Genomic DNA, 72089 nt, shown 5'->3' with positions numbered 1-72089 from the left:
CTTTAAAGAAATGACAAATCCTTATGTGAAGGAGTTCTAAATACTTGAATAGATTTTTTTTTTTCTTACCTCCTCACCTTTTTTTTTTCCTAAGAAGTTGAAAGAATCATGAAAGATGCAGAGTTGTCAGACATTGGTGAATATTGCACTCATGAGGGAAATTTTAAAAGCCTGAATAAATGTAACACTCCGACTCTTTTGTATTCATTTCTGAGCTGATGTCTGGGAATCTTTGCAAAAGGAAGTTTTTTATCTCAGCCTGCATCTCAGCTCTTTTTCATAACCAGAAAGCTGTAACTCAACCCAGTCTGAAGTGCAATTGCAGCAAGACCATGTTACTAGTAGAAAGGGTTATTGTGGGGGCATCCTCTATGTTATGGCTGCTTGATCCAGTCTAATAATGAAGACCTGGAAAGTGTTACTAACATGCCACAAAGCACTATACAGTTCGCATTTCATACATCTCCCTTTTTTCATGCATATACATGCATAAGCAAGAACAGACTGATTATGTTATTTCAAGATATTTTTTATTATTGGAGAGCATTAATGATTTTCCCTTCTCAGACATTATGATGTATAACAGTGTTCCTCTGTTGGGGTGGCGGGGAGCACAATGTGTTCCCCTAAACTGCAAGTGCTACAATGTGCTGAGGAATAGATCCCCATCTCTACCACAACCTTAGGAGTTTGGTAGTTCGGAATGCCTCCACTGGCCCTCTCCAACCCCTCTGAGGCACACAGCTCAGGAGCCCTACAAGGACTGTGTAACTAGGTCACATTGCTCTGAAGGATCTATGAACTCAGCTTAGCTCTCAACTTTCCCCTGACCCCATTGCCAATATACTTCATAATTTCTACCAACCCCTCTCACTTCTTGGACTGTGAGGCTTCAGCAGCCCATTAGAATATGGGAATTACCACTTTCAGTCAGGCTCTATCTACCCCAACAGTGTTCAGAGAGCAGCCACAGACATATCAACAATATGTTAGGTTTAAGGACACTGTAAAAACCTCGTAAGTGACTCACGGGCCCCCATGGATGACTCAACTCAGCTGTATCTCTGACAACTACACAATGGCTCATACCCACTGAACAAGCAGAAGGAGCTCTCTTGTGAAGCTTCAACATAGCACTTATAGCAGACTCTTCCACAGACTGCTCTCGCCTCACACTTTTTCCTAAGCTATGGAAGTTTTGTATAGAAGGTCTCCATCTTCCAGAAAAAGAATTATTCCCATTGGGGAACACACATAACCCATGAAAGGTTATGAACTCAAAAGAAAACATCTACCCACCTTTCCGAGATGTTTTCACAACTCCCAAAGCTTTTATCCCAAAACACTTCTTTGTGGGTTCTGCCAGCCTGCTGCACCTCACATGCCTGTGAAGCTCAGAGGGAACAAGGAGGACACCTTCCCACCAGAACAAACTACACCAGCTTCTAACTTCTACACGTCTCTCTGAAGAGGCGATCTCATTCAGCTCCCACCAAACAAGGTGGTATCAAGCTGCTGTCACTTCCAGGTGAACAAGGTAACATTCAGACTAAGCCATGTAATAAGGCAGTTCAAATTTCTCTTCATTTGCTGCCCCATCAGTGCCTTTTTATTTATATAGATATTCAATTTCAGATTTCGATAGAGATTGGTTTGACAGTGTTCAGTTTCACTGAATGCTCCCTTCTGCCCATGCTGCAAAACAAGGAATAGGGACACTTCATTTTGGATTACATTTCACAGTATGAATCTTTGTCTAAATCTTTTTCTGCCCTACAGAACTGAGATGTAATTTCATTTTCTACAATGCTGAGCAAAGAAAACTAGCAACTCATTCTGCCATTCAGGCTACTCAAAGTGCACACCTCTGGACTGCAGGGTAGAATTGATATTTGATCAATACAGGTGGATGGTTTGCTTTTTATTTGCTTTTAATAGATTTTGTTAGAATGTGAAAACCAAACATCAAAGCATAGCTTTAGAGATAAGGGCACAGACCTTTTGAAAAAGTAACCATTTAGAAATGTGCTCATGTGTCTCTTTGGAAACTGCTTGACCAGTTAGTTGCCTCCAGCTTCCAAACACACTCCAATATGATACAAAAAGGAAGTATTTTCCAAATGCCAACTATAAAAGCAAATTAATATAAAGTTTAAATTTTCTTGTCAAAATGATTAGCAAATTACGCCAAATAATTTGCTAAATGCAAGGAGGAGAAAGAAAGAAAAAAAAAGGTGCTAATTGCTGTTAAGTTCATTGCTGTAAAAAGTAATTAACTGACTACTTGCCAACCAGTCTCTCACTATCATTGTTTAATGAGCAGGTGGGATCATGCTCTTGGTAGGGAAAATGGGGATGGAGCGCACACTCAGAAACAAGTTTCCAGTGTAACACATCTGGCATAAGGAAGGTAGCACACAGTATACTAAATTCTTAAGAAAATCTGGCCCATAAAAGTTAGAACTGGCCCTTCTGTTCCTTAATAAACTTCAATGAGACCCTGGAGACAATCAGGTTGATAATTCTGCTCACTTCACATTTTCTCTTCTTCTGATATAAGACTAATCAACTTCTGGTTTTTTTTCAAAGGCAGCTAGCTACACTCTGAGGACAGTCTGAAGGGCAATAACAACAATCTGTTCCCAGGGGAAGCGACACAAGGAAATGCTGTATTAGGGTAAATTTGCAGGGACCTCTACTTTAGAAATAGATTTAATAATTTTCTCTGAACATTGCATCAAATTGCCCTCAGTCTTCTGAAATTGCTGCACATTTCCAGATAAAAAAAGATTTCTACACTAAACATAAGGGTAAAAATAGGGCTCTGTATTGAAGACCTGGCCATTACCATAACTTCTGAGATTATTACCTGTACCCAACACTAAAAACCACTTTTTCCTTGTTCTCACACTCCCTTGCCAGAAGGTAGACAGGAGGTGCATTGATAAGGGACCAATTAAACTAAATTAAGCCAAAAGCAGATAAAAGCAGCTCTGAAACGTGGTGAGCAAAGGCATTCCTTTTTTTTCCTGACACCATAAATACTTAAAAGTGATACAAAAGGTCAGAGAAGAAATAAATTAATAGCTCAAGAAAAGATCATTTGTACCTATGCTGTTTCATTTAGAAATGAATGGCACTTGTGGGAAGTGTGACACAGATGAAGAGGGATTTGAGAAAGACTGGGTAATTACAGCAGTCTTTAGAATTTCTAAGCAGGTCTTTGGATGATCATTTAGGAGAATGAAGAGACAAAACTAAAGGCACAGGACTGTTTGCGGTTAGCAGCCTCTGTGAGCCTGAATATACTGAGTGTCTGCAGAAGCTTAACTCTGGAGTTACAATGAAGAAGACCTCTTCACATGGTGTGGCTGCCTTCAAGGTCACTGGGATGCGGGAACAGCATGGATGGACTGGAGGATGACAAAAGGGTGGAAGAAGAAAGAGAGAAAACAGAATCTGTTGGGAAAGAAAATAAACCTTTTCTGAACGGGGCGGGGGACACAAAGGAATACTACATTGGGATTCAAACAGTTCAAGAAGGGAAAATGTTGCATTTATCAAGATTTTTTTTTTTTTTAGTAGTAAGTAACAATCAAATTGTCACAAACCAAAGAAGCAGTGTCAGAGCAAAACCATTACAAGAATGCCAACAGTCCAACAAGACATAGCGGGGCAGGAGGGGCAAAAAAATAAACTACCTTGCTAACCATTAAGCACAGGAAGTACAAAATGCTATCTAGAGAGCACAGCTCCTTCCGCCTTGGTTTACCAAAGCATACCTTGACACAAACTGTCGGGTTGCTATGGTGTCAGAGCCCCAGACACCTTTTCTTTACCTGAATTCCATGAGAGAATTGATGTGCTTTTGTGAAGGGGGACCTACTACAGCAAGGAGTCCAACAGAGACTGGCTGCAAAGCTTAAAAGAAAAATATTTAAAAGGTAAAGAAAAGCTGAGCTGCCCACAGGTGGCAATCATATCCTTTGAGTAGCACACTACAGGGAAGGTGTTAAGAGAATAGAAGTCTTAGAGCTGCATTGACATGGTTGAAGCAAAATTTACATATATATATATTTATTAATGCAGCATTCAAAGGTAAACTCCACAGGGATTTGGACACTTTTTAACTCCCTTTACTGTGTACTACACAGTGTAACAGTGACACTGCTGATCCTACAAACAATATTCAAAATGCTAATCATGGCAGAAGCCTCAAAACACACACCCTGTACACTGCAGAAGGGAGAAGTCAATAATAATAACAACCATTCTACAAGGACGCCAGGGCTCTGCTGAGGCTAAGCGAGACATGAAGCGTGGCTCCAGGCCAAACCTACAGTGACAGCATCAGCAACTTCCCTGGTTCAACTTGTCCAAGACCAAAGAATTCAGATAAGCAGCAGCTTGTGTGCCATGACAGCTCTATGCCTGTCCAGGTGCTAGAAACTGACAGAGTCCACCTGAGGTGTTCAGAGACTTCAGCTAAATGATAACAACAATACATGAAGTCACCACTACTGCAGCCCCACTGATCACAAATAAGTGGTGAAGGAAAGGAAGAAGAAACTGAATAGATCTGCTGGTACAGATCAGCTGGACATCACATAAAACAAAATGCTGATGGAAGTCGATCCAGACACAAGAGGTTTCCCAGACATCTGCATGACTGTCACACATATCATTGTCTGCCCTGTGGCCAAGTGATGTGCATACAGACAAAAAAACTCCATCTCTTTGACCAAGATGAGAGGAACTTGGGGACAGAGAGATGCACTGATGGCACTGTTAATGATCCTTGTGCTTTTCTTTCTCCAGGCTGGAGATGATGTAGCAAGAAGTCTCATGGTGGGAGATCACAAAGTTAATGAAAACAAAAGTGATTCCTTAAATGAGGTCAGGACAGTGATCCTAGTTGCTAGGAGAGAGGCAGGCCATAGTGTGAACTATCAGTGAAACCACTCATACCTCTGATGTTAGGGATCCCTGGGGACTGGCTGGCCTAATGGGTTAAAAACAGCTGACCTTGCGAGCTATGAAGAAAGATATGAGGGGAGCAGATCTGTTTTTATGGTCTGCCTGCACAATAGAGTAGACAACTATGTAGGAAGTTAAAGGCCACAACATCAGTAGTGGTGTTCTCTGAAATGCTCTTACCATTGCAGTGGTGCAGAAGTGGTAAAGAAGCTGTGGAACCTGTGGCATCTGAGGAAATTTTTAGAACAGAAGGAAGAGAGGAAATTTGTACAAAAAAATATATCCTTCACCTAATCCAATACAGAACCATGTTGCTACAACTTTTACAGTTAGAGAAGAATTTTAAATCAAAGGCAGATGCGAAGAGCACACTGTTCAGGAATACGTCACCTGCAGAAAGGCTCCAGAATTCCAAATAAAGGCAAGTGAAAGAGTGAAGCAGAAGAGTGCCATTTAACAGGAGACAGAACAAATTAAAAATTAAAGATACTTAAAAGTCTTAACATATATATATATATATATACACACACACATACACATACACACACACACATAAATTTGATTCAGAATATTACTGTGACAGGTATATCAAACATCTGGGGGTAGGGACTGATAGGCTGGAGAACAGTAATAGATACAAAGGAGTGAGACATGCATGTGCAGAGAAATAACAGATTGCCTATGAGAAACAGATTTCCAATGGACTCAAGCTCTAGGCAGAGATAAGAAGAATGTGGTACAAGGAACCAACCATAAACACAACAGCTGGGGCAACATACTGAAAGAGACTCAGTGATCAGAGAGGCTGCAAGCTGAACAATGAAAGATGCCAACTATCCCTATATAGGGTGCATATGTGCTGTATAAGATATGAAACTACACATTTAAACACGAATAATTGCCTCATAGAACAACTATTCAGGATATGCACAAGAGGCAAAGCAATTCCTGACTTGGTTCTGAGGAAAGGGCAGCATCTGGTTCCAAACCCTGCAGAGATTCATTCTGCCATACCCCGAACATACCAAACTGCAGAAAAAGCAACAGTACCTTCCCCTGTCTCACACAATTGCATCTTCTTCAAGTGACACAATTTCTTTTAAAAAAAAGCTATTTAAAAAACCCCCCAAAAAACCAAAACACCCAAAGATATAAGCCAACAGTTAAAGTGCTTGCAAGTGGCAAAAACACTACAGCGGAGGCTCACTGAATTTATATTTAACCATTCTGCTATTTAATCGCTCTACCAAAAGGCAAGGTGAAAGCACTGGGCATAAATTGCCTAGATGTGAGGAAAAAACAAAACAAAACAAAACAGAAAAAACCCCAAAAGAAACACACACACACAGTCGTATTTTATGTAAGATTATAGTGAGCAGGCCAAAAAAAAAAACCAAACCAAGAAAACCCCCCCAAAACAACATCTTAAGGAACAGTTTGTTAAAAGGCCATAAAACCAGTTACTCTCTTCTCAGGAGTAAGAGGTCTGACAGAAATTTTTATGATCAATAATTAATGTGTAGATGGATTGATCAAAGAAGAACACAACAGAAAAACTAAATGAATTTTCTGCATCTATATTACCTCTTCGGGATTTACAGGAGTGACTCTGGAAGAACTGTCTCAAATTGAATTTCAGTAAAAAGTTGTAACACAAACAGAGAAAATTAACACTGGCTAGTTACCAGCACCAGATGGTCTTCAACCACCAATTAAACAGAACCTGAAGTATGACACAGCTGAATTGTTAACGGTACTAATCCATTACTGACGATAACACAGTTCTTTTATAAAGTCAGGACTCATTAATGTATTGGAGTTTTTGAGGAACTTCATAAGCATGTGGATAAGGAAGACTGCAAAAATAAAAACAGTCATCAAAAGTCTTAATTAAGAAGTTAAGTCGTCATTGGAGGAAAAAAAATAAAAGATGCTTGCATGCATAAACAAGTTTAAAAGATGAGAAAGAAAAGGTAGAAATGCACAGTCTTGTTGCAGGAAGGTCACCAGTGTAGCACTCGGGCCCACACTGTTCAATACACACCTGATCTCACGGTGGGGATGAATGAATGAAATGATCACTGGAACAGGCTGCCCAGGGAGTTTGTGGAGTCTCCTTCTCTGGACACATTCAAGACCCGCCAGGACACCTTCCTGGGTGATGTCATTTAGGTTCCTGCTCCAGCAGAGGGATTGGACTAGATGATCTTTTAAGGTCCCTTCCAATCCCTAATATTCTGTGATAAGGTTGGTTGTGGATATTGAATTATTGAACATTTTAAAGAAACAAACTGCAGAGGGCTCCAAGCAGACCTTGTGACACTGGTGACATCATGACTGGTGAAAAAATGACAGAATTAAATTCAGTGTTAAGTACGAAGCAACAAATAAAAGTCTCAAACTGCATTCACAGCGGCTGAATCTGAACCATCAGCTATGCCTTCTGAGGGAGGTTACACAGACTAATATTATTTCTGGCCCTTTCTTCTGTGCATGCTGTAGGTGGAGCACAGTGGCACAGACTAAAACATCACACAGGGCAGACCTTTACCTTTTGTTTCTGTCTCACTAACTGCTGAAATATTTCTAAAGGGTTTTATAAAAGAGTGGGAGGGCTAAAATTACCTAAAGTAAAGGTAGAAACAAATGAAGAATAGCCACTGCAATCAGTATTGCCCACACTCAGCATTTCTTAATAGAATCTTTAGGAAATTATTTTGTAACCTTAAGGACATCTCACCAGTACATAGAGTTGTGAGACAACACCTAATAGACAGACCTGGGATACCAGTCCTGCCATAATCAGCATACCTAATTATACAGTTTAGTTGTACTGTTTATGTGTTAATTTAGTTTTGCTTAGAACAAAATAAGTGGTTTTAGAATTTACTGTGCCACAGCCACAGGTGTCTTGGCAGAAAAAAATAAAAATACTTCTTTACTAGCTTTACCAACAGTCTGTCACTGGCTTAGCAAGTACTCTTATAATGATCCAAAGAGATTTGATATAAGCAACTTAGAAATTCTTTGGAAAAAAAATGAAGAGCATAGTAGTGTAATGATGTGTATTCTATACATACCCCAAAACACCCACATTGTGGGAATACAGAAAAATTATTCTAATTGTGGTGTTTTCATCACAATTTTCACCTATCTGAACTCCTAGCCATGTCAGAATTGTCTGTTCTCTCATTGCTAAACTCCATGAGAAGAACAATTTTTTTTTTCTTTTTTTTTTTTTTGGTTCACAATGGCTCATTAAAAGCACCAGCAGATATTTTTGTCAGGACTCCAAGACTGCACAGTAATGTTTCACCCTTACCATATCCCATAAAATGCTGCTTATCTCCAGATCAAGTGTTTTAAACAAAAACAGCATCCCAGGTGGATGTTACCTGTCTACATCCTAGATTTTACAGTCACAGAAGCAAAACACTGTACTGAGTAAGCATGAGACCAATGCAGAGACAGAGGTAGGCTGGGATACTGAGATGGCCACCTCAGCTCTGTCTTTCACAGAAATGCAAAGCCCCACAAGGAGAGCCTCAACACCATTTCACCTACTCAGGCTCTTGTTCGTGTTGAAAGAAACCCGCTTCCTGCAAGCTGAACCAGATTTATTAAAAAAGACCACTTCTGGCAGACTGTAGCAAAGGATGAGCATCCAGAACAAGGGCTTGGGAGCTCATTCACCTTCTAACATACAGAGCACCATGTGGGAAAGTAGCAGAATATAATTAAGACAACTAAATTAGGTTAGACATATTAAATTTCAGGCTAATACAAAATCAGAAGGCAAAATTTACATCAAACAACTCTTTTCAGATTAGAAGAAAAAGTGAATATGCAAGAAACCACTTCACAGTTGCTAATCCAATGCAGCCCAGGGTTTGGAACATTTCAAGGATCAAACATCTCCAAGCAATTATGTGTTCTCTCATTTATTCCGGGTCATTTGGAGCGAGTCGTACATCTGCAAGTTGATAACCTGCAAGGGACACTCCAGTAACTCACGCAAGCTTGTGATGTTTTGCTCTGCCAAGCTTTCTGTCCTTGCAGTGTCACTGTGTCCAGACAACTGGACACTGAAGTTGTACCTGACTGATGTGCCATCTCAGAGAAACGAGTTACGTTCTGCACAACTATCAGCAGGTGTGAGAAAAATACTTGAATACATGAATTTAGGAAGTCGAAGAGGTCTCAGTGCAGCTGACAGGATGGATGGCATGAAAGCAGACAGGAAGACAAAATGGACCGCTAGCACAGACCAGATGCAGACGGTGAGAGTACTGTCTGATATAGATGCTTACAGCGCTGTTCTCCCTCCCGACACGGCGCGGCACCGCCACCTGCCGCCGCCCCGGCAGCCGCCGCAGAACGAACGGGCAAAGGGAGGAAGCGAAGAAGGGAGGAGGAAGCGAAGAAAAGAGGAAGCAAAGAAGAGCAGAAGCGAAGAAAGGAGGAGGAAGCAAAGGGAGGAGGAAGCGAAGAAAGGAGGAGAAAGTGAAGAAAGGAGGAGGAAGCGAAGAAGAGCAGAAGCGAAGAAGGGAGGAGGAAGCAAAGGGAGGAGGAAGCGAAGAAGGGAGGAGGAAGCGAAGAAGGGAGGAGGAAGCGAAGAAGGGAGGAGGAAGCGAAGAAGGGAGGAGGAAGCAAAGAAGGGAGGAGGAAGCAAAGAAGGGAGGAGGAAGCAAAGAAGGGAGGAGGAAGCAAAGAAGGGAGGAAGTAAAGAAGGGAGGAAGCAAAGGGAGGAACTGTAGCTGCGGCAGGGACAGTGGTGTCAGGCCACCATGGCCTGGCTGCCCATGCTACCCCACGTGGATTCCACACACAGAGGGCAGCTTTCTAGGACGGCAATAAAGACGTGTGTGCTGTAGGACTGACACTCCGCTCCTCCCAAACGGGCCATGAATTACACCGGGCAGCAAACACACGTTCACGCAATAACCAGGCAGCAGCAGTTTCACCCCTCTGAAGATACAAGAAATCCCATGGGAAACACACGCGCAACTGACTGGCCTGCAGGACCTGATCTAGCGAAGTAGCATGTGATAAAGGCTGAGTTCATGCTGTCATCTTCCCTTTGATCAAAGCACTCACACTGCCTCGTCTCCCTGCCAATTGCCTAGTTTTATAAAGCTCAGAGAAACTTAATTATTTTTGAGACATTCCCTCCCCCCACTCCATTTGCCAAAAATGACTGAGTCTGCCAACAGACTCAAAAGTAATTAGGTGAAGACGCACAGGCAGCGGGATTACCCCTGACACCTTTCCTTTGGAAACCAGGCTAAAAACCACAGTATTGTATTTATTAAAACAGACTCCTGAAATGTGATTTGTGATTGCCATACTTTTGTTATTAGCAATAAAGTAGATTTTAAAAACAATTTTTGGAGGATTATAATTGGTTTCCATAAATCAGATTGATTTCACCCCTTCTAGCTGCAGGCAAGCCATTTATGAACACTTTTCTCATTTGTTAATGGGATGATAAGTACTTACCTGCCTCAGATGTGGTCTGTGTGCAAACACAAACAGTGGTTTGAAGATCACATAAGCATTGCTCTACACAAAAAACAATTATTATAAATATTGTTGTAAGACTGGTGCATACACATTTTATTATTTTTGAATGGCTGCAACCTTTTAAAAATAGAAACACAATAGAGGTCTAATCTTCAGATATATTTAGGTGTGACAAAGAGGAAATAATTCATTTAGCAAGTCTTTCATCAAGTTATTTTTCTGCTGCAATTTGATTCTTAATCCTGAGTAAAAGAGCATATTTTATTGGACAGTTCCATTGCTTTCAAGAGGAATATCTAACAAAGGAAAAATGGGCTGGAAAAAGTTTCAAGGAGGCCTCTCTCAAACATTCCCTTCTCTGTCGGTGCTCACTGGATAAAAATACATCTCCTTACCCCTTTAATTCATCTCAGGCATGCCAACGCACACTGAAAGGCCTGAAGGAAACTCAGACAACGCTTCCACCCATCCAAACCCATTCACCTTCCTGCTTCCTAACACTTTTGTAAAACCTCACCAGCACACTCACACACGCCGCGTGTTGACCTGCAATGCTACAACAACCCGCCATGCTGCTGCCTGCTCAGGCAGGGGGCAGGTGGTTGGGATGACAGCTTTCTTCTTAGCACCCGTGGATAGCCAGGGATGGCATGTGCACTTCACGCAAGGTAGGGCAGTACAGGAAGCTACAGAAAATGAGTGCAAACTCCTTGGACTTTGAAGAGGACAGGGAGCACGAGAAAGATGTCAACACTCTACGCAAGCATTGTGGATCCTCTCACCATTCCCCCCTTCCCCTGCAAATATACTCTGGCAGATGATTTTTGAGCACAAAACCATCCTCAGACGCTCCACAACATCCAGGCATTGGTACGAGGGGCTATTGCCTGCTTCCCCACTCCTTCCTTCCCCCCCATCCCAGTCCTGCAGCGCGGGCAGAGCGGCGGGGATGCATCTGGCGTTCTGCCTGCATGGGGTGGCACACTAAGTGTTAAATCAGTTAACCTGTCAGCTGGGGGGGAAAAAACCTGTGGATGTGTTTCCCAAGTCATCAGTCAAACAATGATCAGCTGCCAAATTGCCCCAAATAAGCAGTTGTCTTCTTAATTATAAAAGATTCTTACCAGCTTACCTGGACTTTCCCCATGTGCCCTATTTAATTCTTTAATTATGAGGAATTAAGAGGCAGTATTTTCAATAAATGCTGGGAAGGTTGCTGTTCCCTCACATATATCGAGTAAGTGTTGTATTGGACTTAGATTTAGCTAAGGTGCACTGTGATTACAGCAAAGTTTTAAACTTCTAGCCAGTATTTCCTTTTCCAGCAGGCATTCATGTTGCAAGACTCTTTCTAACTCATCAGTGTCTCTTTTCATACACAAAACTGCAAACTACCTACAAAGATATAAAGTGTGCGATTAAAAATAATCACCATTTACTGTCGATTGTGTACGTTTTACATACAAATATAAGAATTCAAATGAGAAAAGAAGTCAGAAAAAACAACATTTAATTATAAAAGAGCTTTTTAAATTAAAAAAAGATAATGGCACTAAACCAGAAACAAAGTTATTTAAGAGATCATAGCCACAGGGCAGTTGTAATTTTATACTGAAACTGTACAGCTGTTCCTATCATCTGCACTTTGCTCCTGATTAAAATAACATCTAGAGTTCCAGTAACAAGTAATGTTTTACAGAACTGTAATGTATTATGAAAACACACATTATTTTTGTATTACATGAAAAAAAACCTTATATTTATTACATTAGATTCATAAATATTTACCTATGCGTGGTACTGGTTTTCTTCTCTACTCCTCACATTTAAAGAACAGGGAGTGTGGTTTGTTCTGTTAATAAAAGTGTTTGTCTGGCAGGGTTCGCCCATAGTGGCGCGGTGCTATACCACATAGGGGTACCCAACTAGATGGAGCTTCGAGGGCAGTACAGTCACATTAGAACCATTTCCTATGTTATTCATCTTGCTTTTTGAGAATCCTTCAGTGCTTCCTTTCCATATGAAGACAGCCTTCGACTTTAAAAAACAAACAAACAAACAAAAAACTCATTCCCCCAGAATTGTTCGTATGCTGTGGATAACTTATCAGTCGATGTCTAATTTTTCTATGACCTTTCAGAGTACTATTTCATTGCTTATACATAAAATGGAGAGTTCCAGTGGTTACTTTGGGAACAACACAGTCAGGGCCTGTATCCAAAGATCAGCAGAAAGGCCCTTTATTCCTTTAATCAGCCGTGATCATGTGAAAAAATGTAATTCAGTCCCTGATTGTATGCAGAATATTCCCTATGAGGTCAATATAATTCTGTGTGTGCATTGAAAGAAAATATTTCATTCCAAGGATATAATTTCACAGTAGTGATTTCAGGTAGTCAGCACGCAGGTATGAGCACTTAAGCACAGCTGAGCTAGTTTACAAATAAATTGTAAAGTGGTACACAAATTAGTGAGCCCAAAGTGTTGCTGTGGGACTGGGGCTCTGGAGCTCCAGTCTACAGCTCTTTGTGCTGCAACAAACCACGTCAGTCTTTAATTCATTATCAGTGAATTCCATGGGGAGCTTTCAGTCCTTCCTTGCAAAGAGAAGGATTCGCCATAGTTCACTGTTGGACTATTAGTTTTCTAACTGGATTAGACAGCATCTATCAGTGTAAGAGAAATCAGAACTTGATTTCTAGCTTCATCCAGGATAGACCAGATATAAAGCTGATGGTAGACAATATCCAAAAATCCTATGTGAACTCCACAGTAAACCTTTGCACTGATTTTGAGTGAAAGGTTTGGTGGTTTGCTACCTATGAAATTTAGACTACAGTTTCCCTCCACAGTTATTTTATTCTTCCTGAAAGTTTTTATTGTGCTAGTAACTGGCAGGTTTTGGCAGTTTGCAAAATGCAATTTATCAGTGTATGTAACATGGCTGCATATCATTGCTAAAAAACCTAAAGGTCTTTCTAGTGCATGACAGTATTCCAGAAAGGACACTGCCAAGAGTGGTGAGCTTTAAAAATTACTCACCTTGTCATATAGTCTGTTCTTTTTTTCTTTTTTTCTTTTTTTTTTTTTTTTTTTTTTTTTTACAATCTCAAGAATACAATCAACTGGAATAAGAATTTAAAAAACATTTTAAAGATCTAGCAAAAGCTGCATAGAAAGCATTTTCACAGTTGTTTTTAAATAGTTTTCATCAAACTTTACCTAGAAAGTGAACAAAATTAGAACTTCCAAAGACAAAGTATATTGCATTGCAGTTTTTTCCTGTGAATTTCACACTTACTTGGGAAATTCATATGACTGGTTTTAGGTATTTTTAATACTGTACCGTTCAGAAGTGCTGATCAGGATTTGGTTCTCCAGTGTACTAGCACTGTAAAGACCTATATGAACACACACAGATTGTAAATCTCTAATATAAAAGAGGTTAAACATCTGTTTGAAAAATAAATTCTTCTGAAATAAGACCTACCACATGGGAGGTAGATTAGTGCCATTAAAGTGTTTAAGGTACTTATTCTTATTGCAAACATAGGTGGAAAAACTGTGCTATCTTAAAAATTCTGCTGTGAGTAAAACTGAAAATTTACTGGTAATCACTGTTGGGTTTCCATCACTTTTTTTTTTTTTTTTTTAAACTGGATAAGGGTCTATTAATACATATAACACAGTCAAGTGCTGAAAGGACACACTATCCCTTTGAAACATTCACCCTTACAAAGTAAGTCCACAGGCTGTTATTTTGACATTAGTTGTGACCTTAGCTCTGCTTAGATTTTATAACCCACTCAGCATTTGGGTTGAGCTGGTATAGGTCCTTCATGTAGGTTTCATCATCAAGGCAGCGTTCTCCTAGAAACAAAAGAGGGACATGGTCACCTCAGAACCAAAAAAGAAAGGAAACTATTTTCAAAGTTCCTGATGCTGTTTTATTCCATTTAGGTTTTCAAGCCCTCTCTATGGTATTAAACAAAAGGCAACAAAGCTAAAACCTAGAAGTGCTCTTACCTTTGCCATCTGTCTTGAGGAGGAAAGGGGACAAAGGAAGAAGGAAGAGGCTGTGCCACCTCTGTGGCACGTTCTAGGTCAGATTCTCCACACAGACCACACATAGGAGCTCCTCTCTGAGAAGATTTACGAAAAAAGAAGCAATGCCCTAGTGCTCTCATGGTCAAATCCAAACCATTAGGTTCACATTTGCATAGAAGTCCATTAAAGACATTAAAGAAGGTTATTTTCCCCTTCTTAAGTGGAAAGTTTGAGCAAGGTTTGTCCTTGCTAATAAGGTGTTACTCCCTATCCTGCTCCTTTTGGTCAGCAGTTCTGCATAGCACTTGTAATGGTTACCCTCCTAGGAGGGAAAAGCAGTACAGTGTACTTGGTGCACTACAAGAAATTAATTTATGGTGAAAATAGCATAAGCTGATCCAGCAAGACCTGTGTACTCTTCTCATTTCCCCACAGTCAAAGCATTATCTCATGCATTTGCAGCTCTACATCACAGCCCCTCTCCTACTCCACTGTGCAAGTGGTTGGGGTAGACGGCTCATGTGCCAGCCAGACATTTCAAGCACATGTGCTCCTGAAGCAGGAGGTGAGCAGAGGTGTGACACTGTAGCTTGGTTTGTCTCCCAGTTCTCTGGACTCCCTGTGCAGAGCAGGCAAGAACGCAAGACTCCCCGCTCAACCAGGCTCTGTCTCCATCTGCTCCCACTCCATCTGCTCTCCTTGCCAGGTGGAAGCCTGGCCTTTCTTCCAGGAATTTCATCCCAACCTACATGACCTGTACCACCCACACTGCTGAACTAGGCCCTCTTCTCTACACAGTGCAACACGTTCAGGCAGTGAGAGCACCTGGACAGTGGTTTGCCATGTTCATAACCAGACCTGGTCAGGAAGCAATGTCAGAAGTCCCGTTCGGTGATACTCAAAAAACACCTGGAGACTTCAGCAGCTTCATCTGCTAGGGGACAGGATTGCAGCATTGCATATGTTACAATTATGAGCATGAGCATACCATGATCCTGTTGAGTCTTCTCCCTTTTGAAGTCCCTCTACATGAGTCAGTTACATCGGGCAGGAAGAGAATGGCAAAGATCCGGACTGGTTTACTTAAACCTGCACAGCAGGTTAAAGTCAGGGAGTTTCTCTGATCTCAACTGAGAGTATTAATAAGGACTAGTATTTGTAAGGGCCGATTAAAGTTGAAATTGTCTAGAAGTAAACCATTCAGACAGAGGAAACATCTAAGCTTCCTATCCTATTTCATAACAAACCAAAAACATTAAAACAAATCTGCAACTAGCTAAGAGACATACAATTTCTGTCACATGTTTAAAGTGACAATAGGTTGTTCGAGTTTCACTGCAATTCTGTTACAAAAACTTTTTTCTACAATCATTACATCTCTGTACAACAAACAAGATACTCTTTTAAAAAAGGAGATCCCTTTTTTTGGATCACATCTAGGATCACAACCTGCTTTAACAAGCATAGCAAATATATGTACATATTGTATATGCAAGAGAACATATAATAACTTGGCATTCAGCTATCTTAGTAACTTCTTTTTTGTCATCAGACTCAGTACAAACACTGAAACACAACTGTTGTAGGGAATATAGGAAAGTGTTATTTTTAACTTACTTTAAGTATTTTGGTTTAGACACACAAAAAATAATTGACTTAAAATAGTGATTAGGTTAAAAGGAAAAATGCTAGAAGTAGCAATTTACATACAGGACTTAAACTTGCAGAGTACAGAAGTACTGGGCATTCACAGAATTTTATGACTTCAAATAAAGTTTAACAGGTCACAGTTAATAAAAAAGTAAATGTAAATCCAATCCAATATTGTTTTCTAGTTCTCTCTCTCTTTTTGGGGGGGGTTTTTTTTGTGTTTTTTTGCTGAGCATATGAAAAATACTGTGACTAGAAACTGATTTCCGATGCAAAAATACTTTTGCATTCAACAAAGAAAATTTCAGAACTGTATTCAAAATTATCCTTTGGCGTTAACCTTGCTGATCTGCTATTTGCTTTAATCAAGAGGGTCTGGAACACATAGCAGGAGAGACTGTTGGAAAATTTTATCACTAGGTCATGTTTCTCGTTGAGCGTTTTTTTTCCCCAAAGGAACCTGCAAGCAACGCTCAAAGGCAGAGCATGAAGGCCTATAAGTTCACGTATTGTGCCTCAATACAAAGAGATGAGTAAGATGAACTTCAAGCACCTTCCTATGCAACCTTTCTGTACTTCTTCACTGTCCATATGTATCAGGAACACCTGTTACAGCTGCCGTCTTTCTCTGGGAGAGATAATAAGATACTACTAATATGATGATCACACCAACACCTCTCCTTCACTCTCCTCAAGGTTAACTGCCTTCGTGTCAGGGAGAACTAGGGACATGAATAAAAATGCAGCCACAATGAAGCCCATGGACATCGTGCCAAGGAATCCTATTCTAGCAAAAGAAGTTGTTCAGAAGCCATTCTTACCAATATTTCCTCCTATTTCATAAAGAAAGACCTCTTCTTTCTTGAGTGTTTGGACATTTCCACTGTCAGGAACAAAAACACAATGAATAACAATATTGTGAAACAGCTTGTACACCAGCCACTCAAGATGTGTCCAGAAGAAACTACGCTAATTAAGATCAGCAGTTTACCTGTCATAAATCCTTCATGTTTATACTCATTTACTGATACTGTAAGTGAACACGAATACCCCTGCATGCTAGTGCAAACGAATAGTCCTGTAAATGAGCAATACACTATAGAAAATGTAAAATACGATAGATGTGAAGAAACTGTGGGGTTTAGAAAAGAATTGCATTGTTATTAGCAAGTAGCCTAATATTTACCCTCTGATTTTTCTTTCACTGCTGCTGCAAAAATAAGTATTCCCTTCAAACACTTCATAACTGTGAAAAAGCCTTATGTTTGCGTGGAAGAAACCACATTCTTGCTGTTTTTAATTTTGCTGCAACTAAAAGAAGTAAAAAACAGACAGTAGAAGAATGAAGTCCCCATATTACAAAGGGATTCTATTATTCTAACTGCTTAATTGTAATAATATATGCTAAAGCACAGTCAGAAAATAACTTTCTATCAAAAGTGTAAACCTCTAAAAACAGCATTTAGGAAAAAGCAGCTTCTTAATCTCAACTAGTATACCATGCTATTGCTTTAGCATGAATAGTTATACATGATCCACTCGTGTGTTAATTTTTTTTTTCTAAGTCTGTTCTGATTTCTTCCTTTGCTCATATATATATAAAAGTAATGTAAAAATTTGATTAAAACTTTTCCCTTTCGAAATGGATTTGGACGACTGAGATGTAGCTTTCCTTCTAAATCACTGCACATACACAACAATTGCACATAACTATATCCCAATACCTATACTGTTGCTATATATAAATGCATTTTGTTACAAAATATTTTCTTTCTCTTTTCCTCATTCCTTTGTTTCCTAAACTTATTTTCTCATAGTGCTCTTCCATCTTCTCCCCAGAAATTTACCAAAGCATTCCTGACCCATCAGATTAAGTAGCAGGTTTTTTTTACTAATGACGCTCCTGTATTCCTGGAGGCTTCATGAGCTTTAATGACATTAGGAGCATTAAGTTAATTCTCAAGCATGTATTCTAATTGCTAAATTCAGCCCAAAAGTTCATTAACTCACCTGGACTTAAAAGTATTTTAAAACATTTTTCTTGACATAACATATGAAAAGCCACTTCTCTCAAAATGATAAAACAAAAGTATATTTGTACCTTTTCTGGCTGAGAAACCTGGCTACTATATCACCGGCTTTCAGTTCTTCTGTCAGCTGTATTGCCATGGAAACTTTCGAAAGATGAGGCGCTTGCACCCGTATCACTCCCTGAGGAACATCAGCCTGCAAAGCAATAACGGTGTTGGAACAAAGCTGCAAGCAGCTGCCTTTGATGAGCTTCTCAAAATACAGTATGGAATAAGTAACTTCGTACAGTGCTCTGTACTTAACTACTATCTATTCCACTGCAGAAATATAACTACAGAGTAATTCAGTAAATTACATCAGACCTTCAAATCTCTTTTTAACAGCAGGGAAAACTTTAGAACTAAAGAACAGTAGTGTTTAATTATTTTTCTAAGATGTTAAGAATAACAATAACAATTACTACTATATTGAGAACACATTTTGGTATGATAAAAAGCATATGAGATGGATATGGAAAAAGACTCGCTGCATGCATGAAAGCCAGGAAACCCCCTTGCACCACCATCCTGCTAGAACTTCCAGAGAAATCTTTACAGTTTAATTTAATCTGAATTTCATGTCAAAAAAAGAAATCACAAAGTATTCACAGGTCAGTCTACTTTAAGTGATTCCTCTTTTTAAATATAATTTCCTTTTAAAACAGATATTCACTACTACAGCTTTTTCTCCCTATTTTTTATTCTCCAAAATATATTCAGCTAGTCAACCTGCAGGTCTGACTACATAACGGATTTGTATTTTATTTCAACCCAAAAATCCTCGATGATGAATATCAGTCATATTAGCTACAGAGAAGGAGGGCTCCAAAGGACAGTTTTTATGTTCAACTTGCAGTACATGACATTTGAAGTTACAAAAGGCATAATTTATTTGTGAATAAGGTCCTAATTTCTGCTCCTGGCAATCTTGAGGTAATTTTTCTATTCATATTACATTACCATTTACCCAAATGTACTCATTTTGATAGGAAAAGAAATGTAAGAGTCTTAGTAGTCAAGGTTGATTATGAAGTTCAGTCTCTTCTTCCCCCCCTATTTACTGCAATTGTAAGGCTGAACACTTCTTCTTCCATAATCAATGAACAAATCTGGGCAACTGTGAATCTAGAATAGCTTCTCTGAAACCATCGGAATTAAACGAATATAGAACAAGTATAAATGTGAGCAGAATCAGAAGCACAGCTTCCTGAGAAGGCTAAAGGCTCATTACCATACAAGCGATGAGCTATGGTAAGTAATTTTAACCAAACAATCCTTCTAGATCCAGTCTTATTATTTATTGATTTAAAAATACTAGATGCAATAACTATTTATGTCTAAAGCATTAAGAATCACCAAATCGAGAATTTCCTTCATAGTAATCGTGGAATTAAAGTTCCCTAAGCTTGCAATCTATCTCAAATAGCAACTCCCTTCATTTATCCCTAAATTTGCTGAATCTGTTCTTTAAGGTCTCCACCTATGGAAATGATGGCTGTTGCCATCTGCTAGGAAGTTAACTCCTGCTTAAAAATCTTTTCTCTCTTTTCCAAACTGTTGGGATCCTGGCAAAAGGCAAGGAAACTTTTAAGGATGAAATGATTCTTTACAGGTGTCCCTAACTGGTCTTTCATCAAATTCAGTAAGGTAAATTTAAACTGGTTTTCACTTTTGTATACAGTTCTGTAGCATTTTGTCTCAGTTCATTTTAATGGAGTTTTCCCAACCTTCAGCTGTATAACAGTGGGGTTTTTTTCTATAGAGCAGACATATGATAAATGATTTTAAAGTCTACCTGCTTCGAGTATATGAGAGAAAGAACAAGAAATTTCCACAGAGCTGTAACATTACAGTCACAGATCGAACAGAATAATTACTTTGTTTATCCAGAGAGAAACATTATTAGCTCAGCTAATGAATGCATTTTGCCACTTCGGCCACCTGCATTTACAAAACTCACACTCAGCTGCACAATATGTTCATGGTGCCCAACTACAGAGAGAACAGATACTGAGCATTCCCTAGACCATCCACTGTGCAAGTTGGTGAGAAAGAAAATGTGTCCATAAAACATCTAGGAGCAGAGTCACAGAAGGACCTGTTCTCTGCACAGCATAGTTCAAAACATGCAAGTTAGGGCTCCACCTCACAACCTATAAGCCAAGTACCTGTAAGATGATTTACAATATGCTGAAGGGTGGGTCATCTATGTTATTCAGTTTGCAAGGCTCTTTCAGGATGAGTTTCACAACACTGAAACCTCTGGCTGAGTTAGGTACCTGCACACTTTAAGATTCTGAAGAGATACAACCTTAGTTGACGGAAAAATACACTGGTCTACAACATATAGTCTGTAGCAGGCACAGCATTCACCTGTGAGGTACTCATCTTAGAATCATAGAATGGTTTGGGTTGGAAGGGACCTTTAAAAGCCATCTAGTCCAACCCCCGTGCAGTGAGCAGGGACATCTGCAGCTAGATCAGGTTGCTCAGAGCCCCATCCAGCCTTACCATGAATGTTTCCAGGGATGGGGCTTCTACAACCTCTCTAGGCAACCTGTGTTCCACCACCATCATTGTAAAAAAATTCTTCCTTACATCTAGTCTAAATCTCCCCTCTTTTATTTTAAAACCATTACCCTTTGTCCAAACACTAGAAGTCCTGACAAAAAGTTTGTCCCCATCTTTCTTATAGGACCCCTTCAGGTACTGAAAGGACATAATAAGGTGTCCCTGGAGCCTTCTCTTCTCCATACTGAACAACCCCAACTCTCTCAGCCTTCCTTCATAGGAGTTGTGTTCCGTCCTTCTGATGACCTTCTTTCAAATCCTTTCTTTTCAGAGGGACTTGAATCTATATTCCACTAAAGAACCACAGCTGTTTGGCTATAGGAACTAGGATGGAACTCTTCCAGATTCTCCTGTTCCATTTTGCATGAGACACTTAAATATTCATCAGGCTAGATGAAGAGAGGAACAAAGTGACTATGCAGTATTTTCACTAACGACTCAGATGACGGAATATAATATATACTTATTAAATGTGCTAATGATACCTTTTACAAGCATTATGAAGAAAAAACACTTGTATTGAAAAGGCTGACAGAGTCTGAAAGAAACGTGATGCAGTTGATCTCTTTGAACTGCAAAGTGTTTCACATAGTTTGAGACAAACAGTAAAACTATATAAAGAGAAAGTATTTAGCAGGTAGTAATTTTTTTTTTTTTTTTAGTAAGTAATCTGGCATTGCAGTGGATAATAAATTCAGCAAACAGTCAGTAACATTATACTGTGAAAATTCAAACAGGTTATGCAAACAGAACAGTTATGGGATACAATGGTTATTCTAACCTGTATTAGATAAGCCCAGCAGCATTGTGTTGTATTGCTAACACGACTGCTTGGTTTTTTGGAACAATTGTAACATATAGAGGAACACAATGACAGATGGTATAAACCTGGCTAATGCTAGTGGGTAAGTTTACAGCCCTGAGGACATCTTTCTTTGCCTGGCTAGAGCATTAGACACCTCCACAGCAACATAAAGACTTAATCCCTAACACTGACTTGGGGCCATAGGTATGCATAGGTACCCTGAAAAGCAATTAACCCACACAAGCCTTCTAATATTAACCACTCTTAATTAACCTTCTTGAACCCTCTTACATTAACCACTCTCAGCACTGTACAGAGATCTTGCCCAAAGTTTGCAGTAAATGCTATTTAACCTCTGTCTTAAAAGGGGAAATGTGATTGATAGAGAGGCCTCATCAGAGAAATGATGAAATCTTATCTAAATGAGCTGACTGCCATTAAAAATGCAGATACTGAGGTATTTCTGGAGAGTACGGATGAGGCTCAAGCTCTGTCCATCTATGTTAATCACGTGGGATGCCACATCAAAATAGCAATTTACTTTGTTTTTATTCAGCTGCACGCAAAATGACCAGCTCTCAAAAGTTTCAAAGAGTTTTCACTTGAGTGGGGATTCACCACAAGTCTGGGTGCCTCACCTGCCATCTAACAGTGTCACGCAGTTTAGGAACTGCATAGAAAATCACCTCAATTTCAAATTAATGCAATATAAATTGAAAACTGTGGGGGGGGGAAGCCCAAAACAAATTTTCCTTAAAGAATTAGACAATTTTTTACTTGGAAAAATGTATTAAATTGTCACTCAAAATGAAGTCCTGTCAAGTTGTGACTATGATTTTAAAAGTAATATGTTCTCTGGCACCCAAATTACAGAATGCTTCAAATAAGCACCAAGGATTTGTGAAAAATTGTACCATTTAATTTTGAAGAAAATCCCCACAGAATTCTAAGGATTTCTAAGAAAATTATTGAATAGTAATTTTACATTTACATTTGAGTAAGACTGTATTACATGAGACTTCAGCCCTAACTCCCCAGTGGATTAAAAAGACATTTTATTCTAAAATATCAACAGCACTGAATTACAAAAAAAATACAACACCAACAGCATCTGCCTATTTCAGAGCATTTGCTGTTATTTCTATGTTGAACAGGGGATGGCAGCATTAAGTGTTACCTCATCATAACTCAACTGAATTGTATTCAAAAAAATATTTTCTTATTAGACAGTGTAAAACAAATGTCAGTGTTTAATTAGCTTTATTTTAAAACCGTATGCAAGTTCCCATTCTGTGTACAGATTCCTTCATATAAATATATATGAAAGTAAGGCAAAGTGATGCTTGAGGGATTAATTTTGGATATTAAGAGGTGTGTCAAATATGGCATACAAAATGAAATAGGAACATTGAAATATGCCTCCAGCAGATATTGGATGCAGTTGTCCAAATTTTGCACTTTTAGAAAAAAAAAAAAAAAAGGCATACTTGCAAGATCAAACCAGGCAGATTTGAGGGATACTACAGCATATTAATATTCTATTTTTTTGTCTTAATAACTTTAAAAAATGCCTTTATTTTAATATGACAACCCTTTTCCGTAACAGTTTGCCATACACATACTTGATAAGAAACACAGAGACCATTCAGACCAATGCATTTTTACAAGCTACCACAAGATGTCTCTAATTCACCAGAATCTTCTCTATGACTTCAAACCACAAGGTGGTATTTTCATACCACCTAAATCTGATACTCATTCATTATGTTATCAGGATACGCATATTTGATGTTATCTGTTTATGTATTTAAAATAACTTTGGAATCACGTGTTTCAAATGCATTATCATTACGATACCATACTGTATAGGCTAATGAGCTTCAAAAATTGTAATTACTAACTTCACTGAAAACGTAAATAATGAGCAATTTCAAGGTACATGAGATATATTTTTGAAAAGCTTTAATGTCAGTGGTAACAGTTCAATTAAAATATTTCTAAACTACAGGAAAAAACTAACACCATAATGCCATAGGATTTTTTTTTCCCATTGTAAAGAATTTGTGAAGAGAGTTACACTGAAATTTATGCCTTGACATCACTGATGGGTCTGGCAGAAGTCAATGGAGAGATAATGAACTGTAGATTATACACAGAGGGGTAAGTTCGGAGCAGACACTTGGACAATAGTTGCATAAGAAGCAGTTTGGCAGTTTTTTACATTTGTTTCATCCTTTGAGGTTTCTTGGGGTGGGCAGTTTGTGCATGCTCTAGCATGCTCCACTTTACAGGGAACAGTTACAAGATTCATTGAGGCAAAGAATTCAGTGACTTGGGAACTCCTGTAGCAGGAAGAAGGATTAAATGCTAGCTTCGTTTCCAAACGCTGTTAAAGATCAAAAAGTGAAATCCAGGTATTTATTTTTTAAGCAAACACATGGTCTGCTATGACTTCCATTGGGCAGCAGTGCCTCTAAACACGGGTACAGTAATACTGAATGTTGTCACAACACTTGCTCCCTCTACAGATATAGTCCTAATGTATTTCTGTTTCAGATGCCCAAATTGAAACAACCTGTGGGATATAATTTTTCAGAATAGAAGTATTTTGAAAAATCTGGGAAAACAAACAGCTCAACCCTCTAAATGTTTCATGCTGGTAACCCATAAACTACAAAACCCATACTAACTTGCTAGCTATTGAGATTCTCAGTTAAATAAACGTAGATATCCCCTCTGCTATATACACTTTTTCACTAGAGATTATCTTATTAATAAAGTATTTCAGATGTATGTTTCCTTACATCATTAGGAGTCTTCTCCTGTTTCTCATGCTTTTCCCGGTCATATGCCATCTTTTTCAGAAGTTTCTTCATAGCTCTGTCCTTTTTCTCCTTCTTCTGGCTTTCAGTGTTTTGTTTTCTTACTTGGTTAACAATAAACTTGGGAATCTAGATGAATATAGATAGTAAGTGTGAGTATCTACATTAATTTCCTTAAGTAACTAACTTATCAAAACTCTGTAAATTGACAGATTGTCAGCTAGAACTAGTATTTATTTCCAATAATAGTTAAAGATTCAAATAATATAAAGCCGTGGAAGAATTTAAAAACCTCTCCATTTGTGATGTTAGATTCCATTCAGTTAGCTCTCAGGGGAAGACAGATGGAATCATGCAGTGTTTTTACTTTCCTCAGCCAAAAAAATTCACTCAACACTTAGTCTGTACAATGGTGGTAATAACTTTTCCTCACGTGCAGCAAAGGTTAAAATTGTTTAAAGTTGCTGATGGACAACAAAGCCCAAACTTCTCCGGTCTGTCTAAGTTAGAGCTTTGCTTGAGATCATGACACAACTTCATGCTTTATCAAAACATGTTTATGTATTATGAAGTTTGGCCCAAAAGGGAAATGGACTAAAACATGATGTTTCCTGCTAATATCTCTAAGCAGAAAATAATAAATTCCTCATAAGAATGCATACTGATAGGCCAAATACAAAGATCCCCCAAGGACTTATTTTTGAGTTCACATATGGTACACTCAATTTCAAAACTCTGACCATCAGAGATTAACTCTGCCATAAGAAGTAATGATTCTGGTTTGCTCCCATAAGAGTTACCGATGAGCAAGAATCCAGCTGGATAGTGCTGATCTTTCTCTAAATCATGGAAATAAGTTCATATTACGTCTTTGTTCACATGCAAAATGTATGGTTTCTGCCCTCCCCCCACCCCCCAAGAATTCACTTACTGTCCAGAGAAGTTTTTGGTACTGAATCATGAAGCGCATGACATTTGCTGTTCCAGCTGCCATAGCAAACTCACTTTGTTCAATAGTCTTTGAGCCAAACCCATGAAACGTGAAAAGGTTTGGTGCCATCACCATCGCAACATTCTTTAATGTCATTTTATTTTTGTCTCGATGATCAATTACCCTTTGGAGGAATTCAAGCAGTACCTGAAATAACAGCAGGACTTATAGCTCAATTCTGTACAAAAGTTACAAGTGAAAACATGATGTTACATATTTCTGGAAAAAAAAGTTCTTCGTTCCTAATAAAAGCACACTAAACATACTCAATAATAGGAAGTGTGGATATGTTTGTTCACAGAACTGTAATGCAAGTTTTGTTTCAAGTCAAGAAGTAAATAATTCTTGTTATTTTCGTGGGTAACATTTTCAAAATCATTCAAGTGACTTCGAAGCCCTGCACAATAAGATTTTTTTCAAAACCCTCATTATGTAGGTGCATAAGTAGCATCCCACAGATACTTTTGAAAACATTACTGTTGGCTTTTTGTAAATTGAAAGTGAGCACAAAGGTAGAAGCTGTCACAGTTATGGAAACATGGAGTGGCTAGTTCTGTAAGCTAAGCAATTAATGAGTAACCCATTGCACAGTGAATGACAGGTAGCCAGTTAGAAACTGACAATCTTCAATTAATTCAGTACCAGATACCTGTAACTCAACTCAGGAGCCCTCCTGACTGGTTCCAGACAGCAAATAAACTCAAAGAGAAAGTCATGTTTAAACAGTAAGACCTAATACAATTTTTTTGCCTGTAACAGATGTTCTGCATCCTACACAAATCCTGCAAATTCATTTTTGATTGTAGCAATTTTAATAGTAAGCATATTCCACAAAAGATGAAAAGCTTTACCACAAAAGGACCAGCTCAAACTGGAAGACTCCATGTAATGTGCTGCAAATATCAACAAGAAGTGTAAATTTCGAGCTTACTGAGAGTAGAAACAAACAGCACAGAGAAAAGTGGGAATAAAAATGAAGAGAGAAACCCATTTCATAAAAGCAAACTCTCATTCATAGTATTCTAACACTGTTTATTCTTTGCATTGGAAATAAAGATTGCTGCTGCAAAAAAAGGAATGGAACTTGTAAGAGAAAAGGTCGCTTGCTGGGAGATTATTATTATTGCAATCTCCTGGAAAAATTTCAAGTCACATTCTTAAAAGTCATTTGGGAGGAATTAGGGTCCTAAGGGTTTTTTTCTGAAGTTCTGTGAAATAGGAAAAAAGAACCACTAGTTTCAGCACTAACTTTGAAATGAGAAAAAAAAAAAAAAAAAAAAAAAAAAGAATGTTAAAAGACAAGAGCATTCATTACAGTGGATTCACAGAAACAGACAAAATATTTGTGCAGGAAAAAAGTATTAGCAATTCTAACCTTCAGAGTGTCTCTGTTTGCTTCAGGTAGAAGGAGAATCAAAAGATTCAAAGCTTGCAGTTGCTGTTTCTTCGTTGGAAGATCTGCCAGTGAAGCACATGAACCTCAGTATTTTAAAATGGTCATTCATCCTCTTCAAAAAGCACAACTTCAAAGTGGAAACCTCTTGCAAAATGCTGAATGCATACACATGGCTAATTGTTATAGCACGACAAAGGACTGTCAGGTCCTTGTTTCCTGATACTTATTTCCAAATGTTCTTTTAGGATTCAGTTGCTGTATGACTCAGCAGTCTGCTGGCAGTATTTTCTAGATGTCTTGTGATTCTTTATTTTGCAATGTTACAAGAAGAAACAGTTAGTTAACGGTTCCTCCCTTTTTGAGCCTGTGCCCCAACATATGAAAAGGGTATATTCAAAACTGCTTTCACAGCTTCTCTGATTGCCTTCACAGTTGCATGGTCTCCCAAGTCACCCACACAGAATGAATACCACGTGTTGCTCAACAAAGCAAGTCTCCAGCGACATAAGCAGCAGCAGCTGCAATGGGAAACCAGTGGGGATAAAGCCAAAAGCAGAGAAGCTTAACACTTGTCTACAGCAGTGAGTGCCATATCAAATGTGGCAAGCTATCATTAAAGAAAAGTGACTTTGGTTCTGCCTCTGACCCAATTGCTCAGTGGTGCATCATTCACCCAAGGTGCAGGATGAGTGCATCCCTACGTTCATCCACCCCCCTAGAAGAGCTCCTACATTCTGGCAGTGTTTAGCAGCAGAAAGCCCCAACCCCCTCACGTTTGTCACTTGTCCTGTCATGCTTTAGAGGACACGCTCTGGCAAGTCTTCTCAGCAGATTCCTAATGAATCAGGCCATAAATAAAAGAAGTTAAGAACCAGGTACCTGCACCTGGCATAGTTTTATCACAATATTTTGAAATTCAATGGGGCTGTTCCTGTGCAGACTGCTGGGATTCCAAGTGAACTGCTATTTCAAATACTTTATATCCAAATCAGTTTGGGAGGTACCGCAAAAAAAAGATCATCGGTGAAATAAAAAAACCCTTGCTGACTACTTTCTACCACAATAAAAATTAGGGATCTGAATAAATGAGTGACAAATTATATAGCCATTTAAAACGTGCAAGCAGCAATAAAAGTTAATCTTCCTGCTCTAGAAAGACATGCATTAAAAGTAAGGCTTAAATTCAGTTCCAAAACACCATATCACAAAGCTCAAAAAGCAATGAGAATCAGTCTTTTCCTAAAGTAAGCAAAAATACAATTGCAAAATAATTAAAATTGGTTACTTAAGATTTTCTGTCTGTTCACCTACGTAACAGCTGAATTTTAGTTTTCTGAACTACTTAAATTAAACAAATTAAATTGTTTAAACTAAGTTGTTTAAATATTTAATTCTAACCACACTATTTAGTCACAGTAACACGAAAAACACTGAGTACTGTCACAAAGTTGGCCCCTTTTCTCTAACACCTAATCTTATCACATGTAACCAACAAGACGGGCAAATGACTTAAACAATGGGAGGCTATGAATCGCTGTGTCTGTTTTGCATCAGATCCTTTGGCTCAATGTAAAAAGTGTTTTGGATCCCAGCACCCTAGTATTTTCTGAGTAAGTAAAACCACATAAACCTTCAGACAGCTCAGGAGCAGCAAGCAGAAACCCTCCTGGCTCCAATCAGTATCCAGTAAGTGAAGAAACTTGTGCAGCTGTTTGCTGCCAGCATCTTTTGAGAGCGTCACGGCCAGCTTTAACTTGCCACTCAGAACTGCAAAATCAACACTATCTAGCAGGCCTCAGCATCAGCACCTTACTCCCACCAACTTAATGGCCTTGAAAGGCAGCTCACAACCCAGAGACTGACACAGCCCATAGTTTTTAAGAATATTCGACTGTCTGCCTGTCCACGGGAATTCCCTGAAAGTCTCCCTTAGAAATGAGCCATCACTCTGCCTGCAGACAAGGGGAATAGATTTTCCTGAAACTTGCAGTCCTGTGCTGTCTGGGGAGTTAATGTCTGTGGGTTCTCACTCCTGATGCATTATCACCAAGCCACTCTCTTTCAATTACCACTGTTATGTTTACTTTCTTGTTGACCAGTTGGCAAGGAGGACATTTTCACAGGAACTTGCTGATCTCAAGGGACCAGGGTGATCACAGTTCTGACTATTTTGCTCTTTTCCTGTTGTAAATGGATAAAATACCCTAAACAGTATAAATAACCATTTGTTAGATTTTTTGCAGAACTATTATATCTTTGCTGTTGTTTTCTTTTGAAGCAAATATTGTTTATAAACTGATACCATCATACACTATTTCCTTATAACCCATCTATATCTCCTAGCGACTATCAGAAACATCTTAGCAGAAAGTGGCAGTATGCTTTCATTGTATACATAAACTATTAAAACAGATGTTCCATGAAAATGTTATTTGTACATTAGCAAAAAAATATGCCCAGTCTTTTCTCAGGAGAAGCCATATTGTTGTTATTCAATTTGTTTTTCAGTTTCACATATTACTAGCGAAAATACTGCTATGGCAAAGAGGCACTTCTCTGCACGAGTAATCAATTCTTCACAGCTGAGACTGAAAGGACACTACTCACTCTGTACATCTTGGAAAGCTTTGAGATATTCTACAGTGAGGAGTGGCTGAGGCAGTTCACGGATGAAGAGTTTTAAAAGACTTGCTGCATCATGTTGCTTCACATTTTCCCAGCTGAAAGTTCCTTCATAAAATTTTGCTTCCAGTTCTTGGCAAAGACTCTGAAAGGCAGTAGATACAGAGAGCACCAATAACACTTGGCTGCTGGAAGTCATGCATTATACACATGGCAATACTTTCCATACTTTGAAAGGGGGGGGGGGGGGGGGGCAAGGGGGAAGGCACATCTGAAATATCACTTAACTCCAGCTGCAGCTGATCTTTTGCTACAAAAAAATAAACTGGGGATCAGAAAAACTGAGAGCAAACACATAGTAGTAGGCAGCAGACAGTCAAACCATATAGGAAGAAATCCCATGGGCCTGCCTCAGGGCCATATGGAATTGTGATAGTTTAACTAAACCAGGGCAGGAATATACTGTAAGAAGCAGATATATTAATTCATGTAAGGGTTATGACTTCCCCTCCCCAAAATATTAAGTTGTGGCTGATATACATAGGAATTCTGAAACTACTACCAAAGCATGTTGCTGTAATGTATGCATGGCCATTTTCATAAACAAATATGGTAATTGTGCATGTTGACACACAGTTGCCTATCAAAACATATACTAAGGTGAGGCTGGTTGTCTTTTTAAAAAACAGGGAAAAGATTTGTGTGACTGGATAGCTGGATGTCTTGCGTTCTACAAGGAACTCCATGCCACCAGGCACATATAGCTTTGCCCAGCACTGGATGTCAAACATGCCCTCTATGGAAGGGGACTGGACTGCAAAACATGAGCTCATGCAGCAGAATAAACAGCACTGAAGGTCTCAGTGATACCTCGTAACTCTGGGACTGGGAAAGGGCGGGATACTGTTGGCAGCCGACATCATCACATACCTGCCCTGCTCCCATGGCAGTGCTATTATTTGGCTTCCAGAGATGGCCCTGAGGCATCTCTCACAAATCTCTCCCTTCTTCTTGCCTCAGTTCTTCCAGACAGAAAATAAGGACAGAGACACTGACTTGTTTTTTAAAGTATGTGAGATGAAGTGAGGGAAAGTGCTATGGAAAAATACGGCCTTAATTATTTATCTGGACAAGAAGGCCACACTGGATAGAGGATATTAGATACATTTTTGAGATACTGTTCTCATGAAATTTAACTTTGTCCAAATGGAAAAGGGATCTATTTACAAAGAAAATGTGGACACTTAGGTTGACTTAAAAGTTGCATGTTCTTGACTGTTCTCCAGACAGATGATCTATCTCCACTGATAATGTAGGGAGTTCAAAGGTGCCAAGATCCTAACTCAGACATCTAAAGTCAAGTGCATATGATTTCTTGCTCATCAACAAGAGCAAGCTTTAGAAATAAAGATGATCACTCTCCCTCTGCGTCTCATCAGCTGATCCAGCCACATTCAGACCAAATCACTATGGCAAATGCAGTATTAAACAACAAGATAGAATGAATTGCTTTATCTGAGAGGCAAGAGCAGAAATGTCAGCTATGCATCCTAGTGGACCAACGCTTAGATTTTAAAGTAAATGTATTTAACTATGGGGTATTATATATGGGCAATTCGATTTTTTATAACTCCCCTAAAATCTATAGAATAAGATGGCAAAATATTTTTTCTTGAGATTATCTGTGCCTTTCTATAAAACTACATAAGGAGGAAAATACTTTCTTTTTCTATAGGAGAAAAAAAGTTTGAGAGAAAATATTAGTCTTTTAGTATGCTATATTCTTTGTATTTCTATAAAGTTTGCCATTTGAGTAAGTAAAGGAACTTAACATCTTTGCTAACAAAACAACTGCTTAATTCAAAGAAGCAACTCCTGCAAATAAATAGGCAAAAAAATTAATGGAAGTCAAATAGTGAATGATCCCCTGACTGGAAATTTTATTAAACTGATAAAATCAAAGAATAAACAAATAAACAAAATCAATCAAAAATTATTCCAATATGCAGAACTGATGAAAAGTAGAAAATAAAGAATAGATGAAAATTGAAAAAAAAAAAATCTTAGTTACTGGTAAATAAATAAAGCCAATTTCCATAATATTCCTTTCCTTCAGTTGTTTCTAATGAACCAGCTGGTGGACCAAGTTGTACAGGACAGAGCCTGGCAGACATCTTCAGACAGCTGAATCCACTTAAATGGTCCTTTCTGTTTAGAATTTAAGGCCAGCTCAGACCATCTTTTTAACACATTGACTCTTGGTGTGAATCATGCTGTGTATTTAGTTTCCTGCATTAAGGCAAATACTGGGGAAGAGTTTGCATGCAACTGGCACTCACTCTGCAAAATGTTGGTGAGTACGGACGTGCCTAACAGGATTGCGCTTAGTGAGCTGAGTAGTTATATTGCTGTTCGTAAAAATAAATGTGAGAGGTTCTTCAGTGCGTGCTGGCTGCCTTGCCCTGTAACACAGGTTAAGTCTAGCTATTAAAATACATGCACAATGCCAGAGAAAAGCTTCCTCCTGGGGTAGAAAACTATGTATGAACTGTTCAGATGATTAATTTTTTTTAAAGAGCAAAAGGCTGGAAAGATTGTGCCAAGAATTAATGAGATTTTGGCACAACTGAATTTGAAACAGCCTTGACTCTCCTTTAAACTGGAACTCCAGTCTTCTCCCTAAAACTACTCTGTATGAAACCATTAGTTTCCGGGCTAATACGACTCAGTTTTCTTTGTAAAGAGATTTTCCTTTCTGTTTTTGAAAATTTTCATAATAACCTCGTATTAAAATATATTTCCACAATAAAATAAAATCAGCAACCGCAGGTAAGTTTTTGGGGATGTTGAGAATCTGTGCAATGTGTTACCTTTATTCTTGTTGCAACTCCTGGTATTCTAAGAAGTCCTTCTGTTTCCAGAGTTACCTCTTCTATCTGGGCAATCAGCTGTCAAACACAAAGCAAACTGCGTGAATGAAGATGCCAGTTAAAAATGACTGGCAGATAGTTCTGACATACTGAAGCCTTTATGTATGTTTGTGTGTGTATGCATGCATTTGTGCATGCACATATGTAACAAGCAGACATGCAAACAGAGCTTACAAATGGATCACAGTTATGTAGATATAGGAAAAAAAACTTTTAATATGGCTCTTACCTGTTTTATGGACACTATTAAAGAAGAGTTTGTCTATTTTATTAAAAAAGAAAACTGTATTTTTTTTAGACCTCCTTCGGAGACTGAAGCAGGTTTTTTTCCAAAATTACTGTCTTCAAAAATAAATCCCAGTTACTACCCTTGTTAAAACGTCTCTGAATAAAAACAATTAAGGTAACATTAGAGATACAGTACTAACTTTCTCACAAATACTCTTCTTTACAACTTCACCAGAGAACACCTAAGTACTTCTAGGCTTTAAGGAAACTTCAATATTTAAAATCTTGGCATTCTTCTAACAAACTCAACCATCTGCAGTCCTATAAGTGGCTTAGATAAATTAGTAGAAATTCTGTAAAAGTACTTAAAGCACATATCACAAATTCAGTTCCTCTAAAAAATATGCCTAGAAGTAGTCACTGAAGGACAGATCTAACAGTATTCAAAAGACATTTGTAAACGTCAAAAGCTGATGACATCATTTGAGCACAAATGGTTCTCACAATGTTTGACTAGGGCAGTGCCTCTGTTACATACCTTCCCGTGCCAGCTCTTGAGTAAGAAACATTATGCAACACAGTTGTGTTTTCTCCAGGTATAGAAATTAAAGGCGGTTTACTTACTAATGTATTATGTAACCAATAAATGCCATAAAAAAGATCAGACAGAAAAAGCCACGAAGTTAGAAACAGCTCTAAAGGTGTCACCCTGGTGTATTACCCTTGGTATTAAAAAAAAAAAAAAAAAAAAAAAAAAGAAAAAAAAAGTAAAAGTGCTAACTGGCTGCACCCAACTCTCACTGTACGCAGCTTACCCCAGAGCAGTGGTTGCCACTCATCTGTCAGACTCAAAGCTGCTGTGGGCATATTGTGTGATTTGACACTACCACCACGTCTAGGGGGAGGCAAGGTCTGGTGGCACTGCTGGTGGCCATGACTCCTTTGCACACACTCACTCACAACTGCCACCTTGGCAGGCAGCAAGAGGTGGCCACTGGTCACCAGCTCCTGCCTATGGGAAATCCTCTCTTCATCTCTATCAGGGCTGCTTTGCATGGCTTCACTGGTAGGCCAGAGACCTGAATTACTGTTAGCAGAAGCTTCTGGTGGAGATACATGGATCAGTATTATGCTCAGATTCTCTGGTTGGAAAACGCCTAGGCTAAATTATGTATTATTTTTAATGAAATAAAGACTAAGTGTATTTTTTATTAAAAGTTTTTTCTAATTAAGTAGCCTTCCTATTAACTTGTTTTGTTTCATTTCAGTGATAACCAAGGTACATATAAAAAGCAGTATGCACAAAATATTCTTTCTTGCACTTAATATAAACCTCATATTCTTGGAAAGCATGCACCGTAGAGAACATCCAGAAGGAATGGGAAACTTTTTATTTTCATATTCTCATTCAAAGAAAAACTGTGTTCCAAATGACATCTGCACCTTGCAAAACAAATCACATCTGTAAGGTAGAAATGTTTATGTAGAATTTTCTTCCTGGAGAACTATGCTTACTATTTTGCTAGGATAGCACAGTGATCAATCACTTTTTGTCATTTGATTTCTTTTTTTCTAGATAGCATCTTTCCTAGAAATGTATTTTTATGAACGTGAAGAAGTAATTTCTGGGAATGACACAGCAGTAGTTTTGAGAGAGTGATGCAAAACTACTTTGAGTTTTCTGTTTCCTTAAAAATAACAAGCAGGTCCCCAAACCTACTGAAACTGTGATGACACAGCACTGAGTTTCTGTCAGTGTTCAGATAGGTCCAGACACCGTGGTCTCTCCCTTCTTATGCAATGACACCTGCTATGCATGGGCCATAAATCCAGGTTCTCCATCATCTTTCCCATAATCTTCCCCATTACCACGACATGATATGTGTGATATGTATAACACTTGTGGCCCAAATCACTTCTGAAAGGAAGAAAAACAGTTCCTAGAAAGGTAGGTTCAGCCTGTGAGGCGGGGATTGAGAATTTCTACAGAATTTCAAGTATTTGCTCTGAAAAAAATAAAGGGCAGCCCTACTGATGATGGAAGTTATACCATCTTTATGAAATGGAATTTGGCTGCAGTGGGTTCTTACACTGATTGCCAGTTTCCACGGGCTAGTTAGTAAACTTGCCTAAATCATGGAGACCAGTTGTAACAAAACCTGAACTTTATTCCTTTAACTCAAAATATTTCTGATACAAAGCAAAGTATCACATTTACTGAATTAATAAGTAAAGCTGCAAATGAAAGTTAAAATAACTTTGACTGATTAGAGTCGTATATTGAAAACTGTGCTAAAAGGGAGCAAACACCTCCAGGACAAAATGTTGTTTGTCATTTGCAAACAAGCTGACTTGTTTGTGTCTATTTACCTTTTGAAAAATCAGTGGGATCTTGGTTCCTGGCACCTTCTTCTGATCCTGTTCCAGTAAAACTGACAGTGGGACACCAAATAAGCCAGAGTCTGAAGAATAAAGCAAAAGAAACTAAGATATTATCCACATCTGTTCCAATACATGTGATAATGGCATACAACCACATTTTTGAAGCAATAAACCATTGAATACATTCAGAGCGATTGACTTTTTGTTCGAAGTGTTTGAATGTCTTCGTCAATCAAGTTATTACACAAAGCATTCTGCCTAAAAGGATTCATTCATCTCTTCCTTCAACCATGAATCAGGAGTCTTCTGTTTTGACTTCAAATTGCCATCTACATATTCTGCAGTACAGTGAAGCAAATTGCATAAATGAACCATCTGCGTGGTTCTGGTTTGCAGAATGGGTGTGATGATGACCCTGCAATGCAGATCTTCATCCCTCAATGCAAGTTATTATAGTTAAGATGCAAATAGCAGGAGTGAAATATCCAGAAATTTGGCTACTAAAATGAGACAGATGTCATTATCACCCAGAGTAAATCTAAACACTTCTCTCTATTAGGGTTTTGAAAGAAGAGCTTTGAGCTTTCCACCCTTGTGCTTTTGCATTATACAGCACCAGCAGGATAGCAAGATCATCATCTTGCCAAAGGTGTTTTGCTTTTTTTTTTCCTTTTAATAAAAAGCAAAAGTACAGTAAAATCTTGGTTAGAAAATTAGCCTTTAAAACAGTGCTAAGGCAATGCAAATTTTAAAAAATTGAATCTAGCCTCAGTTAGTCTAGCCCTTATACAAAACTAGCCTAGGACTCCCATGTGTTTATGGGCCAGCTGAATAGAAGTGAATGACCATTAAAATAGAGCTATACTGGTAACAACTAACCCCAAGTTTGCTGACACAGAACTTCCCTGTCAGAAGTACTGATAATTGCTGTATGTGCAATTTTTCAGAAAGAGCATACAACACTTTATGTAGCTAAAAACTCCTGCTTGGTATGATGCCATGCCAATATTGAGCACAGAACAGCTGTAATTACTAAAAAGATGTCAGCCCTTGAGGGAATGTGATATATGTCAAAGAAACATCAGTTTCAGTGCCAAATCAGTGAGTTCTTGTATCTCTATCAGCATAAAAAGTCTACCTATAAATTATGTAGGGACTTGTACATATGGTCAATATCCATACCCCATAGTATTATTATCTTGAAGATCTTGTCAATAATAAAAGTTTCTACTGAGATGAAGTTGAAGAACAAACTGTAGGAGGTCAATAGAAAAGCAAGGCTGGACATAGCACAGCAGTCCCAAGAAGAATTATGTATTCATCATCTTTATGTACTCAAGCACAAAGGGGAACCAGCAACAGATCCACCACTGTATGAATCAATCGGCCAAATAACACTTCAGGACTGAAGAGGTGAGGGTCAAGTAGAGCAACAAGGCACTGAAGGCATTACATTGCAAAAGTAGATTTGTTTGTCAGAAAGGGTGACATGGCATTGCTTATTTCCTACACATGAGTCTAGTCCATCTTTTTTAACTTTTAAAAACATTTTTAATCAATTCAACGTTTTTCACAACTGCCTGTCATTCAGATAATAAAGCTATGAGCAAAATTCAATTAACAATACATTTGTTAAGAAGAATCAATTAAAACTAAGACCCAAAATACAAGAGAAGAAAGTGTTTTTTCTGTTTATTAGTGGAAGCAGAAGCACTTCTGCAAGAAGAAAATGCATTTAAGGGATCAAGGTCTCACAGATGTTTCTGTGTACGCCTTTTGCATTTCAAAAGTTATTTCCCACTACTGTAAAGTGAAAAGCATATTCTGAAGAATCTATTGTACCTTGTTGTGTATCTCTCAACCCTCTCTGTCGCTTTTAATTATTTAAAGTGAGCTCTTGCACTGTCATATTCACTGAACCTTGACAACAGGGTTTTGGCCAAAGCAGGCTTGTGATTAACTGGTAACACATTTCAAGCTCTTGTAAAGCATTTAGCAGAAGCCAGAATACAGAAAACAAAGCACTGAAAACTTTCGGCACCTTGAAATTGGCTTCCATGTGACCTATGTTTCCAAGAAAAGCACTATGATTATATATATGCTCCAATGGCTTGCAGAGCAAAATTACATGTTGCAGCTGTCTCAACATCTTCTGCAACAGCCCAAATCTTCCACTAATATGATGCCATTCCACATAAAAATTGCATTATAGCCTGAGTAAATACTGGATGGGCAAGGTCTATGTGACACAGGAAAGTCTGTACCAGACAGAAGAGGAAAGCAGGTGACAAAGGCTCTCAGCATCTCCAGCCAAAGGCAACAAGAGCAAAAAAAGTCAGGTAGAATCACATAATTATTTAGGTTGGAACAGACCTTTAAGATCATTGAGTCCAACTGTAAAAGTAGCACAGTACTCACCTTCAGGAAAGCAGGGAAAAAATACCCACAAAGAGTACATGCACATGCCCTCCCAGGGAATACATCAGCACATACAAACTTCTGTGAAACAATTCTTCCTGCACAGCACACAACAAAGATAGTTCCCCTACTTCACTCCTTGGTTTATCTGCTCAGTGACTGACACAAGTTTTAACTTTAAACAAAGAGCACGGTCCCATAGCTGGAGTGATTATGTGCATGAACTTCCTTAAAGTGTGCCTTGAGTTAAGGCATATAATTAAATGCTGCTCAGGATCTTTGTTACTTAATATAAATTTTCTGCTGGGAAATCATAAAGAACCAGGTGCATTCGTTTTATTGGATTAAAACTGACCCATTTGGTTCAGAATATGAAACACTGACTCACCTTTGGTTTTTATTTTTACAGCTTTTTGCTGCTTGAATTCTGTCCCAAGTATGTCATAGAGAGCAGTTAATTCAATCAGTGCTAAAGAATAGACTTTCTTCATGTCCTGAGGGGCCAGGTCACCAATCTTTGTGGTACCTGTTTTGTCCTTCGGCAGCCTGAAATTCTAAAAGCAGAGATTTGCAACACAGTGAATAATCCAAGTCACAACGAATTACTTAGCTCAAAGGCTGTGCTTCCTTCAGGGCACAACCTTTCATCATGAAGCCTGAAGCCTGCTGTTACTGACTAAATAGTGGGAGAATCCCCCAAACAGGGCGATAAACAATCTTAAAATCATAGGAGGATTTAGGTTTCTAGTGACTTCTGGAGACCATCTAATTCAACTGCCTGCCCAAAGCAAGGCTAGATTCAAAGTCTGATCAGGTTGCTTGTTGCGCTGTCCATTTGAGTTTTGAAAACTCCCAATAATCTCTGTGGGCACCCATATCCAGTGCTTAAAGCTCTCATGGGGATTTTTTTACCTTGCAAAAACAGAATTTCTCCTGTAGTTACTTGTGTCTATTGCCTCTTGTCCTTTCGCTGTGCAGCTCCAAGAAGAGTCTGGCTTTGTCCTGATTGTAACCACCTCCCACCCGCTGACACCACCACCTCCTGCATCCTTTTGCAATTTATAGTGGTGGAAACGGCTGTCCATGAACAATCCTACGCATGTACAATTGGGATAGAAATCCCTCTGCACTCACGTACACAAAATAACATATTTGGCTGCCATATAAATAATAGTAAAGGGATACCCTTCTCAGGGAAGGGGGATTCTTAACTATGGCTGATTTCTACTGCACTAAATGCTCAGAAGCTGCAGTCAGAGAGCAATATACGGACTTGAGCCAAGACGGCTTCCCAGCTCATCAAGCTTTTTAACTCCATTTCTCACCAGCAGGCTTCTAAGTAAGACTCTTGCCTGTGCCTGACATTAGCTGTGCGCATGACTGGAAGGATGCAGGAAGGTTGCATGACTTTCTTCCACTTGGAAAGATACATTACACTCCAGAATTATTTCCTCGTCTTGTACAAACACAGCGATAGCACAGATGAATTGGTGGTTATGGTACATGACTACAGGGGCACATACCGAAACATAAACATAATTTACCAATTGTAGATATACAGTCAGTTTCCCACCTTGAGGTTTCATTGTAGATATAGTAGGTTTCATTGTAGATATATCATCAGTTTCCTGCCTTGAGGTTTCACTGACTTGCACAAACATATATGTTTAAAAATAGCTGCCAATGACTAAGGTGTAACAAATACAAATTGTAGATTTTAAATAGGTAACTCCCCTCCTTTTCCTATCATTTTGCCACTCCTTTCATCCCTGAAGGAGAAATCCCACAGCCATGTCTTTAAGAAAACCTTCATAAGCCTAGCTGAAAGTATAGCTAATGTATGCATTATGTGTGTGTGTATATATATATATATATGAATATATATAGAGGTAAGTTAGAATATAGCTATTGTTTCCTTGTTATAAGCTGCATTGAAGAAACATGACTCAAACACTTTAGAATCTATTTATAAATATCCATTAGTGTCTGGTTTATAATGTTTAAACTAGGATACATGGGGTAATTACTATTTGAAGAACTACACATGTACTTATCTAAATTAAGTGTTTGAAGAACTGTGAAACATTATTACTTCTGACACTATGTTTACTCAGACATGTTTGCATACACTGTTAGAAAAAAAAAAATAGATGCTTTTGACACCAGTCATTAGTTTAGAGGTCATACATAACTGCATGTTCATGAACTGTTAGGTAGAGAGAGATCCTCAAAGAGATGCCTGAGGATTAACAACAAAATGCCTTAGAGGATCTCTTCTGTATTTACTTAGGTCCATACAAAATGAGCCTTTTTTAATTAAGAGCTGGAAAGTAAAACTGAGCACAAACTAATCCTTAATTTCCTGCCATTTGACTTTAGACTTCTATAGACCACTCTGCTCTTCATTCTCATCTCTCACCTATCTACCTGCACTGGATAACTGCCCAGGGTTTCTATAGGCATCCACAACCCTATTTAAATGACAATAGCAGAAGTAAAGCATCTCACCTCAGATAACAGGAAAAGGGGTTGTACACAGTTTGTGTACAACTACCACTAAGCCACTATTCCAGCTTAATATCACCAGTCCATTATTGCTTACATACAGTGCATTATACCAGACAATGACATAAATAGGCATAAAAGTAGTTACCTCCACGTTATTGAGAATACTATTCCCAAAAATTAGTTATCTTGAGAAGATCTATCTCCACAAAGCTGGATCCAACAATGTTCTTCTAAATCTAATACACCCACTATGAGGTAAATATCACCCAAACAGTACCACTAGTAAAAACATAGAACGAGAGCAACAAACAGGAAACACCTACCGGTAGAAGAGTGTCACCCCCTCCACCCTTGCACATTCTGCCTACTGAGCTGTCTTTGAGATTAGCTGCCTGTTCTGCAAATGAGATCTCCAAATTGATGTCAGTGTCTGAAAACAACACGTCTTCAAGTGGGCTCTTCTGCTTATCCATTCCAAGACTGAACTTCGGTTCTGAAAACAGAGTAAAAAAACCTAATAACCAACAGAAGCACAGCTGAGCACCAAGTGCATGAGAGTAAGTGTAAAACCAAGTAGAACTTAATGCTGTGCAAGGGATGGACATTGTAGTTGCAAATTCACTGATTTCTGAATTTTTTTATGTCACTTGAAAACTTACCTTCTTACAAGGATCCATCTTTTGTAGGTTTTCTTTAATAATTCTGCCAAAGCATGGGGTTTTCTCCTATTTATCTATTATGAAAAGATAAAGCAGTCCACCTCAAACAAACCACAGACTCCCAGAATCTTCCAGAGCCAAACAGCTTTGCCATAACAAATTTCTTGCCATCAACCACTTTCCAGCCTCAAAGACTGTAACATACTTGTGAGGAACTGCACTATAGACTTGTCTCAAAGATTGTTTGCAAGGACAGTCACAAGACCACCGGGTTCTGGAAACCCCAATGTGGGAAGGTGCCCTGCCCGCAGGGGTGTTCTGCCTGGACATGTCCCTGCCCCAAGTGCTGGGGGGCACGAAGAGATGTGCCATTGCTATGGAAACTACAGCCCTCGAAGGGGTATTTAAGTAGGACTGGCATGGGCAAGGGAGGAGGGAGAAAAGGAGGGAGAGAAGGAGAGAGACAGAGAGGACGACCGCCTGACCGCACCGCACCACGCCGCATCACCGCTGGAACAAGCAACTGAGACCTCCTTGCCTGCCCCTCACCGTCGCCTCGCCGCTGGACCCATGGTGGTGACTATTCTTGCTGCCCTATCCCGACTCCTTGCTTGATTTCCATCTTTCATTCCATCCTGTCCTATCGCTATTCTCTTTATTACTCTTCTTTTTCTAATAAAAGGTGTTCTGGGAGTACGGCATGTGACCTCGTTTGTGTCTTAATCTCGCTCTTGGGATCATATCGAAACCTTCCCCGACATCGGATCGGGACATTTAAACGAGCTCGACATCGGATCGGGACAATCCTACAACCAAATCAGCAATTCTTTCTGCTGTTAAAATTTCAAAAGCAGAAAACAATGTTTCCTCTATGATCCAAAGCATTAACATCTGGGAATAACAGGGAGTACACGGATCATGTCTTTGTCCCAACATTCCTGTCCTCACCTCAATCTGAAGAGTCTAGATTCCTCAAAATGTTTGGACATGTTTCTATGACACAGGGAAGGACTAAGTACACAACAATGGCCTTACTTCTCTTTCTTTGTTCCTTAAAGGAATCAAACACCAGATAAATTTAGAACATTTTTTGTTAATAAAATTTTTTTAAAAACCTCGGAAAGAAAAAAAGGGAGAGGCAGTTCTGCTTTTAGAAAAAGAAGTCTAATTTCATGGTAAATCAACTATTGCTTTTCAGTCTGAAGTTCAAATATATTAAGAAAGAAGCAAGAGGAAAATTATATTGCAAGTAACACTATTTAGTACAAAGCCTCAAAGACAATTTAAGCTAGAGAAAGATTCTGGTCTCTCCACCATCTCTCTTACGATGTGGTACTTCTCAAAGGATACATCCAGGACTAGGTTCCTTGTACAAGACTTCACAAATACCTTGCAAGTATTTGTGATGAAATTCAGACTTTCTTAAAACCTGTAAAAATATAAACAAATCAATCCTGCTCATTCCAGCAGGACCATGATTCTGCCTCTGGCTCTTGCTCACAGGAGTCTGCAGCCTGTTCAAAGCTAACATACCACAAATGCAGGAAAAGTGGGATGAAAATGGACATGAGTTGAGGAGGAGAAGCATAAGCAGTGTATGCTTTGGCATAAGAATACTGTGCAACATAATAGATTAATTTCTTTACATTACCATGGGAAATTTTTGTATGGCCTGGAATAACTAGTCAAGTCAGAAAAAGCAAGTCAGAAAAAAATTCCCAGAAAACAGTTACAGCTACAGGAACATTTGCCTCTGAAGCAGGGGAAAGGCTGCAGATAGGCTGATTAAGAGAGAAGGCATCAGGGAAATGCTGCTCTACGCTGATACTTTCAGTGGTGTGCAAAAGAGTTGAACTGCAAGCACACAACCCAAACAACACATGAAGCATCAAGTTAAAGAAAAAAATTACACCAACTACACAATTTTTCAGAATCATATCTGCTTCTAATTGAAATACTATACACAAAACAAGACTAGCCTCTGATATTCTATAGAATGAGTCCTGAAAATGACCTCAGTGTGCCGGGGCCAAACTCAAGGGATCTGATAGACAGGCAAGTGGCTGCAGCCACCGCAGCCACTCTCAAGCAGGGCACAGTGCTTTACACAACCACTCCCACTTCAATGCAATTGATCTAGAGCTGAGACACTCCCACAGAGAGAAGGAGGATTTGAGTTAACACTTTGACTCTGCTTACAACCAAGCAATGCTGTGAGAAGTAGAACAAAACATTTCCAAATTTTGCCTGTTGTGTGTGTTACCAATTGTTCTTTCTAGAGTGGCTTCTGCTCACTTTCCATAGACCCCAAAAGACATCTGCGGCATACACTAAAGATTAAGCTGATCCTGAAACTAGAGCTGCTCCTTTCGGTAAAGAGATATATGAGACTCAGTAACCAAACATATCTAAGGTCAAATTCACCCCTGGCTCCGATTTTTGGCTTCCCTGTGTGTATATCTGTATACATCATGTAAACTGTTTAATGCATCCAAACTGAAGGAAAACAGTTCCCTCGTCTTCTCAAGACTTTTGTCATGCTAATGTGGCCTATATGTGACCTACATACTTCCTACCAGCCTGGGAGGGATCTGACGTTAACAAAGAATAAAGCAGTAGCTCCTGTTTCAGTCCTCTGGTCATATGAAGATGCTGTGTAAAGCAGATGTCTTGGTAATGCTCTGCACATTTTAAAGGTCTGGAAATGCTGCTGTTGTGGGGAGTTTCTTCTTCATCGTAAGCCTGGCTCCTATTGCTGTGCATTCACTAACTAGGAAGCCACTGTAAGAGGAAGCAGCTTTGGCGTTCTGCCAACCTGCCAACTGCATGCAGTATTTCGTGACAGAAATGCAAGTGTGATACAGAAAAATGTAAATATCCTCTATAAGGATGTGGAAACTGTATTTTACATTAGTCCTGTACCCTTTCCTTGGTTCGCAGTGCTATTTAAGGATCATATAAAATGATGAGAATACTTCAGGAGTGAGGTAGGGGTTATGTTTTGGTTTTGGTTTTTTTTTAATAGGACATGGAAATACCAGAAGTGGCAACCTTGCTATTTTCTAGTTTTGCTAGAGAGTCTACAATATCCCTCGATGGAGCTATGCTAATAGATCTTAATTTATAACTGGAAAGGTAGAACGGCTGATTTAGGGGTTTTTTGACTGACAAAGCATTTCTCTAAAATGCTAATTCAGAGATGATTTTAAACAGAAAATAAAAAACTTTGTAATCTTTTCACTAACACTTTATCATGGCCATAGTCCTCATTTATAATGTAAAATGAAAACCAGAAACAAACTTTAATTAAAAAAACACAACTGCATTTCAGCCTTTTTCCCTATCAAGGAGCAAACATTACAGCTCTTTTCCCTCAGGCTACACATAGTGCACACAATTCTTTCATCCATTTGCCAGATCATTATGCTTTGAGGTTGCCCTTTATACAGAGGCTTTACCTAACTTTCTTCCCTTGTAGCTAATCCTGTGCGTTCAGAAGGACAACTGCAGTCCCGCAGTAATCTGACTTTTGCTGCTCCCCTATTTAAGCTAACAAGTATTTAGCTTTTCATCTGCTTTATTCTTCCCTTTTTATTTCTTGAGATGTCTCAACCAGCATGGCTATTTACTCCTTTTCACAGGCATCTGAAGAGAAGTACTTTTTTTCTTTCATAGCTGTTGAAGATATTCCCAGCTTTGCATGTCTTTAGTTAGTGTTATGGATTGTTAAAATAATAATGCCTTTCAATAGCTTAATACATGATTCTGAATTTTCTTTTCATTTCTTGTAGACATGTTCTGTATCTACATGAAACAAAGAAGCACTTAAATCCAGTGAGGGTCCTTCCAAAATACCTAAAATATGCATCTACCAACAAAAAATCTTAGGAACTCATTAAACTGTTCTGTTTGAGCGGGGTCAGGCAGAAAGGAATAAAAACTTAAAGGTTTCATATTATTCCCTGAGTTTGCTTACATTGTTTAGGCAAGAAACAAAGTTTGTCAGAGTGAGCACATCCCATGTATGCTCTAAGGGCAAACCATTACCATCTTCACTCTGGCAGAAGCACTTGGGAATGCAGCATTCAAATACCAAATTAGGAACAGTCATCACCTTTGGAGAAGGGCCAAAGTCATTCACTCCAATAGTTTTAAGAAATCTCAATTTAAGCTTTGGATTTTTTTTATAATGTCTGAGACGACACTCCCGTTTTTCAGGTAAAACTGGTATTACTTCTCTGTCAAAGGGGGTTTCCATTTTAAAATAATGTCGTTGGATTTGGATTTCATAAATACTTACTACTTCTGAAATACCAGACATTATTTACTTTTTGCCTTAAATTAATTCACTGTGTAACACCAATTTGCTCATCAGTCTGGAGGAAAGATCACAGCACAGCACTGACACTGGTGCAGTGCTTTTAACACCACCAAACTTGCACGGTTTCATAGCAAATTGAACTGATTTTTTCTTCCTGTTCCAATCTTGGGAGCAGAGCCCTCTTTAGCATGTTGACAAGAGCAGAAGTATATCAGGATGTAAGCAGGCTGCATTTGCCATCCACATCGCAATCTGTGCTGAGGAGAGCTAGCATATGGGATTTGCCTTTCAGAACTTCCCATTTCTTAAGGGCTCATCAGGGCCACTGGAAAAAAAGAACCAGATGTGATAAAAACTCTGTAATAATTGCTTTGTAATTTTCCAGCTCTGAATCCTACAGTGCAGTTTACTGACACAAGCACTACACATCTCTTCCTTCCCTTGTGCTGAACCAGCAGTCTGGCAGTCGTCCCAATTTTTTACTGTTTTTACTGCAGAGAGGTTTGCTGAGAGTGAGGGAGGGAGGGAAGGATTAACAGCACTTCTGGAAATGCAGGGCTGGTTTATATTAATCTCTCCCAGTTCAACTTCCATGCACATCCTGTAATGCCTGTTGCCGTTTTCTAAGTCTTATCCTAAAGCAATCATTTTTCCAGAATACTACTAGTCAGTTCTGGAACTAGAGCAGGAGCTTATTTGGTAGCTTAATTACAGGTAAGTAACTTGCAGTAGGGAACTGCATCTGGTGCCTGCCTATTTAAGTGGCTGTAGGGTTCAGTGTAACAGCTATGTGCTATCCAGTCCTCAAGAAGAAGAAAAAAACCCAACATACAAACAATGAAGAATAGCAATGCAGTATCTTAAAGCTTAAATGGCTGCCAGTTAATATCCTGATCTCTACAGTGATGGGTATGGTGGTATAACAGACATGGTGCAACCTCGACTTTGTCTTCGAGATGATGCAGGGCAGGCACCCTTTTATTATTGGACATGAAGAACATCAGAAAGCTTTGTCAAAGTCATCAAAATTCATACTCTCAAAACAGAAACTATGGAATCACCTTAGGACTTCCGTGAGGCTCTGTCCTACCTGGCAGTGCAAGGGAGGGGGTCTTCCATGGGTACTGCACCCCTCTTGTGTAATCACGTGCTGTTGAACACAACCCAGTCCTACACACACAGAATGCTATTTCCTTAGATATACAGCCAGTTCTCACTTTCTTTGGATGTTTATAGTCCATTTGTTTTTGTTCTCTTGTATGCACTGATGAGCTTACGTATACTGCTTCATTTCCTGTACTGTACAGCAGAGATAAACCAGAAGGGATAAATTAAGGATCAGGAAAGACCTAAGCATAAGCTATGAAAGGAGACTTCTCCCAGATGCCTCAATTATAAGATGATCACTGGTGACAAATAAGGTTTCCCAGATGCTGCAAAGGACAGTATCTACAGCCACATTTAAAAATATTACAACACTACAACAATGCAGGCCAGAACAGGTTTCTCATAAGGATTTCATTTTCTTTTGCTGAAAAGTTATTGGAAATATGGACCTACGGAGTAGCTTGTGTAGTTGAAAGTTTGGCATTACCTTTTGCTCCATCTTGTGCTTCAATTTCGTTTCCACTTGTTCTCACAGTTGAAGGTTCACTTCCATCACAAACCTAAGAAAGAAACAATAAATATGCATGCCTATAAAAAAATTTGCATGGTTGTAGAAACTCCTTTGATGCTGTGCAGGATTAAAACACATACTCCTGCAATTCAAGAGCATGCAGAAGCATACCTGTGTGTTTCAGCAGAAAACCCTTTGGCAAAGTCTAAGGGGATCTGAAATCTAGGTAATTAAAAAAGAAGTTAATTAAGTACATTCCCTCTCTTCCTAAAATGAGAAGTGAGCATAAGGCTTAATTTTCCACAGTTACAAAGAATAAGAAAATGTATTCTTTGACCCGAAGCCATAGTTTGCACTGGAGAGGATATGGAAAGGGAACCTGGAGGAGACATTTTGACTAACTCAGGCCAAATTCCTTCCTCTTGCAAAGTCTTTCATGGTTGCCTCCCCTACAGAACAAGCCCATCCCTTTTGCAGGGCACGTTGACGTTAATATCTGTGCTGAAAGCAAAGCTAGGACACTCCAAAGAGACAAAAAAACAGGAAAGGATTTGAACCATCTTCTTTCTACAGTGCTGCACTACCCAGTCTCAAAATCTGTCACATTCCATGAACTGGATGACACCTACTATAGAAAAAAATATTTCAGAACATATAGAAAATCTATACACACATATATATGAGTATACATATATCCACATACGTTTTCACCTACATATTATTTTTGTTATCTTTTTGGCAACTCCGATCAACAATATTTAGCATTCTGGATTTTTAATTGTATTTTACTCAAGGACTGCATAACTCCATAATTGCTGAGAAAAAGAAAAAACAACAACAACAAAAAAAAAACCCAACGTTTTAAAGATTTCTCCTACCAACACAAATCTGTATATTTACTTTTTTTAAAAATCAGGGATCTTGAGAGGTAGAAGAAGACAGCATGACTGCCCAGAAAATTCTTACTCTTTCACAGAACAGTAGAAGCAGGCTGGGAAGCTGTCAAGGTACCAAAAGTCTAGCTTCTCTTTGAGAATATGGCAGGAAATTTAGTAGACACATCAACACAATTGGTGCATTGATGCAAAACTTCAACACTATTGTTTTTCCTTTCCTCCTGCTTTCCTCCAGGTGAAGGGAGGTTACAGGATTTTCAGAGGCTATTATTAAACTGGAATGACTTCATATAGCTGCAGATGGCTTCAGTTCTCTTTTGTTACATGAAAAGCTTTCTAATGATGGGAGAGTAACAACGCACTGAGAGGAGTTACCTAGGGAGGTCGTAGAAGCTACTTCATTACAGGCTTTCTGTGACAGATTAGATGAATAACCATAAGCAATGATTTCTGAATAACTATCTTGCTTTGGATAAAGGAATGCAGTGCAGCTTTGAGGGCCTACACTTGTATTATTTCATTTCAGTCAAGGAGACAGGTTTAGAAGGATTTTTTTCAGGTATTTCTATAATTAATGAATATTCTAACCTTCTGTTTTATACATCTTAAATGGCTACAATCATTTGTCTGTCTGCATTACTTCTCACTGATGTCAACATCAAAACATGTAGTTTAAGAGACACAGAAGTCTACTGAACACTGTGACATATGATTTTCAAACATTACAAAGTGTAGCTTAAATACAGGAACATGAGTATTTCTTGTGCTTTACTGAAATAACATACTTGAAGGGGAAATTACACTGCTTTAAGCTATATGATATTTTACCTAAATTGCTCTGCTATTAGATCTTGTAATTTTTAGGTGTACTCAATTCCAAATCAGATCCCATAAAGCTTTTCTGGAATTAATATCCCTTCTGCAACCACATGCAAAGCAGAACAGTGAAAGGGAAGTTGTGCTTCCAGAATGTATATTTGAGCATACAGACTTCCCTCACTACATTTCAGCTCTGCTGAATTTGAAAGGAGTTGCTGAAGGAGAGGAAGCTGTTGGGGGAAGGGGGAAGTTAAATCCCCTCAATATTTGCCACACTTTCCACTGCCGCTACCACTGCGCTGAGCGGCAGCAGCAAGAACAAGGGATGGGGCTGAGGTCGCCATGCACTTTCATCAGGTCAGAGTTTTCTTACAGCTGAAGATCTCATTGCTCTTGGGGAAGCAAAGAGGACAAATATACTTCTCCATAGAAGAGGAATTCTAATCATAGTCTCCATTTCCCTCCTTCCCCTTTTCTGTGCATGGGAGAGGAACTATCCTGTTCAATACCCCATGAGAGGAAACAGGAACCCTTCGCGACCTGTCAGAGCAACTTCCCACGCACAGTTTAACGACATGCGTAGGCCCTGGGACTCAGTACAGGGTCTAAGCCCACAGCTGACAGGCATAAAGACCTAGCCAAAACAGAGGAGGTTAGGTTGATGGCCCCCTTTTTTTTCTTTCCCTTTTTTTAAAAAAAGAAACAAGAGCACCAGTAAGTAAGAGGTACTGCACCCTATCTGGCAGACTGCTGAGGATGCCTGCAGGGCACTACCACCCAAAGATAAAAGTGGGCTTTTGGTAGCTCTTTGGGTGATTGTTGTAATGAGTTTTGCATCTGTGTTAAAATTAATTCAGATTAACATCTTGACCATGGAGTGGTTGTTCTATTCAACACTTTAAGTAATATGAGGCCAATATACATCTCTCTACATACTAAAATTGCTTAATGTAATGTCAAGTCTGGACCAATGCTTTTCCCATAAATTCAGTAAAGAATTCCCTTGGAAATAAGTGAAAAGTTAGACACAAATCTTCTGGAAATAACCGTTTTGTGTCTGTGTGTCTCTCTCCTCTCCCCCTAACCCTACACATCCTTCTCTTTGCCAGAATCAAACAAAATGACAGTAACTTACTTTTCCCTTTGAATCGTTTTGTAGCCTGAAGATATCTCTCACATCAGGAATCTGGTGCTGTTTGTTTTTTTTCCTCATGGTCTGCGTCACAGTCTCTACTCGCTTTTCTACTGCTGCCTTCTGCATTCGGGTCAGTGTGGACAGAAACACCATGCTTTCCAGGGAGTCGCCAGAGCTCTCGCCAAAGAGATTTGACAGACCTGCCTCCTTCAGCCATTCTTCTTCCAGTTCTCCCTCTGAGCAAGGCAAAGAGAAAAAGGAATAAACATTGGCTTTCAAGTACTGTTAAGCAGACTGCATGTTAATAACTTGATATAGTTAATGCAGTTCACAGGGAAAGTACTAAAGGGATCCACAATTAAGGACAATTACTTACACTGTCATGAGTTGGAAAAAAGCTATTGTTCCTAAAGAGCTTCAAAAGGGTTAATATATGATATCAAAGCTTTTAAAATAGTTAATCCAGTACAAATTGCTATGGGGCAATCTTTATAATAGTCTACATCACTTTTATTAAATCATACACCATTTTAGAATTGTACCTAGCTATAAATGTGCATGCAGAAAGCCTCTGATCATTATTGCTTCATTAATTTTTAGTTCAATCCTCTTTTTAGCTCCTTTACTGACATGGATCTGCCCACTATTCTTGATACATTAATCCTACAGCTCTCTACTAGCTCAATTTAATGAAGGACAAATCAGGCTACAGGAGTCACCTTTATGCTATTTTTTAATCAGTTCTTATGACATGGTCTCCAGCCAGCTGACAGCCCATGAAACAATTGTTGCTTTAGTCTTATAGCTGATAAGGTATCCTTTATTGACAGATCACTACACATGAAAGAGGAGAAACCTATTAAATAGTGTCACCAATGGCAAAACTTTGCTTCTGAAATCAGTATCTCTCTAATGATACTTTCTTTAAAACACTAAGTTCTGTCTGTAGCAGCCAAGCTTGCACTTAATGCCAACAACCCTCTCAAACATTCAAGCAATGTTTCCATTTATCAGATGTCTAAAAGTACTCCAAAGTTGCATGTCAACTTCACTGTTGACTGCAGTTTCCCACAGTGCCCAGTGCATATCCAAGTGGGCACCTGAATATTAACAGAGTTCAGAAAACAGACACAAAATTTTAAGTATAAATTTTGCTACGGCCATGCAGCCAAATCCTGAAGCTCTCACAAATCTCTCAGATTTTGTTATTAGGGCTGGAAAGAAGGGCTACACCCATTCTCCAGAGCAGATGTGAGCAAGGCATATCTTATCTCTCCCCTGCCTTGCCTTTGCATGGCTGCATCTCAAGTAAGCCCCAGCCCAGGCAGGCCCATCATCCAGATGCAGCATCCCACACATTGAGGAGTACTCACACCCAGCAAGGTGCTGCACATTTGGCAAGTTGTGGGGCAGAGCAACATCTGCGTGAGCTTATCAACTCAACTGAGCTGACTCACTTGTGCTTCATGCCAGAGTCAGTATCTTGGGCTAGAGCAGTAACTAGGGGGAAGAAGGCTATATATAAATAAAAAAGGAAATAGTGGGTTTTGGAGTGCAGAGTCTGAAGGCACAGCAGCATGAATGAGCTGGGGTAAGAGAAGAGACCCATGCGCTGCAGAACCATGAGCTCTGCTGCTCTGAAGAAAGCCTCACAGCTCCGTCAGATGCCCTGCTCCCCTGGCACGGAGGCTCAGAGCCTTGCTGCTTTCTCTAGAGGCCAGGCTGCTAACCTCTTCAGAGCACTTGTACATAGCAGTGATGTTTCAAAATGCCTGGGGAGGCAGAAGTGTAAATCCCTTTGAGAGCTAATGGAGCACATTCTTCTCACTCATGTAGAGGCCAGACCAAAATGCAAAACTATCCATTTTAATTTACTGAGACTGCAGATCTCTTGTAAGAATGGGAGATACTGCACTGTTAAATATTTTTTAAGAGAAGAGTGGAATGAAGTATGTTAATCCTCTTTTGGCTGATAGGACAAGAAAAATAACAAAATTGTCCAACTTTCTAAGATCATTCCCTCAGAAGTGCCCCATAATTGATGCTTCCGAGAAACAAAAATAATACAACTGAACAGTCACAATAGTTACAAGTGCAGAAAGTTACTCACTAAACTTAAACCGGTTAATCATTGGCTTATCTTCTAAAGCGCGAGGTTTCTATCCACAATAGCTACAACAACGAACAACATACACAAAGAGTGAAAGGGTAAGTTAGTTTAACAGTAAACTGCAAATAAAGCTTCAATTGTTGTGATTTACAACTACAGGCACCTTTCTGATGTTCTGCAAAAACCATTTAAAGGAAAGCCAGCCTCTTACTTTTCTCTGACACAATTCTCTCTCAGGGCACTGCCTGTTTCTGGTGATACGCATCAGAAGCAACAGAATTTTCAAAGTGAAAGTTCAGCAGAGTGACCTCCTTTTTGATTTAAGTGTGTTTGGTGGGTGCCATCTCTTGAAATCAGACTTAAAGAAAAGTCCCTAAATCAGCAAACTGATGATCATTCACAAGAATGGATTTCATTACCATCTGGCTCTTTCACTACAAGTGCTACTCGTTCCTCATTATTATTTCCTCTGGTTTGATGGATGTTTTCAAGTTCTTTCCAGTAGTCATCCATAGACAGTTCATCCAAGGAGTCCTGGGATCCTGAGCGGTCAAACGATGCTCCATCAGGGCTCTTCTTGGAATAGTCATGGTTCATTGTATACTGGCCAGACCGACGGCTATAAACATAAACCAGAAAGCAATTTTTGGTTAGCATTTTAAGGTACAGGATATATTAGCATCTGTGAAGGCAGTTAGTGATGAATTGTGTCAAAGTATCATAGCAAACTACTGTTAACAAGCAAACCAAGATATTAAAAATCACTTCTAATATCTGGAATATATTTTTAACTTAATATTTCTGCCATACATATGTCCCAGTCTGGAATAGCACAGCATTCTGTATTAAAGAGGAAATAATGAATCCAAGTCCTAGTAACCCTAGTTACACCAAACCTCTAATTCAACTCACATCAGTCAGTTCCACAATCTTCATGATATGCATTTTCCTTACATCACTGTTCATAAAGAATTTTTCAAAAGTGCCTTTCTGCCTGAGTAAATTCTTATACCTCCACAATATTCTTACTTTTTTCCTTTGCTATTCTGCTTTTATTTTTTTATTAACATTTAGTCTGGTATCTATAACAGCTGGGAAAGGACAAAGTAGAATTACTGAAGTTACAGCTTGTGAAGTAAACTGGTGAGTCCAAACATTTAAGAAAGGCCACTATTCATTTCTATCTTGCTTCCTCTTTGACTGAAAGCTTACCATTTTTGTAGTTTGATGTTACTAGTTTTTAGTTCACCCTGACAAATATACGTTGCTACGGCTTTCAAAAGGGATCTTTCATCTAAAGTACAGCTGCAATTTGAAAAAAGAAACTAACAAGCTGAAACCTCTAGAACTCATCTTGACCTCATTAGGTCACTGGCAAAAAGCGACTAGCAAAGACCTAGCAAAGAATTCCTCTTAAAAAGTGCAAAGTTTATAATGATGTCACTGAAGTTACAGGTCATCCTTACAGTCAAATATACCAAACCAAAAGCCACAAACTGATTCAGACTATCAGTGGATTGCATGAGTAGCAACCTGATCTAATTTCAGAGTTGGCCCTACTTTGAGGGGGGGGCTTTGACCAGCCAAGATGACCTCCAGTGGTCCTTGCTAAACTAAGTTACTCTACTATTATGATACTATATCAAAATTCTTCCTAGTATTAAAAAATAGTAAGTTCTTAACATTTCAGGAACAGCTTCAGACATCTTTTATGCCTGAATTTGTCTTCATATGCTAAAAATGGAGGCATGGTTTAGGGTCAAGTAATAAATATCACTTATTCCGAGAGAAAAACATAGCAAAGGTCAAGCATTGCAGACTTATCACAATGTAAATGAAGAAAATTAAGTCCTACCTTCCCATTTGGCTGACTTTGCGAGTTTATCTAGAATAATAACAAAAGCACCTCGTCCTTACATTTTATCTTGGGACAACTAACAATTGTTAGCTACCCCTAAGAAAAAAAGCCATACCTTTCTCTCTGAAGATAAGCCCCTTGTGTGTCCAAGTCACAAATCCTTTCACACCATACGTGCTTGATTCTCTGATAAGAAATGCTAACTATATGGACTTTGCCTTTAAAGGTAAAGAGCCTTATGGAAGGACTATGAGTTTCCACCCGCCCTGCCTCTCTGCTCCAGGTACAAGTTAATAAATGACAATGAACTACCAAGCTGATATGCATCCCAACATCATTCCTTAACCTGCCCTTATTTGAAAGCCCAGGAAAAAAAAAATAATATATATATAAAGGAGTATTTAGCTCATGTATCAATGTCAATAACATCTTGCTAGCTGTGCAAGTTACCCAAAAAGTACAATTTCTCCGTGTAGCTACCTCAGTGCTGAAATTTCTCCTGACAGGCGTGTCCCGTGTGTGACCTGTGCTGAATCCAACACTAATCACTGCAGAAAGACATTCATTGAGCCCCATCAGAAGTGTCCCCAGCAGCCAACGTAGGTGCCAAGTGTGGCCGAAGCGGGCTGGGCTCCTCAGCTCTTGCCTGGGTTGCCCTCCTCCTGTGGCTCAAGGTGTTCAGAGCAGACTGGGTCCCTCTCAGAAACAGACTCTGTACACTTGAACCGCAGCCTGAGTGAGGTCAGATTTCAGTTTATCATCCCTCAGTTTAACCCCACGGAGCTGCTCAACAGCTCTTCGGTGGCCTTTCACCTTTGGAACAACCTGCTCTCGCTGACCCACCTCAGCTGAAATTTAAACCATCACAGCACACTGTGCAAAAGATAAAACTAACAGATCGAATATGTTAAAAGTGTGCACTTAGGAGGCTCTGAAAGGCTGAGGTGGGATACTCTGCAGCAGGCCATGGCTCTGTGTCACATTTCCAGGGCAGTGCTCCTCCTGTCCTCCCAAAAAAGCCAGCTCGTTACCTTCCCCAGACTAAGAGAAGAGAAGTCTGTGTCCCAAAATGCACAGCTGATACTCAGCACAGAGCACTCAAGGCCATTTTCAGGGTCCTGTGAGCATTTGCTGTATATTAAAAACACTCCATTAACTCCCAGAGACTGCGCCCTACCCTTCAATCACGGGTCACAGGCCTGCTCTACTCCACCAAACATCATCTGCTTTTCCTGTAAGGCTCGTCCTGGCCTGACCTTCCACCTCTCATTAACAAATCCATACGGCAACTCCCAACTTTGAGCGGGCAGTAATGCCACTTCTTGTTGTGCAAGCCCTCAGAGAAGGACTCGAACGACCAGGGGAACCTTCCAAGAAATATTCACACAAAAACCTCACTGCTCTGACATGAATCTCTCCTTCAAAATCCGTGTTGCTTTAGGACCATTCACAACTGGCAGCCCCAGCCGGCAGCACTCCGGCTCTTCAGGAGCAGAGGCCACAGGCCACGGCCACACCGCTCCCGCTCCACTCACCGACTCCTTGTCCTCCCTTGTCAGGCGCCATCAACCCTCAATCCCTAGTTGCTGTTTGGGCTGCAAACACTTTCAAAGCCATTTGCACATCCACAATTCACATTTCTATGGGCTAGGCCAGAGAGAGGCTCAGGCTGCGAGAGAACAACTGACAGAACGGGTCAGATCTTATTTTCACTTCACTTGGTTCAATGTTTCTTGCTTTGCACGTCCCACCAGAGAAAGATGCTGGTGAAACGGCATTTAGTGCATCATCCACACTGCCACAGCTCCAGGAATCCTCATCTTTCTCTCTGGGCACAAAAAGGCACAAACAGACCCTTTGAAGATACTGAGGACACTTTTTTTATATCATAGTGTTGAAGATGAGAAAACAAAAAAAATTTTAAAATGCACAGTATAGGGAAAAATAGGTTGCCGGTTAAGATTTTTATCTTTAGGTATTTATTGACAAGACCAAGAACATGGGATTTCTGCTGTGACCTGCCACTGAATTAAATCCTTTTCCAAACATTTGCTTAGTAAGCATGAGTTGCACATCACACAATAAAAATGTACAGGTGGGAATAAGTTAAGGCCAAAAAAAAAAAAAAAGACAGGAGAAGGGGAAAAGTAATCAACCTTAGTAATAACATAAAGAATCTGGAAGAAATACATGTTTTATATGAAAATATATGTTTTTTAAAATAATTAATCTCACATTCATAGAAAGAATAATAAAAAAAAAAATCTATCTTAAAAAAGTATTTCAAACACCCCATGTTGCAAAATTTAAAATTTTGTAGAAAAAATCCTTTCGAAAAAACTATCAGTAGGAATAAGCAAACTCATTACAAAAAAAGCTGTTGTGGTTGCAGAAGATAGATTACTTCTCCAGCACACTCTTAAGTTGTTAGGTGTTCAGTTTTTCTATTTAAAATTTGAAGAATGCAGCTGCTTTTCACAAATATCTTTAAGATCTCTTTTCTTTTCCCAGAAAATGTAAGCTACTGCTAACAAATACAGTCACTTAAAATAATTTTCAAACACTATTCATTTAGCCTTTCAGATTACTAAATGGTAATTTTACTTTCCAGCAGTTTTTTTCCCCCAGAAAACTTTCCATTAAGGCCTTCACCAACAACACTCTCAAATTCTATTAAAATCTTATTCACATCTATTTCCAATCATTAGTAAATAGTTTACTCTTCAAATAGCTTTACAGGGAGCAGTGCTATACTCTCATTTCCAAATTACACACTCAGTCCTGAGCTCTGATACTCAGACACGTGTCCTTTGCAGCTGATGAGATTTTTGCCTATTTATCTCGGTACAAAACTGAGCCCTCAGGTATAAACCCCATTCTTCAACACAGTTATTGCAGTCTCTTCCCAGAGTTAATCTTCTTGTCCCACCCCCTAGAGATACATTTATTTATTAGAAACACCCAAGGATGCAAGACGAAGCATTCCAGCTCTTCCAGAGGGGAGCTATTAAAAACAGTTCTTGTAATGAACACCGCTACATTTACAAGGAAGGAAACCAGATTTGGGTTATTTCACTAAGCACTGATGAGCTTCACGTTGTGGCAAGTACTTAAGGCAGAAGTACTGAGTGCAAATATTTTCTTCAGCCTTTCCTTTTGTGACCATGTCCTTTCTCAGCCTGTAAAAAAAATACGACTCTTCACATTAATCACTGTTTTACAATGTAATAAAAATGTGCTTTTTTCAGGTTCTGTCAGCCTAATTTGGATTTCATCAACAGTCAGTTTATACCAGTGCAGTCGTCTTTATTCCTTATTTTCTTCCCTGTGAAATCTCAGTCTCCTTGTCTGTTCCAGTGCCTTTTTATCAGTTCATAACTGATACTTGTCATACGTAAACCACAGCAGCTAGAGATTAATCAGTTAGCAAGGAGCACTTTCACTGGCATTTCAGACAAATTCAGTTCACTGAAAGCTAATGTTGCCATCACTTCAATTTTTATCCCTTAAGAATGAAAGACTATATTGTATTTTAAAACAGTAAATGATGAGAAAAAGGTATCTTTGTATTTTCTATAGTGCTAGCCACTAATTTTGAATCTGAATATGATCTTTCTGCATCGCTATATAAACATCATAGCTGCATGTCATCCTTATATACTATATATATGGGTATGCATGTATTAGATATGTCAATATACTGAAAGCTAGAAATACTAAATGCAAAGATGTTAGTGGTCATAAAAACTAGGGAATATAAATAAACTGTTGAATTAAACTGTATAGATTAACAATGCTGAAAGAGAAGTGGACTTCCTCTAACAGGATTATTGCAGGAAAGCTCACTGACTCCAGGAAAGCACGAAGTCCAGCTACCAAATACTGCACAAACGTAAAGCAAAAAGATACCAGTCCCTATAATCTGTTATCTTCTCCTTGAAAAAAATGCAACAGCGGATGAAACACAAGTGAAAGGGAGGAGTGGGAAACACCTTTTCTGCTTGACTACAAATTAGGAATTTCTGTTCAGATTCCTTTTTTCCACCCACTTTTGACAAAGTTTTGGAATTCAAAATTTAGGCCTGGATCTTTCCTGAATAAAAACTATTATAACTAGAAAAATTGTCACAAGTGGAACAAGGGAAGAGGACACCTAATTAATTGTTGGGCTTGACCTCAATTAGGATTCAGCTCTTTGGGGTTCAACAAATAAGGTCCTTTTCCTTTTTAAGGCTATGGGAGTCTTAAACATTGTCTTTAAACAGGCTCCAAATTGAAGGCCAATTCAAAGTTCTGCAAGACTAAAAGTTTCCTGAACATTTGTATCAGTCAATTTCCAACATTGAGAACAGTTCAAAAAAAAGCATTGCACTATCAAGTGATATAATTACTTGTCAAACTGGACTATTCAACTTTCTTAAACTGTAAACTGAAAATACAGTCCTCCTGTGCTTGGCCTTAAAAGCTTCTTTCAGTAATCCCGGACATAAACCATTGCTATTTGGGCTCTTGTGCAGGCAACACCTTGAGTGCTGCAGCCCCTTCAGATACACTCTCTGGTACGCCAATAAACTAGCACTTTCCTTCCAGAGATATATAAAACAATAAAAACAAATCTGATTATAGCTATATTACAGCAGCAGCTGCCCATGCAAAAGGAGTCATCACTCCCAAAGCCAGTGTACGTTTGGCCATTTACATAAAAGCTACTAGTAGTATTGTTGCAGCCATACTTCAGCTGATACTGGGGCTCACCGACTCTGAGCATCACACAAACATGTGGTTTTCCTGTGAGAGGGAGAAAGAAGAGGTGGGTATTTGGCACGGAGAGGTGAAGCATGCTGTTCAAATTCATGGTGCAAATCTGTGATAGAAAAAAAAATAATTCTTAGATCTTGAGTTTTTCACCACTGGACCACTGCCCACGAAAGATCAAGATCTTCCCCATAGCACACTACAAGGCAGATAAAAGGAAGCTCTGCTGTTGTGTGTTTGTGATAGACTCCATTGCTGTGGCTATAAATAGAGTAGCGCTCTTAAAACAGAATTATCTTGTTGACACAGGAGTTACAAAGGTAAGCAGTAATGTGCGTAAGTAATTTTAAGTTTGTACAAAGGCTAACTAGAATTAAACAACAAAAAAATGCCTATGGGTACTGTGGCCCATTTTGACAACTATTTACTGAGCAATCACATCCATGGGATGCTGTGCTCTTAAATATAAATACAGGACTTCCCAAGTCCTTTCAAATCTAAACAACTAAAAAGATAAGGAGAGGGAAACCATGTGGTCTCCTGTCCTGCTTCTTATCCTGAGGGTTGAGCTACGGAAGTGTGGGAATAAGTAAAGCTCCTAAACCCAAAGCTCCCCCCACCCCTCCCCTCCTTTCAAGAAGCCAAGTAGCAAGAGGTGCAAAGACTTAACCGAATTAACCAAGGAAGCTCTAATCTAATGGCTACAGCAGTTGCCTGGTTTGAGCTCCCTGTTCTTGGCTGAGACACTTGCCTGGGAAGTGATAACCAGGCCTTCCTATAGCCACAGCACCTACCAGAAGAGCATCCTGATCTTTCACAACTTCTAGGCAAAGCTGCATCCCAAAGATCAGACATGAAGATAATGCAGGGCCTTGATTCCAAGGCTGTGTACATCAAGAATTTTTATTACCAAATAATTTATTCTAATGCTTTCAACTTATCCTTTAAGAAATTTCTTTCTGTCACACCACCCCTTTGAACAGAATCCAGTATTTTGCAGTGCAGTATCTTTCAAAGTCTTCTGTTAAAAAGAAAGATCAAATTGTAACTGATGGGCTCATCGAAGCAGGTTGTTCTTAAGTAACTGGATTTTGCATAAAGCCACAGAGCAATGACACTACGGAACTGAAGTTTGTTTCTTTGTTTAATGTAAATGTCTTCATCTTTTTATATGGCTTAATATATTGAAAAGATTTCATTGATAGCTAAAACCTCCTGTCCAACAAGACAATATAACTAGCTTTCATGAGCAGCGAGCAATCCTTAAGTAATACCTATCAAGATCCAAGTCTGGGCATTTGGTGTCCAGAACAATGAAAAAATATTTCTCACTCCTTTGGAAGTGCTTCATAACTTTTAGAAGGCATTAGAAACTTTAATCTGGACTTACATTTCTGCTTCTCATTCTAGCTCCTAAATCTTGTCACTCATTGTAACAACTGCATCTTTTCTACCTTTTCTGTCTTTTATCTTTCCATGCAAACTCTCCTGAAAGTCAGTCTTTTCAAGAAAGTCATACAGGACATGCAAAGATAACACTAACAAATCAACATAATTTCCAGTATTTTTGGTGAATTGACACTTAGCACTCCTTTTCTCCCAATTGAAGGAGTTATATTTTGGCTACTTTGTGACTTGATGGGATATTTTTAATGTCGATTGCAATTAAACTTGTCCAAATCCCCCTTAAGCTCCAAAGAAAAGCCAGAGAAGTAGGAACTGAGGCAAATCTCTATTCTCCTCCCAAAGACAGACTACCATGTGATTGTAGAGAGGGTACAGAACTGCACTAACTTTCTAAATAAGCAAAAAAAAGGCTGAGTAAGGAGAATCAGGTCTCGGGATTTTTTTTAATGCCATCAGCTGTTAATACCTGCTCAAAACCGCTCTGCAGATTAACAAAAAAAACCAAAACAAAACAAATCCAAAAACCCAGAAAACCCCACAAACTGGCATTTTAAACCCCTCCATGAATAATAAATGCAAAACAGGCCAAAGTTAGGACTGCCAGACTGTAAGTCTAAAATGTGTATATATATATATATATATATATATATACACACACACGCACACTGTACTGCTTCCAGCCATGTCCTCATTATTATTTATATAAGATTTTTTCACCTTAGTTAACATGACCTTCCTCCTTTCCCAACCCCGACCTGTCAGTGAAGAAAACAGGAAGGAAACTGTGGCAACAACACAGACTATTACACTTAATATTCCAGTCCACAGCACCAGAAATGGGAGATTCCAGATACAATACCAAACTTAATCTGCCGGAACTATACACAGCACTTCTAAAAAGATTAAAATATTTAATGACATTTCCTTCAATAGGACCTCATGTTCCTACATAGCCATTTAGACTCCACCTATTTTCTACTTCCAATTAGATAAATTATAATTATGGTAAACTGATACACATACGCACCTATCTAAAATGATGGTGTAGATCATTGATCTCTGTGTATGATTGATTATGTGAAATGATTTATTATCAAAGAGGGTGCTAGAACTATAACATATATATTTTTGAACATTTGCAAAAAGTTATATGATATGCCATCCCAGGTTGGTTCAGAATAAACATTATCTTGTTCTACTCCACACAAAGCAAGAAAGAATTCAGGATCGAGAGCTGCAACCATGAAGCCTGAGCGCACCAGTTGTGTTTCCTTGTTTTTTGGAGGACCGTTGCATTCCAGTGTCTGAGCTGTTCAACTCAGTACATGCTTTTAGCTTTATTCTCCAGTCATAAAACACAGAAGCCTGCTTATTTATTTTAGTGAAAGGTGAGTCTCATGGACTCAGATTTGGAGCTTTACATAGAACATCACATATTGTCAGACCTGCAGTAAAATTATCACAATTAGCTCAACAGAGAAGTAGTATCAGAAGAAATCAGTTTTGGTTTTACTTCTGTATTGGCAAAGTGAAATAGACTGTATTGTCTCAGGTCCTGTCATTCTGACACTTTTCATTCCTATACCACTTGAATCAAGACTCTCAAAGGCTTTGAAAACACATGCCTACATTTGCTGATACATAAAAGTTCCTGGTTCAAGAGCATACATTTTAGAAAGAGAAATATCTATTCCTGGGAGTGCAAATCCACCAGAGAGGGAAACAAAGGGATGAGAGAACCTTGGTGATCGGTATAGGTACAGTCACACAAGCAGCACCACGTTAGAAGCAGGTTTGAGACTCGTTGTCCTGGTTTTGCTAGGATAGAGTTAATTCTCCTTTTCTGAATGAAAACACAAGTCAGTCTCCAAACTCAACAGACACTCAGTGTATTTCCCTCACATACAAACCTAATTGTGTTTAAAGCTCCAGTTTTAAACAAAACATATTGCTCACAGCTAGGAAAGTAAGGAAAAGAATGGCATCACTCAAATCTCCTTTGTCATATTTTTGGCTCCGACCCTTGTTCGTGACCTTTCTCATTCCTTCCAAATGTCTTCTACATGACCTGGCTTCATATGGACACAGATATGTCCTCTGCGGTTTTGATTCTTTCAGTTCTCTACAACTCCTATCAATCACAAAAAATGTATGCAAAATATATTCTCTGTAACAACTCTCATGCTGCTTATTGTGAAAATATTTGAACACACCATACACATTTTAAAAGTACACTTTTTATGTAATCTTCTAAGAGAACCACTGGAACTAATCTTCTCCCAAAGAAGAGAATAAAGCCTGTGTGAGATTACTTCAGGCTCCATGAGAATCAAAGAGAATAAACCAGGAAGTGAAATAGATACAGTATTTGTAAGTCCATTATTGACAAGCACAGAGAGGAAAGATTTAAATAATTTATTTTTCTTTTCACAGTGGAAAAAAATAAGCATGGCAACAAAGCCCGATTTAAGCTATCCTGGCAAATACCAGGACCATCTAATAAAGTACAGTTACAGCCATGAAATGATACTGGAGTCACTTTTGTGCCTCTAAAAGCAATTAGCTTTCTAAAAGCATTAGCTCTTACCATGTTAAAGGACCTATTAGTTAGACTTATAACCCTGTTACTTTCAAATACAAGGCCTGCAGCACAATTCAGTAATTTTGTTTATGCTCGAAGGAAATTGGCACACATTCATAGTCAATTTATTACAATATAATCCTTACATTCAGAATAAATCGTAAATGAATTTGTATGAGCATTCCCAAACAGCAGGCAAGGAAATCTGTGCAGGATTCTAAAGACATTTTGTAAGGAAATCGTTTTCATTGTCCAAACAAACCACCAACAAAGACCCAGTAATACAAAGTAGATAAAGGTGCTCCTACAGAAGTTGGACGAGAGAGGGAAGGGAGGAAGCAGAAAGGGCTCAGGAGAGCAGCAGGCGTAAGGCAGGACAGCACTCAAATATATTGAGAGATACAGGTCTGTTCAGAAGCAAAACGTAAGACAGGATGCTTCTCAAAAGCATCCTTAAAGGCAAGGGGATAGGAGAGATGGAGGCCTCAAGGACACTGCAAAGGATGGACCACCTGGGTTTAGTTCAGACTCAGCATGAGGAAGGAGGCATTTGCAACCAGCTCCAAAAGTGGTTGCTGGGTTTTCACCTGTTCTCAGAGGAGCTAACACAGCAATGCTGCATATACCTCCGCACATGAGGCAATCCTGCTTTGAGGAACTCCTCTAGTAGGAGCCAGGCAGAGCGTGGCACAGCAGAGGCAGAGGGCAATGCAGGTCTGCCCTGATCCAGCACCCTTCGCACCCCCTCCCTACCACCACACAAAGAGGGCAGCAGCAAAGTCCATTGTCACCTCAGGAGAAGAAAAGGGCATTCAGTCACAATTCTTACTTTTTATCTTCAAGGGCAACTGCTAAAGCCACAATTATATAAATTATAAATTATATAAAGCCTTTGTAACAACTCCTTTAATACCAAATTCCTTTTTCTATGCAAACATTCCTGGGAAATACCTGTTCCTGGGGTGTAACAACTGAAGTGTCTGCAGCTCTCTCTGTTACCTACACTAATGAGCGTTTCCAAAGGCTTAGTGTCCTATGGCCCAGTCAGGAATCCCACTAAATAAAACCAAATTACATTAATATATCCCCTCCCTCCTAGTATTTCTGGTAGTTTTTAAATGTCAGTAGACAACCAAGCAAGCAGGAAGCAACTCAGGACCACAGATTCTCTCATTCCCTTTCCTGCTTCGTTAACACCTCTGTTTTCTGAATGGCACCAGAAAATTTATTAAAACATGCATTTTTTTCAAACAAGCTCTCTGAAAAGCTTTATTGGTACTTGTATGCACAGGTATGTCCCTTCATGTACAAATTAAGAATATAATTAAGCTACCAATCTGAATATACAGATGTGTTCACATACAAGTTTGAAAACCAGTGGCAGCCCTAACATAAAAGCCCTGGTGTGCAATTTAAGAGCTCCAGCTGCTCTGTTGTTTCACCACCACAGACGGAGGTGAACTTAGGAAGAAACTATATGTTTTCTGATGTGTCAGGTTTGAAGAGGAGCAATGGGGAGGGGAATCCAGATTACCTCCAGTAATTAATCTATTCTCACAGTGTGGGTGTCCCTGGGTACGATGTCACCCATTACTAAACTCCTACCATAGCACTCACTACTGTGCTACCTGCCCACAAGGTCTGAGCATCAGGGCTTGAATTCAAAAACAAAACTTAAACGGTAAGGATTTAAGAGCTTTTGTTTTGTTCCAGGAAAGGGGAAAAACAAAGAGAACATAATACAAAATAAACAATAGGGGGGAAAGCAGAAAAGAAACAAACCCTGGAAATGAAGAAAAAGTAAACAAAACGTGCAAATTAAATAACCAATCACTGAAAAGCAATGAATGTTGAAAATGAAAAACAAACCCTAGAAAAACATCCCATATGTATTTTATTATTAGTTGATCATGATTTTACACATGTAATCCTTGTTCCTCATTTCCACTAACAGCATTATATTTTTTGTTCTTTACTTACAGATCTGATTCTTTTTTGCTAAGCAGTCTCTTCTCCATGTGGGTACATGGGCAGCAAATTCATCAAAACAACACAGTCGTGGAAGACTGTCGTCACATTTTAAGGTGGCAAGAGAAAATGTTCAAGACTGGTCAGAAAGGGAAGGCTGACAGTCACTCCTTGCTTTAGTGCTGAAAAAAAATGTGCTGCTAGTAGAACGACAAGAAAATTGTTTCCAGAATTATGGAAACAAAAGAACAAAAGAGTGCTTACCAACTTGAGTTTAAATTGCATTCATCAAAAAGGGGATGCAGGCAGGGACTGCAAGAATTCTGGGATTTAAATATTAAACACTGGCAGTAAGTAAAAAACCCCAACAAAACAAAACAAAAACCCTGTCATTTTTTAGATTTATAAATTATTTATAAAAGATTTTCCTAAATAATTTCTATTAATTTCTATTTGTTCTCCTTCCTAACCAATACCCCTTCCATTACCAGCATTTTACAAACATGAGCGATACCAGTTTCTAAATCAATAATCATAGGTGCCACCTATGGTTATTCAGCTGATAATGTTCTCCATGATTATTGTTCTAAGAAGGTATCGATCTATTTTGGAAGATGTCAATCAGTTATAGAAAGCAACATCAATCTGTCTTTTAAAAATTATTGCATCACTAATATTAGCCATTACTCTTACCCCTAATTCCCAAACAAAATATTTCAGTGGAGGGTTAACTAACACCAAACAATGCAAGTAAAATGATGTTATACTCTTAGCTTTCCCCATGTATCCAGAGGTTAAATCTCTGACTTTAACTTTAGATATATTCCTTTGTGTAAACAGGATAAAAATAGCACCAACAACACTAAGTAGCTATGATTACAGATCCCAGTAATAATCAAGGAAAATGAAATACAATGCTTCACATAAAACACATTAAACCTGAAATAAGGCATAATCCATATGCAGATACTTCTATAAATACAAATTTGTATTTTCTTTAGCCGTATGTACACACACTGTGTGCAGAAGAACAAGAGCAATGTTATGCACTCTTGATTATTACTATCTGATTTTTAGTTAGAGGACCAAGCTCCCAGTGTTAGACATCTGTACTTCCCATTATGAGACTCATCTACAAATGAATACCATATGTTTTTATACAGTATCACATGCACAAAGCAAAAAAAAAAATTGCTGGATGCAATATTAAGTCACACACAAAAACTGTTTTAATTAATGTGAAAAAAAACATCATATCATAGCAGTGATCTAAGCCTGCAGTTTGGGGGAAAGGGGAGGGAGGAGGGAAAGACGGCCCGAATGGGCCTGACCTGGGCATACAGAGCAGAGAGATTTCTCAACAGTGAATGGCACAAGGCATGAGGCAAACCTGAGCAGAAGCTGCAGGGTGCCCTGCAAGTCCTCCAGTCCCAGCTCCCACGCTGCACTGCCCAACCACTCTTGTCCCATCCGCAGCCCTCGTGTCACCTCGCCAGGTCAGGCAGGACCCCACGGGCTTTTCAGTGCTGAAGCACTCCCTAAGGCACCTGAAAAGTTAGGGAACTGGCGCATTCCAGCTGTGCTGGGGAGGCAACGAAGGAACTTAACTCTGGGACTCATCTGGGTGTCAAACACATCAGGCAGGGTGACATAGTTAAGCCCCTTCCTACCAGGTGTATTTAAGTAAAAGCCACCTTAATATTTTCTGCCCTGAACTTGCACTTTTGCAATCTTAAAAGTTTCTCTGGATGCAAGAAATATTTGATCGTGCAAGTAATCAATTCTATCTCAGAGGATAAAGGATAATTCCCTTGCCAAAATAAGGCATCTGGACAAAGCTTTACATTTACAAAGACTATACAAGTGCTGACAGGTTAACACAGAAATGGAAACATACACTTGTCAACATCAAAAGGGTTTACAACCTACAATGTAAGTCAACAGAGCAATGGCAAGGAAAGTACAAACTCTTAACAGAAAATTTACAACACATTTTAACATAAAGATGAAAAGGAGACATTCAAAGAAAGACAAAAGTCCACATACCTAAATTATACTATTTTCTGAATTCTCAACTCTCTAAATGCAAAACTGGTGGGTAGACTTTACAGCTTCTGCCACCCTTGCTGTGTGTTTTCAACAGAGGCACTTGGATCTCCTTCCTCTTTGGAAGTCAGGAAGGTGCAATGAAGAATTTAAGGATATTTCATTGACTGTGCCCTCTAGGCAACAGACCTCGTTTTCCCTCTTACACTGTTTCATGATACCTCAGAAGTAAATTAGAATAATTTGTACAATGCCCTCTCAGAATAAATAGGACTTTTTATTACCACATATATACACTATTGTTTTAAATGATGAGGTAATATGCTGAAGCTGCCTCTTCCACAAGAGCACCCCAAATAATGCTCTTCAGCTCCAGTTCCCCTGGCTTGGTTCACATGGTCTTCACACCAGTACAACCTTGGAGTGCTCCAGGGACATGTCCCCAAGGGGTTCACCTCAAGGCTACCCCCCCCTTTACGAGTGCTCAAATCCACACCTCAAAACAACCATGTGCCAGACCTTGGGCACTCCATCCTTAACAGGCAGACCCCTTCAAAGACAGCACAAGCAGGAAGGCAGACAGCCTCTCATACACCCAGTGCTATGTCAGGGAAAGGGAAGGGTATCACCATTTGCTAGGAAAGACTACATGGGAAAACTCCAGCTACCAGGACTGTCAGAGGACTGTGTGGTAACATTGAGCAGAGACAACTAGATGCAAGACTGAAGCAGGCTACCAGCCCAGAGCAAATCACCACCCTCTGCAGCCACAGCACAGCATAATTATTTGTTCGGAAATAGCGATGGGTCTACATGCACAGAAAGGGCATCAGCATCACCTCAGCACTGCACCTCCAGCCAACAGCTAGGCTTTCTTCTACTGAAGGTCATAATTAGACATCCCAGGTAATACAGTGACCCTTTCAGCAGCTAAGTCACCTTCCACAAAAAGCCCAATGCCACTGCTTTTTCCCTTGTGTCGCTCACTCAACTTGACACAGTAGAAGACGTGGATTCCCAGAACTGTACAATGGACTTTGAGTGGCCCTTGTCATTAGTTTTTCCTTAATGTCATTTAATCCTAGAGGCCCTTGGGAAAACACTCGCAAGGCATCCTTTAAGGGAATCACAATGTACAGAGTCACATCTGTCCAGTAGTTATCCACACCTGAGCGCAGCACAGCTGGACATGCCAGCTACCTTGCCTTTTTTCCAAGCTACCAAGCAAGAGAAACAAGGGCAGGCAGACCTTGGTGTATCTAGCAGAAGGAACATGCAAGACATCTTGGTCGTATCTCCTTAACTTTAACAATTTCCTTAGTATTATAGAGACCTCACTCAGACGGATGATGAGTCCGACTTGTCTAGCAGCAGCAACTTGGTGACAACCACACAAAGCAGATGTTTCTGAGAAAGTAAAACCTGTGGCATAAGGGAACCTCAGTAATGGAAAAAGACAAAGCAATACCCTCTTCTAGTTATAAGGGTGACAGGCCTCCTCCTTGGAAAACTAAACGGATATGGATGTCCTTTTAGCAGCCTGGCACAGATGACTGTCCCATGACGCCTCACTGCAGCAGCGCTCTCCCACCTCTGAGATGGCAACCGGCTGGAAGCAGACTGGATGGCACATGGACTCACAGTGCTTGAAAACCATTAAGGAGATGATGGACCTCCTGAGGTAAAATTGCCAAGCTACTGTTTGACAGAGCACCCTGATGGACAACTGTCAGCAAGGGATATCCTGTACTCTGGGATCAGGACTAAGGCCTGGGAAACAAGTGCTCTGCACCTCCAGAGCCAATGAAGCCAGCCGCAAGGCAGCTTATGTATCAATAAATTAATGTCCCGCTATTGATCTGGAAGATGACCTGCCCCTTTGGAAGTTATTATAAGTAATTTCCTTGTTTAAAGTACTAGCAATGGCTTCTTATGACAGCAGCAGCTTGAAATTGCACAAAGGATCATCTTTGACTAGCTCAGAACAAGCCACAGAACCAAAGTAACATAGTTAATGATAAAAATACTACAGTTCCCTCATTGGTTACTATAAGCTGCAAGTGTTGCTCCTACTTGAAGAAGTATCTTATGCTTTTGCAATATATTTCCTTGAATAGTTTTATTTTTCCACCTTTAGTCAAAAAATCTAATTTCATACCAATATTTTGACTTAGATAAATTTCATCAGTCTTCAGAAGAATCTTACTGTAACTTAAACCACAGGTAAGTGAGTAAAAGTTCTCAAAACCAGACAGGAAATCAGTAATGATATAAAGAAAGTATTGGCATAAATCTATCTTTTTATTTAAAAATGGGGAATGTATAAAAAAAAAAAAATAAAACAAAGAATAAGTACAAAACATGTTCAGCAATTCCAGGTTTCTACAAAACAGAGATGAGTTTCTCATGCCAATAGTGTGGTGGTATAATGGAATACCTTACTTAAGTCACCTAGGAAGCTTTAGACAAAGGTGAGAGCTGAACAGACTTAATAATTATTGGAACAAAAGTGTGTAAAACAAGAAATTGTCTAGTTACTTTTCATTTCTAGATTTCCAATTTCCCAAATAGGGAACAGGGTTGTTTTGGTTCAGTTTTTTTTTGTTTGGTTGGTTGTTTTTTTTGTAAGGATCACATAATATTGTGGGACATCTGATGGACACCAGAAAACTTTTTCAATTTTAATAGCTTTTAAGCAGTACCACACTGTTTTGAGTGTAAGAGCCCCCCATTATTTCAGACATATTCATTAACAGATGATGTTCCACATTGTAACAAAAAGCTTTTACCTCCCAATCCTAATTTGCAAGTTGAATAAGACTAAATGAAAGGAAAATAAAACAAATCTTAAGGAAGAGGTTTATATGCATATCTAAAAAATTACCTGTGTGCTCAAATGGGATGAAAACCTCACTCCGTAGAAAGCAGAAATCAAACCCATAGAATTCCAAATCATTTATTCATGTATAAACATACATACTTATATAATGTATGTATTATAGAATGGAAGGAAAGAAATCCAGACAGAGAAGAACTTCAAGTCTTACAGGAAATCAGAATTGTAGAAATACATTTATAGTAGCCCAGTAAAAGGGTTTTTATATGAAAAATTGTTGCCTAGAGCAACACTGTTAGACAAAAACTTCAGAGTGTTCCTAGCCAGCAAACTGAATTACAGCTATAGTTATATACAAAATTAGACAAGTCAGTACACACTGTAACCCCCCCAAACCAGAAAACAAACAAACAAACAAAGCAACAAAAATATATTTTTATCAATACACCCATGTAAAAAATGTCTGCATGTACAGGCAGTAAGATTATCTACAGCCTTACTTGCAAGGAAGGTTGCAAATAAAATTAAAAGAAAAAGAAAACCAGCATACGCAGATGTGACCTTGATCCTTCTATTTAAGAAGAACAGTAACTCCTACTACTGAATTGTGCAAGATAACCTACTTGGAGAAATATCCTTTATCCAACTGAAGCTCTTTTAGATCAAAGTTGAATTACATGTTTTATATGAAATTACTTATGTGAGAAGATTTAGAGGTTGAGAAAGAAACAGGGGTTCAAAAACCTCCAGGAGACTAATAGAATAGAGCATGGTACAAAAGGCACCAACCTCGTCCAGAATCAGAGGTTGTGCACCTGTGTCAACACCATAACACACACGGCAGGGGAAGAAAGAAACAAACCCAAAAGGCCAAGCTGGGTTGAAGGGAAGCTTTCTCAGCCTATGCTCAAACCCACGTGAATACAGCTACACAGCTATTCGACAGGCTCATGCAGTGCTGGGCTAAGGTCTGAGCATGCTGCAGTGGTGTGACGGTGTGCTCCCCCCTATACACACCTGATCTTTATTTCCCATAACCCTGTTCAAGTGACAACCACCAGTGGTGACCATAATGGATGCTACCTGGTCATGCTAGACACATCCAGCTCAGGGGAGAAGGATCACAACACAATAGCCAAGGGCTGTCTTGTGCAACTTGCCCCAACAGCGAGGGGCTTGCTGAGAATGCACCGACCGAAATACAGCTGGTGTGCAAATATGACTCTAGGTCAGTCATCTTACTCCATAAATAGCGGACAGCCCAGGGGCCATGGAGCTCTCCTGAAACGACAGCAGGCTGCATGCCAGGTTCATCCCTTGAGTAGGGACACCTCTCAAGGTTACTCCTCAAGGTTGAGAGATTCCTTGCCACAATAGATCCTCAGTAAGTGACTAATAGCATGCTAACTGCAAAATCTTAGCTAAGTGATATAAAGGATTGATTGCACATATATAATCATTTAGATATAAACCGCTGATCAAGCCTGGGACTAGGATGGGATCTAGCTGCACCTAACTCCTCTATGAGAAGAAGTTTGGAAAGCAAGGGGGTCCTTTCCGAAACCTTGTGACTCAACAGGAGTTTCTCCCTGACAGTTTTGTCTGACCCTGTCCTCTATGCAGTAAATAATCAAGTGAACCTCGCCATCGAACCCTGTTAAATGAATGTTGCATTAACCTTTGAAATTTGTTAATTCACTATTTTTATATCATTAAATATATATTAATTACATCTCTCTTATGAGCGAAGTGTATAACTCACTCTGACCCCCCTCATTCTCCTTCTCTCCCTGCCCCTGCGACAAGTGGAGACGTGGTGCAAGAAAGCTATCAACCAGCACAGCCCGCTGATCCGTTCACGGGAGAGGGAACACCTCGCTGCTGAACGCCTGGCTCCAGGCTTCTCTGAAATGTTAAGTACAAGCTTAGATTCTAATACACAATTTGAAAGGTTTGAAAAGACTGTCATATAAGGTTGCTTACACTGAGTGCTTTGTCATCCTGTATCATTCCATCCCATCCCACCCCCTGCCCTGCTTCCTGCTGGCATGGCCCTGTGCAGAGTTACTGACGACGGTCCGGCTCCAGCTGCAAGCTGCTGACCAGCTAGATCTCACCTAGCAACTTCTTCAAAAGTATACAACAAAAACTGAATTCGCACCTAATCTGGACTTCAGAAATTGAATAATAGACATATATTTAAAATGAAATGTCTTACCTCTACTGATGTTTGTGTTTAGTGAAATCTGTATCAAATAATTCAGCAAATGGACAGTGAGTGAAAACACGTAAGCTAATGTCTCCCTTCCATTCCCTAAGACAGGATGACTGCCTTTCTTTAACAATCATTTTAAAAGCTCAAGCAAGGCCCAGAAACCAAAACACTGTGACACATCACATAGATTTTAATACCACACGTCATCATAAGCTGTTTTCTGATTTGAAGTACAAAGTGCCAAACACCAGCTTTCAGAGCATGAAGCTCATAAAGTTTTCCATAAACTTTCATGAGCAGCTCCTACTTACAAGGACAAAAATGATCACATTTTAGTTTGTTCTTCTACGCACAATGCACAGTAAGAAGTTCAAACAAATACAGTCTTTTTCTTAGCTTTCACCTCCAAGAAGAACAAGTACCACAGCGTAAATATCCTTCTCTGAGTGGGGAAGGCAGATGGAATTTGGATCATTGGACAAACACTTGGACATTTTCATTAGTACCTAATATTATTTTAAATTACTTATATTTGTACAATGTCTTATATATTTAATGTCTTAAGTCTCTTTTACCCTTAAAACAGAAAACATTACTGTGATGAAAAGTTAGGTTGTGTTTCCCATAGGAAATCATATGAACTGTTCTGATTACACTTCTCATTCCTGATACTGTTTTGACATACTACCCTCGGCACTGTGAAACCAAAGTGATCTTTCTGGGGCAAAGTTCAGAGCAAAGAAAGGTGTGTTTAAACAAAGCACAAATCAGGAACCTTTCAAGAGCTTATCAACTGACAACCATTTAGAAGCTGCACTTTAATTTACCTCATTACAGCGTGCTGGAATACAAACTGGGTTTTTGTTTCTTTTGGTGAGGTAGGCTGCATGATGCCACAGGTGGATGATGAGGAGAAGGCAGGTTAT

At 39.1% G+C, this 72089-nt stretch overlaps 1 protein-coding gene across 1 annotated transcript; it reads right to left on the bottom strand.

Moving 5' to 3' along the window:
- Positions 1–13989: 13989 nt before the first annotated feature.
- Positions 13990–51519, bottom strand: ARHGAP18 (Rho GTPase activating protein 18). The gene is made up of 14 exons (XM_029086742.1): positions 51498–51519; positions 49388–49623; positions 46514–46586; positions 40263–40432; positions 37820–37985; positions 35002–35093; positions 32344–32421; positions 29459–29618; positions 26831–26913; positions 25396–25602; positions 24447–24593; positions 18299–18423; positions 17019–17080; positions 13990–14370 (listed from the first exon to the last, which is right to left on the bottom strand). Exons 1-14 carry the CDS (start codon positions 51517–51519, stop codon positions 14279–14281), a joined length of 1713 nt encoding a protein of 570 aa, XP_028942575.1. The 3' UTR covers positions 13990–14278.
- Positions 51520–72089: the final 20570 nt, after the last annotated feature.

The sequence above is a fragment of the Antrostomus carolinensis genome, unplaced genomic scaffold (assembly GCF_000700745.2).
Source record: "Antrostomus carolinensis isolate BGI_N321 unplaced genomic scaffold, ASM70074v2 scaffold20709, whole genome shotgun sequence".
Classification (NCBI taxonomy): Eukaryota; Metazoa; Chordata; class Aves; order Caprimulgiformes; family Caprimulgidae; genus Antrostomus; species Antrostomus carolinensis.
Note: the sequence above shows the minus strand (reverse complement) of the source record. Positions and strands in the feature narration are given on the sequence as shown.

What these genes read in the sequence shown, in the direction of transcription:
- ARHGAP18 (XM_029086742.1), bottom strand. Translation starts at nt 51,519, where the DNA reads ATGATTAACCGGTTTAAGTTTA. An exon ending in GAGTTGCAACAAGAATAAAG is followed by an intron (nt 29,619 to 32,343) that starts GTAACACATTGC and finishes ACTGCCTTTCAG; the next exon opens with AGTCTTTGCCAAGAACTGGA. An exon ending in AGGAGAAGACTCCTAATGAT is followed by an intron (nt 18,424 to 24,446) that starts GTAAGGAAACAT and finishes ATTGCTTTGCAG; the next exon opens with GCTGATGTTCCTCAGGGAGT.